The sequence below is a fragment of the Schistocerca piceifrons genome, chromosome X (assembly GCF_021461385.2).
Source record: "Schistocerca piceifrons isolate TAMUIC-IGC-003096 chromosome X, iqSchPice1.1, whole genome shotgun sequence".
NCBI lineage: Eukaryota > Metazoa > Arthropoda > Insecta > Orthoptera > Acrididae > Schistocerca > Schistocerca piceifrons.
This window is the reverse complement of record NC_060149.1, coordinates 587,260,936-587,333,024: the sequence shown is the minus strand read 5'-3', so window position 1 is coordinate 587,333,024 and position 72,089 is coordinate 587,260,936. Positions and strand designations below refer to the sequence as shown.

The following is a 72,089-nucleotide window of genomic DNA, read 5'->3' as shown; positions in this document are numbered from 1 at the left end:
CATGAAAATTAAGCGTTTCCGGACACATGTCCACATAACATCTTTTCTTTATTTGTGTGTGAGGAATGTTTCCTGAAAGTTTGGCCGTACCTTTTTGTAACACCCTGTATGGGAGATCGTCAGGTGGCATTTTATTATATTTAGCTAAACCAGTCTTCACAGCTTCCTTGGACAGAGTGACAACTTTTTCATTTCCCTTTACTCCTCTGCACGCCTTCACCCAGAATATAATAGTAGTATCATTTAAGCGAGAAAGCTTATGAACTGCTTCTATGTCACACACAGGACAATTTTTGATACTGTTGACATCATAGCATTTTAATATCGTCAAAGCTGAGAGTGAGTCCGATAAAATAATGGATGTTTCTTCTTGAAATCCTTTGCCGCACCGAAGTCCCTCTAAAATCGAAGCAAGCTCTACTGTGAGTATGTACACTATTTCACTTAGGCCTGGAATCTTATTGTCTTAAGTGATGAGTCCCGTTTTCAACTGAGCCTCGTTGACCAACGAAGACGTGTCTGGAGACGCCCTGGACAACGATGGGATACCAACCTTACTGTCGCCCACCATAGGGTCTGTAAACCAGGAGTCATCTTCTGGAGTGACATTTTTTATAGTAGGATCCCTTCAGTTTGCATCCGCGGCACACTTACAGCCCAGTGGTACGTCGATGATATTTTATGCTCCATTTTGTTGTCCTTCATGGCAAACCATCCTGGACTTACATTTCAGCAACCCTTACACAACGAGAGTTTCCACTGCTTGTCTCCGCATTTGCCAGACACCACCTTGGCTAGCAATGTCGTGGGATCTCTCCCCAGTCAAGAATGTTTGGAGTATTATAGACAGGGTCCTCCAACCAGCTCTCGATTTTGGCGTTTTACCCAACTGGCACGATATCCCTTAAGAGAACATGCAAGAACTCTGTCAATCAATAACAAGCCGAATAACTGCTTGCATAAGGGCCAGTTTGTGAAACTCTTTCTCTTGGATAAATCAACCAATTTTTCTAAAATTGTAATCATTTGTTTGTCTGTACATGTTCGTCCCATTCGAACAATTTCTTCGTGGTGCGTCGTTTTCTTTGTCTTAGAGGGTACATTGGCTGTATGGAAGGCGCGTCTTATTATTTAGCGAGAGAGGACATTAGGTGCGGCGGTCCCACTGGCGCTATTCGAAAGGTGTGGGCTACGTACCGGTAACGAGTTTCATCCCAGCACCACACAGCTGGTTTGAGCAGAATTAACTGCTCTTTACTGTGAGAACACAACAGTAGCCCTCGAGCACTGCTTGTGTCTATACGCGAGCGCATCTTCATATTATCAGGGGGTTCCCAAACTTTGTGGTACATGACCATGTTCCAACATTTACAAAACAGCAACTTACTCAAGTTTAGGCCACAAATTTTACAAATCATTCATTCTCTTATACATAGCTCCTTATGAGCCCTAATTTCTCTTATCTTATCGTCGTAGTCCATACGCGAAATGTATGGAGGTTGAGTGTGGTATCGCTTTACGGTCAGCGACAAATGCCTGTTCTCTAAACTTTGTCAATATTGTTCCTCACAAAGAACATCACATCTCCTCGCGGGATTCGCATTTGAGTTCACGAAGCATCTCCGTAATACTTGCATGTTGTCAGAAACCACTGGAAACAAATCTAGCAGCCCGCCTCTGAATTGCTTCGATGTCGTCTTTAATCCTGATGTGGATCCCAAACACTCGACCCCCCAAGGGGCTCACGGTCCTTTCGTGTACGTGCGTGACGAGCACGGGGCCCCGAGCTATCGCAGCCTTACTTCTTTCCCGGGATGCATTTCTTTTCCCTTCCCCTCCATTCCTGTCCTTGCTCCTTCCCCTCCGCCCTCTCCTCTCCATATCTTGGTGTCCTTGTTTATATCAGCCCCGCTATCCTCCTGGTTATGTTGGCTTTGCTATTTGGTTTTGTTGAGTAATTACTTCATCCTTTTAGCATTCTCTGGTCCCCCTCTGGGGTTTGACCTCCATTACTAAATTTCTATTCCGTAGTGTGAGCTATTTGTGGAAGAGCAAGCACCTTACATAGTGTGTTCGGCGTGTGCCCTCCTAGTTCCTTCCATCTTTTCCTTCACGTCATTGTCTGATGCTAGGGTACATAGCCAGCACGGTAGCAGTTCCTGTGTAGTGGGGTCGTTATGTACCCTTTTGGTTGAGCCCCCCTGGAAACACAAGGATCACAATTCTGATACCTGAGCTGTGACTTCCTCATGTAAGCCTAGGAGTGATTGCTTGTCATCCTGGAGCATCGGAATTCCAGACGGCCCTTGCTGTGGCTGCGTGGCGCCTATGGGGAGAGGCCCTGATTGGAGTAGGTGGTACGAGGGTGGACGATATGCAGATCAAACTCATACGGGTCCAGAACTTTGGCTGTTCTTCTATGGCCGTCTCTTTGAGTGGAAATGATCCTTTTTGTGCTGCTTCTTCTGCCCCTTCGGCCTTCCCTTCCATGGCTACCCCCTGGGAGGAGGGTCAGGCTCATCGGCTAAAGGGCGAAACCTTTCCCCCGCTATCTGGTTTGCACCAGGACTGATGGGGATACTTTCGCCAATACCAGACCTTTATTTTTTGTGGAACACATTGAAGACAATTTTAGCGAAGTGGACTCTCTGAGCAAGATGCGGTCGGGTTTGTTGTTGATCAAAACTGCTTCAGCTGCCCAGTCTGTGGCCCTTCGTGCCTGTTACCATCTTGGCACAATTCCTGTGTCCATTACCTCCCACCAGTCTTCGAATATGGTTCAAGGTGTAATTTTTCACAGGGACCTCACCCTCCAAACTGATGAGGAACTTAGAGACAATCTAGGACGGTGGGGTGTTCACTTTGTTTGGCATGTTCAGAAGGGTCCGAAGGACAATCGCATTGATACTGGTGTCTTTTTCCTGGTCTTTGAAGGGGATACCCTCCCTGAGAAGGTAAAGATTATGGTTTATTGATGTGATGTGAAGCCATACATCCCACCACCTATGAGATGTTTTAAGTGCTTGTGTTTTAGACACGTCTTCCCACTGTTCACAGACCCCTCTTGTGGTGACTGTGGACGTCCACTCCATGAGGGGAGTTCCTGTGTTCCACCTCCTGTGTGTCTTAATTGTCATGGCAATCATTGTCCACATTCACCGGATTGCCCGGTTTATAAGAAGGAAAAGAAGATAAAGGAGTATAAGTCCCTTGATCGTCTAACCTACACTGAGGCTCGTAAGAAGTACGCACATTCTCATCCTGTGTCAATGACATCTAGCTATGCTTTAGTTACCTCTTCACCCCTTACTTACCCCAGTCCCGTACCTCTCTCCTCCCCCCTTCCCCTGCAGTTCCCACACACTCCCCTCTGGGCGCCACTCCCCCTCCCCAGCCGGAGAAGTGACCCACTTCTTCAGCGTCTGCCGGTCAAGGACGCCCCTCCAGGGAACCCCCTTCCCGGCACCTTCCAGGCCAAAGGTCTGCTGCCACACGACGACCACGAGAAACACGGTCAGTGGGTCCCCAGGTCGCCTGCTCTCTTTTTGTTCCAGATCTTGCTGCAGCTGGCTCCTTTTTTCAGTGCAGCCCTTCTCGGTCTCAAACAGAAAAGAAGAAGAAACGTAAGTCCCAGGACAAGGAGCTTCTGGTGTCGTCAGAGGTCCAGTCCCCACCTTCGCAACCTGACTCTGACTTGCTGGATATCGCCCCATCCCCCCCCCCCCCCCCCTTGTCGGTGACAGGTAGTGACCCAGCAGCATGACTTGGCTTTAGCCTGTTCGCCCCCCCCCCCCCCACCCCCAATTTGAATCATCGTTGTGTCGTTATCCAATGGAATTGTAATGGATATTACCATCACCTTCTGGAGGTGAAATCCCTTATTTCGTTTTACTCTGCAGCTTGTGTGGTTTTACAGGAATCTTTTTACTGATCACTAACCGACCTTCTGTGGGTTCTGTGCTTTCTATCGAAATCGGGTCGGCCCCCTGTGGGCCTTGGGTGGCGTTTGTACGTTGGTCCGTACAGTCGTTGCTAGCACGTGGATTCCTCTTCAAACTACATTGGAAGTGGTTGCTGTTAGGGTCCACCTGGACTCTGGGGTCACAGTTAGCAATCCTTATCTCCTTCCTGACAGGACTCTTACACCTGCTGCCTTAACTGCCCTTCTTCAGCAACTTCCTCCTCCCTTCCTCCTTCTCAGGGATTTTAATGCTCATCATCCCTTGTGGGGCAATGCATTTCCATCTAGTCGAGGTCTCCTCATAGACCAGTTTCTTGCAGACCACGACTTGTGCATTCTTAATGATGGCTCCCCTACCCATTTCAGTGCTGGTCATGGTACCTTTTCTGTCATTGATCTTTCTCTTTCTTCTCCCTCCCTCCTCCCTTCATTACAGTGGTCGCCACACGACGACCTTTGCGATAGTGACCACTTCCCGCTGATTCTCTCGCTCCCTTCCCGCTCCCCGATGGACAGGTTACCTCGTTGGTCCTTCCAACGCGCCGATTGGGCTCTATATACTGCACAGGTCGTTTTTTCTCCCTCTTTGTCGGATTGTATTGATGATGTCCTACGTGATGCGTCTGATGAGATTGTTCGCGCTGCTAACCTTGCTATCCCAAGCTCATCTGGACCATTTCGCCGCCGGCAAGTCCCGTGGTGGAGTAGGGCCATTTCCATTGCCATCCGTGATCGCCGTCGAGCTTTCCATCACCTAAAGAGGCACCCATCCGCTGCCAATGTTATTACCTTTTAACGCCTTCGCTCCAAAGCCCTTTACTTAATAAAATTGAGGAAACGGGTGTGTTGGGAACGCTTTTTCCCTCGGTTCTACTGTCCCTATGTCACGGGTATGGGCTACACTTAGCTCTCTCCGAGGTTGCCATCGGCAGCCTACCCTCCCGACTCATTTTGCATCAGCATCAACCTCCTATCCAGCTGCTTTCCTTTACCAGAAACAGCGGGCCGAAGCTTCTGTCTTGTGTTTTACCCCTTGTCAGTCGAATCTTACAACGAACCTTTTACTGAATGGGAACCTCTTTCCGCACTTTCTTCTTCTCATGATACGACCCCTGGCCCAGACCCCATTCATAACAAATTGCTTCAACATCTCAGTGCTCCACAACGGCAACATCTTCTCTTGGTGCTTAACTGTATTTGGCTCCAGGGTGACTTCCCTTCTCAATGGAGGGATAGCATCGTGCTTCACGTCCTTAAGTCTGGTAAGAACCCCCTGTTTGTCGAAAGCTAGCGGCCAATTAGTCTGACAAACGTTGGTTGCAAGTTACTTGAACGGATGGTAGCAAACCGGCACAATTGGGTCATCGAATCTCGGGATCTATTGTCCCCTTACCAGTGTGGCTTCCGAGAGGAACGGTCTCCAATCGATCATTTACTTCGCTTGGAATCCGCAGTTCGGCAGGCTTTCTCCCAGCACCGCTATTTGGTTGCAGTATTTCTCGACCTTCGCAAGGCCTATGACGCGGCAATACGACTGAGAAGTATTACGTCAACTTGTTACGTGAAGTAAGAAGCCGCATCAATAACGCAAGAAGGCGTACTGTATATTGTTACGGACCAGTCTGTTGGTATAACAAATGTGTTAAGCAAATAGGACGCGATATGGATCGCTGATACATTAGTATTAGGAAAACCTATGCGGTCATTACAAGTGACGTTGGACCAACACAATCCGATATTTCACACTATAAATACTCCAGCATCTGAGTTCAGAGGAGAGCTGGTCAGAAGGATCGATGGTGTTCAGGACGCGGGTACTCGATTTCCTGACACGGTATTAACGCTGGGTATAAGTCTGTTCTAGATTTTCTGCTCGTACTCAACACCGCCAACAGTCGCCGGAGAGATGTATTCCTCTCCGTAAGCACCAGTCACGAGTTCAGCGCTGCTGACAGCTTACAACGCAGATGGGAAGGCTTTGGGGGTCTTCTGCGTCGACTTGGGCCAGGACACCAGCGTTGCTGAGACTTCACTGCAGGCCAGGGTCGGTGCACTTCTCGATTACACGACAACCGTCATCGCGGTACAGAGAGCAAAGGTACGGGAGTGGATAGAGGACCTCTTAGGCCGGCGTGTATAAGCCACATACGCACGCGCCACCTTCTTCGAATGCGGAGGGGGAGACGCAGCATCCACTTCCTGAGTAGCTGCCGAGCGCTCGCTTCGCACCCGGACAAGCAGCGGCAGAGGACTGACGTAACATCGCTAAAGGAGAGATTTATTTGCAGAAATAAATGGTTAAGTCACTCTTCTTATACTGCGCCCACCGGCGTACACAGCTTACAACCACCTCTTCTTCCCTGAGGAACCGCCAAGTGGTGAAATGGAAGAGTGCCTCCTGACACACCAACCATCTGCCACGCCTCCCACTAGTTACCAGCTGCAAAATGTTTTCGGTTCCCATTCGAAAGTCACTTCTTTTAGGATGCTAATAGATTAGCTGTGCAGAATCAACTTCCTGACACCTCGCTGTTTGCAAACGGACGTTACATCACGACACAAACACAAATTTGAATACAGCGACCAACGAAAAAAAGAAAGGTTGGCATGAGGGAGGATAGAAAACAGGTAGCCTGCTTGGGTGTCCAACACCGTGACCACAGTTTTTATTACTTTGTTCGTTGTATGTGGTCTGGGCGGACGTCAGTCGACAGCCGTTGAAGTTCATCGTTAATTCGTTTACTCAGTTATTCTGACCGAACACGCTGAGATACCGTGCCAGCTTCGCTTCAACTCCATCTCATTGTTTCCTCATCCACCTCTATATTGCACTTCATGTCCTTGGACCGTTTCTGTTTCTATTTGGCTTTTTTTTTCACAGTTCGCCTCCTTCCTGTTTTCATGCTTGATCTGTGTTCAGTTTTTGACAGGCTGTGCCCTCTTGCCAGTAAACCTGAGGGGTGGGGGGGAGGTGGAGGTGCGATGGGGAGTTTCCTTTGTGAGTTTAGGTTAAAAGAATAGACAGTTCTGCTTCCAGGTAATGTTAAATGGGTATTTTAATCTCAAACTCGAATTTTTCCTATTTGTATGATCCATCTTCACTTTTGTAAAATGGCATTCATATAAAAAATCCTGAAAGAAAATGAAAAGTTGTGTGTGTGAAATCTTATGGAACTTAACTGCTAAGGTCATCAGTCCCTAAGCTTACACACTACTTAACGTACCGAGCGAGGTGGCGCAATGGTTAGCACACTGGACTCGCATTCGGGAGGACGACGGTTCAATCCCGCGTCCAGCCATCCTGATTTAGGTTTTCCGTGATTTCCCTAAATCGCTTCAGGCAAACGCCGGGATGGTTCCTTGGAAAGGGCACGGCCGATTTCCTTCCGCATCCTTCCCTAATCCGAGCTTGTGCTCCGTCTCTAATGACCTCGTTGTCAACGGGACGTTAAACAGTAATCTCCTCCTACTTAACGTAAATTATCCTAAGGACAAACACACACCCATGCCCGAGGGAGGACTCGAACCTCCACTGGGATCAGCCGCACAGTCCATGACTGCTGCGCCTGAGACCGCTCGGATAATCCCGCGCGGCTGAAAGAAAATAAAATCAGGTTTAACTCTCATAGTTGATAAATTAATTTCACGTTCTGTTTTCTTTGTTTCAGTGCTTTGATTTTTCTGATTTTACTACAATTATGAAAGTTAACACTCCATTTAGAAACAATAACATTTACAAAAAAGTCATCCTTTGTTAAAAAGTATTTCAATCTAAATATATAGTGTTCATGTGACATGGAGGAACTTGAGTGCTTGGCATTTAAATGTTTCTCATTTGTACCATGTACCTGTACAGCATGCTACTCATTATAGTTGTAACCTCCCCACACGAAATAATTTAAATATTATTTTGGTTAATGATTCTAATTTTTGTGTAACCTCAGAACAAAACTGGTTCCCATTTAATGCACCCACAAAATTCTTTTCTCATTTAATATAAGCTCGAAATAGAAAAATTCCTAAACCTCGTAATAAAAAAATAAATTCAGTAACCTGGTAAAATTTGGACGACAGCAGTGCTGCGTCATGGCCCTGTAAGATCATTCTGAATAAAGAGCAAAAATTCTCTCCTCGATAAAGTCGGCAACTATCTGCTCTTACAATAGCTCTTTTCCGGCACAGCTCTGGGCAATGCTGGCCTATACATTTGTTATTTATGAAAGGAAGCAAATGATTTTTCTTTTGCAACAATTGGAATGATCATGCATTAAAAAAAATTCTTTAAATTGAAATGAATGCTTGTTATTATTAGGACATTTTTTTAAGATATACATGGGAGTTTACATAATATTACTAGATATGCGCGAGGCTGTTTTTTTTTTTTTTTTTTTTACCTTATACAATAATACTCAGGCTCCGGCATCGCTGCACCGCGACCGGCCCAGCCAACATGATACACCAGACAGGAGTGACAAGCGCAGACAGGCGACTGCTCGCTAGCAACAACTTACTGCTACTGCTACACAGTTCGTACTGCAGTCAGCACTGCTCTTTGGTCTCAGATTCTGTTATAGCTTACATATCGCAGGCAGCACATACCTCTCACATAGTATAAGAATAATCCACTGCCATAATTATTAGAGTAATTTATTCCAGAACAAGTCTGCAGTGCAACTTCGCTGAATAGGTCTGCTAATAATCTGGGCTTTGTAACACTGCAAATTGTATCTGCTTCAGCATTCATATAAGCAAATACCACTACATATTACGATAAAGACCAAACCCAATTACATTTAAGATAGATAATTAGGCTAACGCGGTAAACCTAATTAAGCCGTTCTACTATAATATGCTGAGTATTACAGTAGGGGAAGATTTATACTGCACTGAATATGGCCACAGAAAAGTGTGTGAATGTCGTTCTAATAGAAAGACCTGCTTTGTGTGACTCTGGAATAGATAAGGTGTACTGTCTTATTGTAGGAGAATATAACCTTTGTGAAAGCGGCGGTAACAAACACTTTTTAACTAGAAAGACAGCCATGTACATTGCAGAATATTTACCCTATGAAAAAGAACAAAAATAACACTCAAGACTACAATTACAGATCCACTAAAGTGCAGCATGTAACAACACTCAGTTGAGTCCAGTTCAGCTCCCGCTTTAAAGTACAGCGTAATATCAAATACTACAGTACAGACCAAACAGAGCATTCATCCTTACTAATGTTGAAAAAGCAATAGTAGTAACTCAAATATGTTCACTCATTACTAAGAGGTACTAAAAGCAATACACTTTAGAAGAAACCAGTGCACCAGAATTGTTCTCCCATTGCAATTAAAATTTGAAAGCGAATAATACACTAAAAATATTTCTTCTCACCGCTATCATGTTTTAATCATTGGAAGAACTTGTGAATTCTGTACAACTACAGTTTACAAAATGCAGTAGCATTCAGAAAGTAGAAACCATGTATGTACTATACCGGTCTTACACAATCCCATGCACGAATGTGCACATCAGTGTAGAATATTTTTGCTGTGTAATAGTACCTGGGATAAAAGCTTCTTATTCTGTCACTAAGATTACACTTAGAGGCAATAAGCAAAACCATTCAAAGCAGAATTATATACCCAATCCGTGATAAGATGTAATAAAGCTGAATACCAGTCCTGTCAAAAACAGCTAATATGAAGTTCTCTATTAAATGAGAGAAACTACGAAAAATGGGCGCGAACAAAAATCGAGCATTGTACTTACAGGTGATACATGACATGTATTCACAGTTGCGAATGTGAACAATCCTCAGCTATATAATGGAATAACGATGAAAATTTGTGCCGGACTAGGACTCGAACCCCGATTTCCAGCTTATCGCAAGCGGTCGCCTCACTTTTTTTTCTCTCATGACGCCCGTTCAGGTTCATCGTGGATCCGTTCACTCAGTTTTTTGTTATTACAGAGGGCAGATAACCTTCTGACCGAACACGCTGAGCTACTGTGCCGCCACATCATTAAGCTATCCGGGCACGCTCCACGGTCAGATACAGATTTCCATATGTTGTCAACTGTGTGTCTGCATCCTGCACTCGTACATTCATTGTGAATATTCCCGTAAAGGGGAGACATTTAAATTAGAAAGTCGCTTGCCCTGTGTCGGCGAATAAATACAATATTGCAGTGCCTGCGTCGTTCAGAATTGCGATGCAATGTCCGAAGAAAAGGCAGGTGAGTCCAAACAACACCCTTTCGGTGAAACCAGCTTCTGTTTTATAAAAAGTAAAACAAGTACCGGTATTGGAACCATTTACATCACTCAATATAACGTATATGACATAAATCAAGCGTAATATGAGCAACATGCTTACAATGCAATTAAAATAGTGCAGTACACACACGAAGTAGTAACCAGGAACAAATGAACGTAATTATGTAGAATACCAGCCTCTGCTTTGCATGAAACGAAAACAAGCTTGCCAGAATTTATATCAACCAATAATAAAACGACGGTAAAACTCGCAGCACTCAAAGTGGCCTGGCAGCGAACCAAGGTCGAGTTACCGGAAGTCTCCATGCAAGTTTCACTCACCTGCTCGCCTAAGCGGCTGGAGCTCTAGTTTCTACTCGAGGACTATTTATAATAGTTGCAAAATTCAAACTATAATGAGGTGACATCGCTAATAGCAGCGTGAAGCTACATTAGAAAGTCGACTCATGTAAATGCTAATGCACGAAAATATTACTCAAGCTGTCAGAAAACGTTATTTAACGCCAGTCAGCTCAGATAAGCACAGATAATATTCACTTCTGGCTGGGTAGAAGCAAATGAGACACACTAGACTCAGCCGGCCGGTGTGACCGAGCGGTTCTAGGCGCTTCATTCTGGAACCGCGCTGCTGCTACGGTCGCAGGTTTGAATCCTGCCTCTGGCATGGATGTGTGTTATGTCCTTAGGTTAGTTAGGTTTAAAGTGGTTCTAAGTCTAGGGGACTGATGTTAAGTACCATAGTGCTTAGCCCGCCCGGTTGGCCGTGCGGTCTAACGCACTGCTTTCCGGGCGGGAAGGAGCGCCGAACGCCGGCACGAATCCGCCCGGCCGATTTGTGTCGAGGTCCAATGAGCCGGCCAGTCTGTGGATGGTTTTTAGGCGGTTTTCCATCTGCCTCGGCAAATGCGGATTGCTTCCCCTTCTTCCGCCTCAGCTACACTATGTCGGCCACTGCTGCGCAAACAAGTTCTCCACGTACACGTACACCATCATTACTCTACCACGCAAACATAGGGATTGCACTCGTCTGATGTGAGACGTTCCCTGGGGGGTCCAACGGGGGCCGAACTGCACAATAACCCTGGGTTCGGTGTGGGGCGGCGGAGGGGTGAAGTGGACTGCGGTAGTCGTCGTGGGATGCAGACCACTGCGGCTGCGGCGGGGACGGAGCCTCCCCGTCGTTTCCAGGTCCTCGGTTAACATAACCATAGTGCTTAGAGCCATTTAAACCATTTGAACTAAACTCAACACTGTACAAACAGAAACTGCTGGTGTTACCAGTGACTTGGCTGATGGTTAGGGTTGCCAGATGTTCGGCTTTAGCTGGACACGTCAGACTTTTTACGACCAAATAAATACAAATCCGCCCTGTCCAGATTTTATTAGGTTTTTAGCGATGTATAGAACGCACTACTGAGGCCCATTGCAAGCGAGTGAGTATAAGGAGGAATAAGGAGATATACCATAAAAATATACATACACTGTCCAGTCACTTCCTGTCAGAAGCCTGAATAACCACCTTCAGCTGCGCGAGACATGCAAGAAGAGTAAGTGAGGTTGTGGAAGGTTCAAATGGCTCTGAGCACTTTGGGACTTAACATCTGAGGTCATCAGTCCCTTAGAACTACTTAAACCTAACTAAACTAAGGACATGACACACATCCATGCCCGAGGCAGGATTCGAACCTGCGACCGTAGCGGTCGCGCGGTTCCAGACTGAAGCGCCTTGAACCACTCGGCCACACCGGCCGGCTTGTGGAAGGTATTGACAGGGATGTAGAGCCATCCCGCCTCCAGCGCCGTGGCCAGCTGCGCTAGGTTTCTCGGCTGAGGATTCATGGCGCGAACAGCCAGATCGAGGTGGTAACTCGTTTGGGTTCAAATCCGGGGACTTCCGTGCCCAGGGAAGTAAGGTAAAATCATCCTGGTACTCTTCGAACCACGCATGTACACGTCGCATTGTCCTGCTGATAGATACCATCGTGCCGAGGAAAAACAAACAGCATGTAGGGGTTGACATCGTTCCCAAGGATAGATGCATTGTGTTGGTCCATTGTGCCTTCCAGAATAATGAGATCACGGCAGGGAGTGGCAGGGAAAGATTCCCCAGACCATAAAGCTTCCTTTTCCGGCCTGTATCCTTCAGATGATTGCTGTAGGGTGTTTACTTTCAGACGTTTCACGCCGTTTACGCCAACGGCCATCTGTGTGATGAAATGATAATTAAATCGACACCATAGATGCAAACAGGCGTTGATAGACATCATTGGGGACATGCTGAAAATGTGTGGCCCAACTGGCACTCGAACCCGGGATCTCCTGCTTACATGGCAGACGCTCTATCCATCTGAGCCACTGAGGGCACATAGTGCCCCGGCAGGGACTTGTCCCTTGCACGCTCCCCGTTAGATCCCAATGGCTACCCGGACATTGACATTCTTGTGCGAACGCACGCGCTATGCCCCAACTCGTATAAGCTTTGTAGATTAATCTGCCACGAGTAATGGGTGTGATGGGCAAACATCTATTAGGCGCACTACGAATGTAGTTGTTTGGACATGTTGGGAATGTGTGTCTCACGGGGAGCGTGCAAGGGATAAGTCCCTGCAGGCGCACTATCGTTCGTACCCTCAGTGGCTCAGGTGGACAGAGCGTCTGCTACGTAAGCAGGGGCTCCCGGGTTCGAGTCCCGATCGGGGCACACATTTTAAACGTATCCCCAATGATGTATATCAACGCCTTTTTGCATCTAGAGTGTCGATTTAATTATCATTTCCTTCTAGAGAAGCTGCACGGGCGTCAATGGTATCTGTTCTTTGGGGAACAGATACTACCTTAATATATATGTCTGATGGATTTATAGAACGTGCTTCATCTGAAAAAGTCACCTGTCGCCACTCAGTGAAAGTCCAGTTGCGGTATTGGCGTGCAAAACCCAGCCTTCGTTGCCGATGAACAGCAATCAGCGTGGGTGCATGAACCAGGCGCCTGCTGCAGAGGCCCATACACAGCACTGTTCGTTGAACAGTCGCTGAAAAGACACTGTTCGTAGCCTCTTGGTTCATCTGGGTAGTCAGTTGCTCAACACTTGCAAATCTACTCGCCCGCACACATCTCCGCAGCCATCTTTCATCCCTGTCATCTATGGCCCGTGGTGCGCCACAACCTTGTCGCCTATTATGGACAGAGCCATTTTGCCATGTACAGTATACTTGAAAGGAGGATATAAGATGAACATAAACAAAAGTCCGCAGCTCGTGGTCGTGCGGTAGCGTTCTCGCTTCCCACGCCCGGGTTCGATTCCCGGCGGGGTCAGGGATTTTCTCTGCCTCGTGATGACTGGGTGTTGTGTGCTGTCCTTAGGTTAGTTAGGTTTAAGTAGTTCTAAGTTCTAGGGGACTGATGACCATAGATGTTAAGTCCCATAGTGCTCAGAGCCATTTGAACCATAAACAAAAGCAAAACACGGATAATGGAATGTAGTCGAATTAAATCAGGTGATGCTGAGGGAATTAGATTGAGAAATGGGACACTTAAAGTAGTAATGAGTTTTGCTATTTGGGCATCAAAATAACTGATGGTCGAAGCAGAGACGATATAAAATGTAGGCTGGCGATGGCAAGGAAAGCGTTTCTGAAATTTGTTAACATAGAGTATAGATTTATGAGGAAGTCTTTTCTGAAAGTATGTGTATGGGGTGTAACATGTGAAAGGTCTCTGTTGGATTCCTTTCATGTTTGATTTCTTAAATCTGTTGTCATTTACAGCATAAATTCCTCTTCTAAATTTACTGTGGCGTTTCTATCTGGGAGGAGACTGAGTAGTGGAACGTGTTACTTTTATGCATAAACGAGAACGATCTGTCACACTACTACACTTTAAAACACAGTTTATATGTAATTCATGTCACACAGTCTCATACGGAACCTACATCAGCTTTCTTTTACATACTGTATATGATAAGATACTGTCATCCCCCTTCCCTTCTCTGTGAGAACATGAATGAGCAAATGTATTTCTAGTTGCATGCTTGATGGTAGCAGACAAGCCTGTCTGCTAGAGAACAGTAGGATCAACGTCGGAACAGGTAGCTACGCTTTCTAAAAGCAGAGAGGTTTCTATCCTTAGTATGGTCCTGTCCGTCTCTTGTCATGTTGGTATAGGAAGCTGCCCCTCTGGCCACTTCCGTTTCTATTGGTGAGCCACCCCTCAGGAAGGGACCAGTCAGTCTGTCCGGGGCGAGCGTCTGAAGTGGTAAGATCTCCGGCTAAGCGCGTGTCCGCAGGACAATGGATTTCTTAAGTTCAGCCTAACTGAAAATTTAACCACCTTTATTTCAGGTTTATCTCTAAAATATCTAATGTTATCGTAAATTGCAACGCAGTGTAATTCGCGTGTGAAGTTCAGAATCTCTTCCGGTAGTTGCTTTGTCACTACTTTGTGAGTAAAGTGGAACCACGTGTTGATCAGTAACTCTAACTAAGATCATCAATCTTAAATGCGAATGCTTGTGTGATTATAACGTCTCGTCTTGACAATATTTTTCAATATAGCAACTTTTCTTTATGTTCAACCCACGTGGGGTGTACTTTGCGAGACCAGTACCACGTGCTTATATAACTGTTTGACCCATCAGGTTAATAGTAAGACGATAGTAACCAGTTCGAGGTTTTTCTTTTGTAAACTGCTTTTCGATCTAATTTATTTTAATTATCAAAATTATTGTGGAGTTACACTCTTTGTGTAAACCAAGTTGACCACCTGAAACATGTGGTGTATTCATCAAAGTAGCCCTCAGCTATTCTTTTCGGGAAGATTTCACACAGAGTTAGTATGAATTTAGTATATCAGTGTGTGGTAATTAGATGACGGACAGGATTGTGCTACGAAAGTAACTTTTTTGGGTGAAAATTGAATCGGTTGGTTGTGGTTAATTTCCTCTTGCATATGTTTCAACGTTCTTCGTGTGTTATTTTATGAATGCAGTGTTGTATGCAGTCTCCCAATCTTGGCTCCATATTTGATGTGTTCTGTAAGATTACAAACTCACATTTTCAGTCCTAAATAAGGCACCAGCTTAGTTATGACTCACGTTTAATATGCTGAAATTTCAATGATCAATGTTAAAATAAATTTCCAAATATAAACTGATTTATTTCTTTTTATTTAAATTCTCTTATATATATAATCACCGGTTATCGTATGCCTATTAAAAGATTATAATTCATGTTAGTCTGGTTGGGAATTTGGTAAGCTAAACTGGATACCTGGTGAAACAGTTGGTCAGTAATGCAAGGTTAACTTCCCCAGACAGCTCACAGCTTTTAACCCGCTTTTATTGTCTAGCAGTACCGCTTTCATAGCAAATTAAAGCAACAACGTTACACATGGACGATAAATAGCTTAGACAAGAAGAGAATAGAAGCTTTTGAAATGTGGTGCTACAGAAGAATACTGAAGATTACATGGGTAGACCACGTAACTAATGAGAAGGTACTGAATAGAATTGGGGAGAAGAGGAATTTGTGGCACAACTTGATTAGAAGAAGGAATCGGTTGGTAGAACACGTTCTGAGGCACAAGGGATCACCAATTTAGTACTGGATGGAAGCGTGGTGCGTAAAAATCGTAGAGGGAAGCCAAGAGATGAATATACTAAGCAAATTCAGAAGGATGTAGATTGCAGTAGTTACTCGCAGGTGAAGAGGCTTGCACAGGATAGAGCAGCATGGAGAGTTGCAGCCAACCAGTTCTTGGACTGAAGACGACAACAACAACGACGTTATAAAACTTCCTGGCAGATAAAAACTGTGTGCCGGACCGAGACTCGAACTCGGGACCTTTGCCTTTCGCGGGCAAGTGGTCACCAACTGAGCTACCCGAGCACGACTCACGCCCCGTCCTCACAGCTTTACTTCTGCCAGTACCTCGTCTCCTACCTTCCAAACTTTACAGAAGCTCTGCAAGGTTCGCAGGAGAGCTTCTGTAAAGTTTGGAAGGTAGGAGACGAGGTACTGGCAGAAGTAAAGCTGTGAGGACGGGGCGTGAGTCGTGCTCGGGTAGTTCAGTTGGTGAGCACTTGCCCGCGAAAGGCGAAGGTCCCGAGTTAGTCTCGGTCCGGCACACAGTTTTAATCTGCCAGGAAGTTTCATATCAGCGCACATTCCACTGCAGAGTGAAAATCTCATTCTGGGAACGACGTTATACTTAAACAACGGCGACACGTGAACAGTTTACAAACTTAACCGTTTCGGAAACGCTTCCATTTGTAGCCCAAAGGCTGGGCATCAGACAAATCGCTCCATTTTCGCACTGTTGTCCGCGTCCCGCCGACACCCTTTATGTACCCTCCACTGCTAGTACCACCATCTGCCGTCTGCATGTGGTTATTGCCCATTGATGTCGGTGGTGGCCACATTAATATGACTGGACTGCGTAGAAATACCAACCAGTGTTATTCTTATGCTTATGTTTTTCATTGTAGGTCTAACGAACCTAACACACAAAGTAGAACCACACTACGCGCAGAACGAGGGAAAGTAGAATGTGCCTGCAGTACCGATGGTGCCTTCATGGACGGCAGATAGCGTGCTGCGCTCCGCTCACGTCTCGGTAAGATACGATACTTTTTGGATCTCGTGACAGCGCTCCACGGCAAGCTTCGCTCTCACTAAGGCTTGTCATCTACGATGGATGCCGCCAAAGACGCCAGTAGAGGACGTCGTCTTCGCATCACTTACTGCGTTCAGTTCTCTTTAATATGCTGCACACGGAGCTCCGTCCATATCTCGACCAGTAAGAATACAGCGTTGTAGCATAACACTAAAAGTACTGAGAGCTAGCCACAATTGTCTTCTACTAGCAAGTGAACCAGTTCGTACAAAGGACAGTTAAGAATTGATATATCACAGCATCCCCGAAGGACTCGTAGCATTACCAAATTTATGTACTTCTCATGTTTCAACTTGTACATATTGTAAATAAATGTGTTAACATTTTATTCATTCCGTGGATTTCTGACGTGTTAAGCTACCTCATAAACGACGGATACGACGGACACACTTGGCGACAAAGCTGGTTCACTGTGATTCCGTGGCAGCAGTCACCACAGTGAAAAAATAATAGCATTTCCTTTCCTAGAAATAATATGTATTGAAGTATTTTTAATTTGTGTATAAAATGGAAACTTCTTGTGAACAACCAATACTGCAGTCATTCAGTTTCAGAGCCAACGAATACAAACCTTGCTAGCGAGCATTACCAGTATGGTGGAAGCACAAGAAGCCCAGCAACAAACAACTGAAGTACAGAATGCCGGTGTCCAGAGGCCACATCCTCCCTTCCGTTCCTTCGGCGAGAAACCAGGGGAATGGATGGCGAACACGATGCAGCTAGAACAACACTTTGCAGGCTACAAACTCTCAGGTGACTCACACACTGTTATTTCTTTTTTTGTGGGCAGGAGTGCATATTTTCCATTTGTGTATTAAACTGTTTCCTCGGTTAGAATCTGAGATCCCACCCTACCAGGAAGTTGTTAGAAGGTTAGACGAATATTTTGAAGCGTAGATTCATGTAGCTGCTGTTCGTTTTTCGTACGCGTCGTCGCAGTAACGAATCTTCCAAGAAATTTGTCTCTGAACTCAACGGCATGAGAAGGAACTATAAAGTTCACTTGTGGAGTGCACTTGTGAAGCTTATTTTCAAGTCAAAATGCTTCGTGACATAGCAGTTATTCAGAATCATGCAGGCAACAGAATACGGGTTGATATTCTAAAGCATCGCAATCTTACTCAGTGACATACCCGATGGTTATAATTACAGAGCAGCTGCTCACGAGGGTCCACTATGAGATGTAATTATCGTATGGCAGCGGAACTTGGCAGATATGATAAAGCTTTAAATGCCGGCCGGGGTGGCCGGGTGGTTCTAGGCGCTACAGTCTGGAACCGCGCGACCGCTACGGTCGCCAGTTCGAATCTTGCCTCGGGCATGGATGTGAGTGATGTCATTAGGTTAGTCAGGTTTAAGTAATTCTAAGTTCTAGGGAACTGATGACCTCAGAAGTTAAGTCCCATAGTGCTCAGAGCCATTTGAACCATTTTTTTGAAGCTTTAATCCGGAACCGATTTCCCCTCGAAAAAATTAGTTCAAATTTTGACCATCAGGAGCAAATCTGGCACCGTACAGCATCTGGTCGACTCTCTGGTGCTCATATTGCACAAATTGTGAAAGGAGCGGTTAATAATAAAATTAAAAAAATGGTTCAAATGGCTCTGAGCACTATGGGACTAAACATCTGAGGCCATCAGTCCCCCAGAACTTCGAGCTACTTAAACCTAACTAACCTAAGGACATCACACACATCCATTCCCGAAGCAGGATTCGAACTTGCGACCGTAGCAGTCGCGCGGTTCCGGACTGAAATGCCCTGAAGCGCTCGGCCACCGTAATAAAATCAACACTACGCCCTTCTCAGTTGTTTGATCTTTTCTGCTCATGTCCCGTTTCTAAGTCATTACATAAAGGACTATACGTCTGTCTCCAACTATCAGCGCCAGTTTTGCACCTGGTGCCCACAACTAGAACTAACTTCTTTCCAACGTAAATCGGTTCCGCATTAAAGCATTATAATACCTTTCAAGTTTTGCTGCCATACGGTAATTACAGCTCACACTGAACCTCTGTGAGTAACTGCACTTTGATTATAACCACCCAGTACTTGAAGGAAGCTCAGGAACTGCGAGACTTCTTGGAACTTGACTTTAACGTGGCTGTTGTTGCAACGCTGACATGATATTTCTCAGCGGCCCCGGTCCAGCATGGCGCCTGTTGATAGCCTCCACGGGCAGCGGTGTCACAACGGCGCAGGGCGCTCATCTTCTTTCGCTGCAGGTTCAAGCACTCCGACGTCTTTTGTGAAGTGTTACGTAAAACATGACCGCAAACACTGCTTCTTCCTCCACACGGGCTACAGACACTTCCATATATCAGGACACACTAATCAAGTGTGCCTGGAAAAGAAACACAAAGTAAATTTTGTTCCACACAAATCTCGAATTGAGAAAATGGAAATAGATATGAGCTCTCATTCTGAATCTTTTCCGCCCCTCTTGGCAGTCCGCACAGGAACTGTGGACGAAAGCGCAAGAATGGCAAAGCGACAAGCACAGTGCAAAACTTGGCACATTCAAATCGTCTCTCCCCAAATAAACAGACAACTCAACGCTCAGTCAATCAAAATCAGACAAATACGGTCTTCCAAAAGTCGGAACTGACAATCGCATTCAGGGGAATACCCGCCAAGTTCATTTCTCAACATATTTGCAATCAATCTGTACTATTTCAGTTAGATTCTGGTGCTTCAATCACAATGATTAATCAAAATAGTGATGAACAGTTACGACACCCTCAGCTACAAAATGACGTCTGCATCTCACAGCCTAAAACTTCGACAACGTATCTGTTTTTGGGATGTGAACTTTGCAAGCAAAATATAGAAAAAAACATCATCTGTGCCATTCACACCAGTTCAATCACATTAGAATACCATTGTTTCTGTCACGGATGCATCTGACTTGTTTGCTTCAGACATTAAAGACAGTGTGCGTGCTACTGATACACACATATCTCATGCCAGCATTCATAAACTGTGTGAAAATATGGACAATTCTCGCACTCTTAACGTTCAAGGGCAATGCCGAACCAAACTTTTACCGAGCATGTCTCATACCTCACGCCATTCGTGAAGAAGTTGCTTATGTAATCGACAGGCTGGAACAAATCAGTGTCTCGAAATCTATATGTGTAAATCAGCGGTCATTCTAGTTATCACAAGAGAATCGAATGGGGAACTCAGACATGCGACAACATTATAACTACGGTTAACCATCAAATGGTTATTCATTCTTTCCTGCTGCCACGTGTCGAAGAGCTTGTGGATCGCCTAGCCGGAGGACGATTATTTTCAAAAATTGGTTTATTCCATGCTTACTTTCAACTTTCCCTGGGCGAGGAAAAAAAATTATAACGGTCAATATGCACATTGGCTTGTATCAATACTAGCACTTTCTCTTCAGAAGCGCATCTGCTTCTGTGCTCTTCTAATGTTTTCTTGAACAATTGACGTCGAAAGTTCCGCCCTCTTCATATTGTTTAGATGACATCATTGTATCCAGACAAACACCCGAACAGCATCTCCAAAATTTAGAATCTCTACTTCAAATTTTAAATGACGCAGGAGTCGAATGTAATATAGAGAAATGTTGATTTTTCAACACCGAAATAGAATATTTGGACATCTCATTGACGCCCAGAGCCTCTGTTCCTTGACTCAGCATTTAGATGCCATTCGGAGACAGTCTTCTCCTGAAACTGTAGGGTGACTACAGTTTTTGGAAAACTGACCTTCTGCATTCTTCATTCCAAACACAGCGCGAATTGCTGCTCCTTTGCATCGTCTCTGGTGTAAAAACGCTCTTTTCTAAGCGACTGGAGAATGCGAGCCATCATTTCATAAGTTGAAAACTGCATTTTTTTAGTCACCCACGTCTTACTCATTTCGAACTGCAGAAACCAGTAGTATTTCCAGTTGACTTATCGTCACATGGATTACGGGCAGTTTCATCGATAAGTTTGGAAACACTGAACGCCCCATAACCGTAATGTCTAAGACGTTGAACAAGGCGCAAGTCAATAGTCAACTGGAAAAGGCAGCCTTAGTCATCACATATGGCATCACGAAATTTTACCAATATCTGCATGGTAGACATATTTTTCTTGTGACTGACCATAAGTTGCTAACTGCTCGTTTTCATCCGACGGAAGATGTGCCGGATCATATAGCACAGAAGCTACAACGTTAGTCACTATTTCTTTACAACTACCTGTAATAAATTCCTTATCACCCAACGGCACACCAGCCCAACGCGGACACACTCTCTCCCTTACATATGGAAAATGATCCCGAACTGGATGTATCAGAAGGTTCTTGTCTTCAAATTGATCAATCTGATTTTTATGCATCACAATCTTTTCATGTTAATTGTCGGCGGATCGCACAAGCTATTGAACAGGACCAATCACTAAGACTGCGGAAGTTCTACATTATGACTTGTTGACGTTCTTAATCCCAAATTGATTTCAAATGAATTAGTGCAAAAATACCATGCATCTCTTCAGGATGGCGTAATTTCATTGCGTTCTCCTAATGAACAAGCACAAGTCATGATTCCCCCATCTTTGCAACGATACGTTTCGAATCGTTTACATAGAGGATATTGGGGAATCCTTAGATAGAAGCAGATAGCGTGTGAACATTGTTCGTGACTCGGGCTGGATAAGCAGATGGAACAGATGACTACTCGCTGCCACGTACTCACGGACAACGAGGAAGCACCGCGCGAAGAATTTTTCAAATGGCCTCGACCTGGTGGTCCGTGGCAACGCTTACACATGGATTATGCTGATCCTTTCTGGAGCAAAAGGGGGCAGCTAATCGTAGACACATTGTCCTCTTGTGATTATAAGGGTTGCCACAGACCATCATTTCGGACAATGGTCCGAAATTTTCTTCGCTTTAACAATTTTGCCAATAAAATGGAATTCAACAAGTCCCAATGGCTCTGTTCTCTCCTCAGTCTAACGCTGATGCCGAACGTATCGTTCGCACTTTCAAGGCTCAGATGTTCAAACTTTGCGCTTCGCACTCGAGCGAAAATGCTTTGTTGTTGTTTCACTTTACCTTTCACACTCTCCCTTTTCACGATGCTTCGGCAGAAGATTTATTATTTGGTCATTGCCACCGCACTCTGCTGCATCTAATTCACCCTCGGCACCCAGCTTCAGAAGCCAGTTTTTTTTATGACGTTCTGCACAACGGACAAAGTTTTCAATCATAACTACGACAAGCCTCACAGCTGGGAATCTAGCGTTGGCACTCAGGTGACTGTTCGTGCTCATTACACCATTCGCAGGAAATCAGGCATCCATCAACACGCCAAAACCAATTTCGTTCTAATCGTACCGTAGATTTTCATATTTCACTAACACTGGCTGCAACCCAGCCTGCTGTTCCCGAGCAGCCCTGGGCGGTGTCTGGCATAGAGACGCATACACTGAGGTAACAAAAGTCATGGGATACCTCCTAATATCGTGTTGGGCCTCCTTTTGTCCGCCGTAGTACAGTAACTCAAAGTGGCATGGATTCAACAAGTCTTTGGAAGTCCAATGAAGAAACAATGAGCCCTGTTGCCATTATAGTCGTCCAAAACTGCGAAAGTGTTGCCAGTGCAGAATTTTGTGCACGAACTGACCTCTCGATTATGTCCTACAAATGTTTTATGGAAATCATGTCGGGCGATCTGGTTGCCCAGATGATTTTCTCCAACTGTCTAGAATGTTCTTCAAACCAATCGCAAAGAACTGTGGCCCACGGGCATGGAACGTTGTGATCCATGAAGATTCCATCGTCGTTAGGGAACATGATGCCCGTGAATAACCATCTCCAGTCAATTATCGGTCCAGTTGGACCAGAGGACCCAGTCCTTTCCATGCAAACACAGTCCACACAATTATGGAACCACGACCAGCTTACACAGTGGCTTCTTAATAACTTGGGTCCATGGCTTCGGGGATCTGTGCCGCAGTCGAACCCTACTATCAACTCTTACCAACTGAAATTGGGACTCATTTGAACAGGCCACGGTTTCCCAGTCGTCTAGGGTGCAACCGGTATGGTCACGTGCCCCGGTGGCGGGAGGAGGAGGGGGGGGGGGGGATGGGAGAAGCGCTGGACGCGATGTCATATTGTTAGCAAAGGCACTCGCATCGGTCGTCTGCTGCCATAACCCATTAACGCCAAATTTCGCAGCACTGTCCTAACGGCAACGTTAATCGTACGTTCCGCATTGATTTCTGTGGTTATTTCGCGCAGTGTTGCTTGTCTGTTATCACTGACAACTCTATGAAAATGCCGCTGCTCTCGGTCGTTAAGTGAAGGCATAGGCCACTGCGTTGTCCGTGGTGAAGGGTGATGCCTGAAGTTTTGTATTCTAGGCACAATCTTGACACTGTGGATCTCGGAATATTGAATTCCCTAAGGATATCCTAAATGGAATGTCCTATGCGTCTAGTCCCCAACTACCATTCCGCGTTAAGAGTCTGTTAATACTCTTCGTACGGCCATAATCACGCTGGAACCATTTCACATGGTTCATCTGAGTACAAATGACAACTTCACCAAAAAAACTGCCCTTTTATACCTTGTGAACGCGATACTACCGCCATCTGTGTATGTGCATATCGCTATCCCATGTATTATGACTCCTCAGTGTAGAACAACAGTCGAGCTGCCATGACTGTCGACCCATGACCAATGAATACCAAAGTGCAAAGGACAACTAATACAAGTAGAGAGCTTTATATGTTCTAATTAGACAGAGAAGCAGTAGCGTCTTATCTCAATGATGAACTTGAAATATCCAGTACAGAAGTATCTAGAGAAACTATGAGTCAAGTTTAAAAGAATAGTTGACCATGCTCCAAGATGCTACTCCAGGCGGATGTAAAAATGAATGTGCTCAACGGAAAATAATAAATGCTAAATGAAGATTTGGCCCTGTCTGACTACCCCCTGAAGCAGATCTTATGATCTCTTAATGGACTTCAACATATAAATTATAACCTAAACATAAATGAATGATTAATGCAACTAATACTACTAAAGGATAAACGTTGTTCCTGCTTATATATTTGTTGTAGATTAAAAAGAAACCTTTATATTACAAAGTTTACATTTCCTGAGTAAATTACTAATCAATTGCTCAACTCTGCCCCATATTATGACTGCGCGATCTAATATCAATAACGCGAAATGACTGACATCATCTACGTACAAAATGCTAGAAGACACTATTTTCAAAGATGATCTACGGTGGTGTGGAACCTCAGTGGAAATAAACTAACGTGATCACAGCTGTTTAGCTTTTATAGCCCTAATAAGCCGAAGCAATTTGCGGTATCACCGTATGTACTGCGTCCGGTGCGTCGAAGTGATGGTTCTCGTAGTCGTCTGCAACGATGGAAGAACTCCAGCCACAGATAAACTCTTTCAAACACTAGGACGGCAGAAGGCGGTCCGCTGACTAATGTACTCTAATACCGTCTTCTCCTCTCTGTGTTCTACGGACGAGAAATGCGGACTCCCAGCCACAAGGACGGAGTTCAGATAATGTCTCAACGTAAGTATAGGCAGAGGAAGGGCTCTCAATTACTGAACGTTGCGTACTCAACAACGACTTCCAGCGCGGAAGTGAAGTCCAGAATCGTATAGGTTCGCAACAGCACAGTGCCTAACTGTTCTAACCATAAACTCTCCTGAGAGCAAAGACAGCAAGTCCGTCTGTACCAACAAAGCTGATATCGAGCGACCGTCATACACGGGCGCTCACAACGGAAGACTTCGTATCTCCACCGCTGGCTTCCCAGCAAGGCTCAGCTCCCCACCATCGTCATTCCGAAAACGAATCATATTCCCGAAACCACGGAATATTCCCCCTCTCTACAGATTCTTCCGAACGCCGACCAACCATATTTTAGTCTTTTGTCGTCCAGCGCGGAAAGTTTGCAAGGAAATACCTATACTCATACAATGCTATGCTTCTGAGTAAAAATCCGCGGAAATAACCCACCCTGCGTGGTTTCCGAGGTGCCGCTTCTTCGTTCCTCTCACCTGCGTCCAAGATTTGCAGAGTTTGGAAGTATTATCCGGTTGTCCTTCTGGCCCTACTAAAATAGCGGCCGGTCGCCCCTGTATTGTGTCTTTGCGCTCAGGTGCCCAGACTGTCCGTCTTGGCACTTCCTGTGTGGAGCTGAACCACCACACCTGTGTGGGCCTTCCACCCAGGGCTTGAGTTCCGCCTGCCGTTTCATTTCAACTGTCATTCCAACCTCTACTAGTACAGGCAATCATTCATTACGCCGTTGTGACAAGACACTCCATCACCTTTCATGCAATAAGCATTAACAATTATTTACAAGGCGTAAATGAAAATGTCAGTCTCCTTTATATATTCATATATACGCTGTACAACCTATCACATGACACCTGATTGTTTGTAGATCACGGCAAAGTATGTGGATGGGTGCTTGTAAGGTGCGAAATTATAGACACCTTACAATGCAGTGGATAGATATGTACTCAGAAGAAAAGTTCATTATGGGAGTGATCCTCCATGGTATACATTCTCTGTAAAGGATTTTCTAAAGAAGCAGAGACTACTGCATAGTAGATATAAAACAAAGCATAGATAGAAAAATGGATAGATAGATAGATAGATAGATAGATAGATAGATAGATAGATAGATAGATAGATAGATAGATAGATAGATAGATAGATAGATAGATAGATAGATAGATAGATAGATAGATAGATAGATAGATAGATAGACAGAAAGAGAGAGATACTGAATGAAACGACTTTGACAGTAAAAAGAGCACTGTATGAAGCCTTCAATGACTACCGTAGCAGAATATTGTCGAAAGATCTTTCACAAAACCCAAAGAAATTCTGGTCGTGTTGGCATGCTGTTACTGGTACCAAAATTAGGTCCAGTCACCCATGGACAAGCCGGGAACTGAAATTGAGAGTAGCAAAGCAAAATCAGAAATGCTTATCTCTGTTTCAGATGTTCCTTTACAAAGGAAAACCCAGGAGTATTGCCCCAATTTAATTCTCGTATCACTGAAAAAGATGAGTGAAACAGGTATTATTGCCAGAGACGTCGGGGAAACAGTTGCAGTCGTTAAAACCGAACGAAGCCCCAGGACCCGATGGAATCCCTGTCAGATTCTATACGAAATCTGTGGCAGAGTTGGTCACTCTGTTAACTATAATCTATCGCAAGTTCCTCGAACAAAAAACCGTGGCCAGTAGTTGGAAGAAAGCACAGGTCACACCAAGGGGTGTACCAAGATAGTAGTGAGATAGGCCTCCGTCAGGCGCAGAGAAGCGCAAAAGCTAATCGAAAGAACACCAAGAAAGGAAGGTGGTTTAAGAATTATTAAACAGGAGACATTCATGAATTTCCCTGTTCCTCGGGTTCTCATCTTCTGCCTATTAGAAGAAACCTTTCCCTCGACTCGCGACAGTAAACGCAAGATGTCATAGTGTCATTTCGCCCATGCAGCATGCTAAAAAATGACTACTATCGTACATACGTCTGTTGCTTATATCGTTTATGTGGCAGCAGTACACTCGGAAAACATCTGTCGCATACAAAGGTCGCTCATGTTCAATAGTGGAGTTCTAGCTGCTACTTCGCTACAGCATCGTAGGGTTTATTGGCGAGTTACTTACGGTGAAGGATGCTAACAAATAGGTGGAAGGGATAAACAATTTACTTATACCTCCAGCCGGTACTTAAGCTGCTCCCACGTCTGCTGTGTAAATAAAAAAGAATCACAAATAGATCTTTGTGCATGATTTATAATATTACAGTCGTTGAGCTTATAGGTAGCCATACTATACTCTGTTCGTCTACGTTGAACTGTCGAATAAAACACGGAAAGAATGGTAATAGAAGTGATTAACAAAACTACCGCCCAGTGTCACTGACATACATTTGTTATGAAATCTTATAACATATGTTGAGCTCAAACATAATGAGGTACCTCGAACAGAACGAGCTCTACCACGGCAACGAGCATGAATTTCGCAAAAGTAGATCACGTGAAACCCAGCTCGCGCTTTTCTCACATGACATCTTGAAAGCCATGGATCAAGGCAGTATTTCTCAATTTCCGATGCGCATTTCGCTCAGTCCCATATCTACGCTTATTGCCGAAAGTACGATCGTATGGGGAACAAGATGAAATTTGTGACTGGATTTAGGATTTCTTGGCAGAGAGGATACAACATGTTATTTTAGACGGAGTCATCGACAGATATAGAAGAGACTCCGGATGTAGCCCAGGGAAGTATGTTGAGTCCCTTGCTGTTGATTTTGTGTATTAATGACCTTGCTGACAACATTAATAGTAATCTCAAACTTTTCGCAGATGATGCAGTTACCTACACAGAAATACTGTCTGAGCGAAGCAGCACAAATATTCAGTCGGACCTTGATTTCAAAGTGGTGCAAAAAGTGTCAGCTTGCTTTAAAAATGTTCAGAAATGTAAAATTTTGCACTTTACAAAACAAAAAACATAGTGTCCTCTGAATACAGTATCAGTGAGTCATAGTTGGAATAGGTAAATTCATACAAATACCTAGGTCTAACACTTTGTAGGCATATGAAATGGAACGATCACATAGGCTCAGTCGGGAGTAACGCAGGTGATAGACTTCGGTTTATTGGTAAATATTAGGGAAATGTAATCACTCTACAAATAATATTACCTACAAATCTCTCGTACCAGCCAGCCATCGTAGAATACCGCACAAATATGTGGGACCCAGAGCAAATCAGACTAGAAGAGGATACTGAGCGTTTATAGAGAATAGCAGCATGAATGATAACAGGTTTGTTTCACCCATAAGAAAGCGTCACAGAGATACTGAAAGAACTTAAGTGGCAGACTATTGATAATGGACAGAAAGTATCCGTAGAAGGACTGTTAACAAATCTTAAAGTACTAGCTTTAAATGATGATTCTAGGAATATACTACAACCCCCAATATATCACTCCCGTATGGATCGTGAGGACCAGACTAGATAAATTGCAGCATGCTGAGAGGCATTTGCACAGTCATTCTTCTTTTGCTCCATACGCGACTGGAACGGAAAAAAATCCTAACAACTGGTACAGTGGGACGCATCCTCTGCCATGCACTTAACTGTGGTTCGCAGAGTGCAGATATACACCGCCTACGTAGCCGCTGCAGCAGCCACCACTTCCGTCGCCGTTCACAGTGACGTTAGTACTGGACGCCGCGCCTTCATCAGCTATACCTCCATCGGCGTCCACAGCAGCGCCAATGCTGGACCCACCGGTGGTATTGGATGGACGTCTACGTCGGGTTTGTTCGCAGGCCAGTCCATTACAGGGATGTTATTGTCGTGTAAACATTGCGCCACAGGCCGTGCATTATGAACAGGTGTTCGATCGTGTTGAAAGACGCAATCGCCATCCCCGAACTGCTCTTCAACAGTGGGAAGCAAGAAGGTGCTTAAAACATAAATGTAGGCCTGTGCTGTAATAGTGCCACGCAAAACAAGGGGTGCAAGCTCCCTCCATGAGAAACACGACCACACCATAACACCACCGCCTCCGAATTTTACTGTTGGCAATACACACGCTGGCAGTTGACGTTCACCGGCCATTCGCCATACCGACACCCTGCCATCGGATCGCCACAATGTGTACCGTCATTCGACACTCTACACAACGTTTTTCCACTATTCAATCGTCCAATGTTTAAGCTCTTTACACCAAACGAGGCATCGTTTGGCATTTACCGGCGTGATGTGTGGCTTGTGAGCAGCCGCTCAACCATGAAATCCAAGTTTTCTCAACTCCCACCTAACTGTCATAGTACTTGCCGTGGATACTGATGCAGTTTGGAATTCCTGTGTGACGGTCTGGATAGATGTCTGCCTGTTACACATTACGACCCTCTTCAACTATCGGCGGTCTGTCAGCCAACAGACGAGGTAGGCCTGTACGCTTTTGTGCTCTACGTGTTCCTTCACATTTCGATTTCACTACCACATCGGAAACAGTAGACCTAGGGATGTTTAGGAGTGTGGAAATCTCGCGTACAGACGTATGACACAACTGACACTCAATCATCTGACCACGTTCGAAGTCCGTGAGTTCCACGGAGCGCCCCATTCTGCTCCCTCACGATGTCTAGTGACTACTGAGGTTGCTGATATGGAGTACCTGTCAGTAGGTGGCAGCACAATGCACCTAATATGGAAAACGTATGTTTTTGGGGGTGTCCGGATACTTTCGATCGCACAATGTATTTCTTCCTCAACACGTAGTTACTCTTCCTCACTCTTCCTCTGTCTCTCGTCTTTTCTTCTTCCTCACTTCTTTTACTTGTTTTCGTAAAACAGTCTTACACTAAACAAAAGAGATATACAAAAAATTTCCTGTAAATATAGCAAATGTTGTATTTATAAGATTAGGTGCCACTTCCGCTCTGGTTTAGAACCCAGATGACAGAATAAAACTCTACATCGAATAAATGAACAAACTAACTCCAGAACTAATCTACTGGCGACCAACAGTCTAGACATCCGTGAATATGCATCGAAGCGAATGGTATTTTCTATTTTTTGACTTTGTTTTTAATTACCAATTTTTCCTTTTTCCTTTTTTTCACCAAGAGTCCCCACAAATTCCGTTTGGTATCCCATGATGTGGGTGATGCGTACTACAAGAAGAGAGATGTGCCAAGGAAAATAAGAACAACAGAACTTTATTTCTGACACAGAGAATAAATTTTGATGTTAGGTTCTCAATAGCAGCTGACCAGCTTCTGAACGAATGCAAGTGAAAAATCGTTCTGATCTGATGAGAAACTCGCCTTTCTCGATAACAGTTCTTGAAGATACAGTTGCGTACACAGTCTGTCACAGTAATGAAACACTGCCATACGCGAAGTCCGCATCTGCTACATTATCGATGTCTTGGATTCGACTGGCATGCGCAGCATTCTGACAAATGGCACTCGGTGAACATTGGTATCGAACTCTCGAACCTGAAATGGAACTCGCATACTCCTAGATTGATTGGTGAGCTGCTGATCGGTGTCTTATAAATCCATTTGGTGGAGTAATACTGGGAAGTTCTACTTGTATCACGTGGCCTGCGAAGGTATGCTAGTGCCGACAATAGTGGCGCTGTGGCGCCCTCAGATACCCCAGCGGCTGTCGAAGACAGGATGAGTTGCGGTTGAGTTGTGGGCGCCTTGACTGTGCAGCAACCTGCGGCTCTCTGCTGTGTGGCTGGTGGCTGTACTGTAAGGTGCTAGCCACTGATACCACATCCCACATTCCTAAGGAGCAGATAGAGAAGTAATTTCGCTGTGTAATCGACTGTTGTGACAAAGGTGACAGCCACGGATGTGGTATCGCGTCTTCCCTAATGGGGAGAAGACAAAGCCAGTGTGGAGAAGAAGCGCCGCCATCCTGGAGGAAGAAGATATTCTGACATTGGATGGCAGATCCAGGAAACGTGCCTCCAGTGGTGGAGACCTGGACTGGAAGATGGGCCAAAGGCTGGCAGTGCGAAGCAGCCACAAAGAGAGAGACCCGTCCAGCAGAAAACAGAGATGGACAGACCTGGAAAATAAAAGATATACAGGGTCGACATCAAAAGAAAGGTGACTGGGGCGCCAAAGGCAGTGTGACCTGGCGGGCTAGTCTTACAGCAAAACTTCCATGACTGGAGAACTGGAGTGCCGAGGAACCCCAACCAAATACCCATGGAAGGTGCCCCATGGAGAGGGGACAGGTAAACTGCTAAGATGAGGAAACTCTGAAGATCGCAGGAGACAACAGCAGTTGGAGTTGTAAGAGGGCAACAAAAAGTTCAGAGCGACACAGAGCAGTGTCTTGGAGTAGGCATGTTGTATGCCACCAAATTGCATGGTGAAGGAAAAACCAAATGAGTGAGATGGAGTGGGAAGCACTGGAGCGATAGGCACCGTGCTGCTATAGCCGGAGCCGGTTGAGCCGGAGCCGGTTGAGTCGGACATGACGCTGGGCTCGTGGCGCCAGGACATTGGCGCTGGACCCATGGGTACTGGGGCCAGCGGCGCCAGATCCAGTGCATCCAGAGCTGGTGGAGCCGGAGCTATTGGCGCTGGAGCTGGTGGTGGCAGAGCAGGAAGTGCTGGAGCCTGTGGCACAGGGACTGACAGCGAATGAGCTGGTAGCTCAGGAGCAGTGGGTGCCAGCACAGGGTCAGTGGAAGGAGAAATGCAGGTTAGTGTGGTTGAGGCACAGGGGCGAAAGGCCAATGGACTTGAAGAAGCCACTAAAGAAACTTCAGGGAGAGCAGAAATGTGACAGAGGTAGTCCATATGGTAAGGAAGGTGGGCCATGAATCCAATGTATTGTCGAACTCCTGAGGGAGTGGGACCATTGTAGCTGAGTCCTTTGTGGGAAAAGCTTCAGGACAAGTGAGGTGCCATTAAAGTAATTTGGTAGTGTACAGGAAGAGCAGTGCATGATGCAGAAGCTGTGCTATTCTGTTGATGGTATCTGTAGGCAGAGTCACCAAACAACGTTGAGTCACGTGACTGATGTTGTAAGTAGACTGTTTAGGATTTTATATTGGTAACGCCACGTAGCACACTGTATGAAAGTCACTGGCTGTGCTGTGTGCAGTCTGTGGCTGGGTGGCATTGTTGTAATAGTGAATGACGTTTCACACATTGCTTTGTATACATTTGCTCATTTCGTTTAATATCTAGTTTCTAGCTGCACTGCAGCATTGGTTAAAATAAAATTTAATAGATGTACTAATATAGATATTTTAGCCTACAGATCCAGTAAATAATAATTTTATGATCTACTTCCAAAAAAACGAGGGAGCACAAAAAGGCATTTCCACTTCACAGGAATTGCATACATAATTTTTGTCAGTGACTTGGTAACTTGTCTGCTGGAGTAAGTTATAGTGATGCATCACTCTAGTGTTAAGATGTAACATAGGTATTAGACATGGTCATCTTTAATGTAATATTTTTTCTGCTTGAGCTTTGTCATATTTAGATATAAGTTATTGCATTTGCTGCTGCTGTTTGCCAGGCATAGTGCTACTGAATTTCACTTTGTATTACTCTGTTAAGCCAGTTTTACTACTGATTTATTTTTCTTGTTGTTGCACATTGGCTCATATTAGTTATAATGTTGCATTTGCTTTGCTAATTTATATTTATTGCTGCTAATTTTGCCAATTTGCATTTTTTTGTCATTGCTGTTTGTGTTAATTGTTTTGTACTGCTGCATTGCCTCGTCCTTTAGTATATATATATCTGAGCTCAGTAGATTTAAGTTAGCTTAGGATGGGGTAGGCTATATAAGAGAACGAGTTGTGATGAATTGGAAGAAATGCATTGAGAAACTATGAGAAAATGGTTTGGCAAAAAAGTAGTGTTCAGTGGAGGAAAAACTATTTTTGAAAGAGGATGTGAACAGAATACAGAAAGCATTCTTGGATAGGATTTTTTTTGGTGGAAACAAATGTTGAAATAAGAGGAAAGATCTACGGAATGAAGTTTTGGGTTGGACTGCAGTACCAAATGTCACACTGAAAACAAACCCTGTCCTGTACTTTTGTGTTGTTACGCTATGTGAATTTGTTTTTTTCCTGTCTTTGTATTTAGCTAATAAGATTTACGTTGTAGAATTTCTCTGATAATATGTTATTTACTTTGTAAAGATATTTAGACATTATTTATTCTGTTTTGTTTTAATGCTCATGTGTGAAATTGTTTCGGAAACTATTCTCATTATTTTATATATTTACTTATGTCATAATTCCTGTAACACTGATGCATATGTCTATTTCTATTCTTTTGTAAAGCCCGTATTATTACAAATGTTATCTGTACTATTATGTTCTTTAATGATGTATTTTGTACCTTTGTTATTGTATCTTATGTTATAAAATTGTAATTGACACCAGTTCATCAAATTAAGTAACTTGTAAGTTACATTTCACTGCACACGTTTCTGTTGGTCATAGTATATGGACAATATGTGAGAAGTAGGGACTGAAAGTGTTTCCACGTGTGTTAATAATTCAGCAAGAGACTGGTTAACAGCATTGCTGGGTCTAAGGAGAATTAAAAAAACTTTGTGAGTGCACAAGTGGTGGTTTATGGACTTGCTATATTCTCCGCAAGACTCTTCGATGGTGATTGTGCACCTGCACAGTCGCAACGGATGGCTGCTAGCCGTCTCTACAAGGACTACAGTGGGTCTACACTTTTGATGACCCACCAATACCATTATTTCTACAAGGACTGCAGTGGTTCTGCACCTCTGGTGGCCCACCAATACCATAATCTCTACCAGGAATACAGTGGGTCTGCTCTGTGATGACCTACCTGCCAATATTCTTCAAAACTTCGACTGACTGCTGTGGGTTTGCTCTGTTGTGGCCCATTACCTGTCTGCATGTCAAAAGTCAACACTGTCTTTCTGTTGGAAGGACAACACTACTTCTTCAAGACTGCATGGAAATCCACTACTTCCATGTGCATTTTCTTTTACTGCTCAGACTTTGAAAAAAAAAAAGCACGGCAATTTTACTGTGATGAATGATCAGGACTGTCTTTATGGACTGTGAGAAAATTTTAGCTTTTGACCAACATTGTATCAATAAGTGTGTGCATTTGATTTCTTTGTTATTGTAATTATGAAAATTTTTTTCAAATCTTTATTCGCCATTGCCCAAAACAATTTGTAAAATTTTTTGTGGGGAACATGGGGGCTATGTAAGTAGGCTGTTCAGGTTTTTATATTGGTAACGCCACGTAGCGCACTGTACGAAAATCACTGGCTGTGCTGTGTGCAGTCTGTGGCTGGGTGGCATTGTTGTAATATTCGCTATTGTAGTGTTGGGCTGTTTGCTGTTAACAGCGCGTAGCGTTGCGCAGTTGGAGGTTTTTTTTAGCTGGTAATAGTGGCGCTCGCTGTATTGCAGTAGTTAGAGTAACGAATATTTTTGTGAGGTAAGTGATACATGAAAGGTATAGGTTAATGTTAGTCAGGGCCATTCTTTTGTAGGGATTATTGAAAGTCAGATTGCGTTGCGCTAAAAATATTGTGTGTCAGTTTAGTGTTGATCGGAATAAGTAAAGAGAGTAATGTCTGAGTACGTTCAGTTCTACTCAGCTGTTTAAAGATCAAATAATGTAAGAGGTTTATCAGCACAATAATTCATTAATTTTTCGAAGGGGACGTTTCAATGTCTTGGGTAAGACACTGCAACTGCTGACCCAGTAACTGGACAAGCAGCAGGAGCGATTGTTCCAGCGAGGGAGCAGCCATGGCAAAATGGCAAGTGAGACCACTTTTTTCACTTTGTCGCCACTTTTATATCCTATGATATCTTATTATGTGGGTAATGCATGCTGCAAAAAGAGATGTGCCGAGGTAACCAGGAACAATAGAACTCTATTACTAACACAAAGGGTGTACACCCTGATGTTGGGTTCTCAACAGCAACTCAACAGCTTCTGAACGAATGCAACCGCAGCGGCTGTCGCAGGCGGGATGAGGAGCAGTTGAGTTGTGGCTACCTTGACAGGGCGGCACCCCGCAGTTCTCTGCTGTGTAGTTGGTCCTGCATCGAAAGATGCCAGCCAAAGATACCACATTATGGGGACCTGGGGCATTCTCCCCGGTTACCCGAGCTTGTTTACATACCCAGTCGCAGCCCTTATTCGGCCTATTTACACTGGCTTAAAAGACAATAAACATGAACCTAAGAATGTGGTGAAGGTGCAGTCATGAACATGCAGTCATTCACTTTACACCATACGATTCATACAGAGTAGATACAGGCTTGCTCCTCAGCACAATATTGTTAAAGAAACTGTGTGATGTTCAATAGTTGGAAAAATTAGAACAGAAAATCTCGAACCACAAATATTTAGAATATGTCTACATATGAAGTAATTCCTCACCATCATGTGTGTTCCACAGTGATATTGAAAATGCATGAGACGTTGGTGTGGTTGTCGTGGACGTCGCACCAAGACAGACGACCGCCGAACACGTCTTGCAACGACTGTGGTACCACAGCTATCCTCCAGTAATGCAACATAAAGACACAATGTAGCGTTAAATATCCCAGGTCTTCCTAGGACCAGTATTAGCATTTGAATAAGCCGTTATTTTCTTGTATATCTGAAGCAATTGTGTAACAGTTGTGCACTTAATTTTTAATCACGTGTAACTGGAGTCTCAGCATAGAGTAGCGTAGGAATGGATGAGAACCAAAAGGACAGTATCAGACTCGATAGTCATTCCTAGGCCATACTAAACAGGCAGTTTAAAGTAGGAAAAAGGAGGAAAGATTAGTGCTTAACTTCCCATCGATAACTAGGCCTTAGAGATGGGTTTAATATGGGGAACCGTTTGAGTGTGTTTGGTGAACGATTCTTGTACTATCTTTTTATTTTTCTCATTCTTTGATTCTCCATGATTTATTTTGTAGTGATCTATTTTGTTTTTAGGTAGAAGATTCCATTTTCTTAGCAGTGAGTTATTTTCAACCTAAGTAGAATTTCGGCCTTTGGTTGTTTATACTGTCAATATTTCATAATCATTGCCAACCACAGTGTACCAAAGCTAAAATATTGTGTTGCTATTAAGTTCTTGTCCCATTCTGGCAGGCTGCTATTCAGGCAGTGTATGCTTAATCAAAATTTATCTACATCTACATGACTACTCTGGAATTCACAGCTAGATGCTGAGGAGAGGGTTCATCGAACCACCTTCAAGCTATTTCTCTGCTCTTCCACTCTCGAAGAGCGCGTGGGAAAGATGAACACATAAATTTTTCAGTGCAAACTCTGATTTCTGTTACTTTATTAGGATAATCATTTCTTACTGTGTAGGTGGACGCCAAAAATATATTTTCGCATTCGGAGGAGGAAGTTGGGTGACTGAAATTTAGTGAAAAGGTCTCGACCCAACGAAAAACATCCATTTTTTTTAATGATTGTCATCCCATCTAGCGTTTCATATCCGTGATACTCTCCCTCCTATCTCTCGGTAATACAAAGCTAGCTGCCCTTCCTTGAACTTCTGTCAACCCTATCTGATACGGATCCCTTACCGCTCAGCAATGCTCCAGATGAAGATAGACAAACGTAGTGTAGGCAATCTCTTTAGTAGACCTGCTGCATCTTCTAAGTGTTCTGCCAATAAAAAACAGTCCTTTGTTCGCTTTCTCCACAAAATTATCCATGTGAATTAACGTGTTAATAATTGTAATCCCTGAGTGTTTAGTTGAATTGATAGCCATTAGATTTGTACGATTTATCGTGTACCTGAAATTTAACGGATTCCTTTTAATGCTCATGTGGATGAGCCCACACTTTCCATTATTTGGATTTAATTGCCACTTTTCACACAACACAGATGTAATGTTTAAATCATTTTGCAATCGGTTTTGATCATCTGATGACTTTACAAGACGATAAATGACACTATCATCTGCAAATATTCCAAGAAGGCACCCCAGATTGTCTCCTAAATCGTTTATATAGATTACGAACGACAAAGGGCCTATAACACTTCCTTGGGGAGCGCCAGATATTACTTCTGTTTTACTCGATGAGTTTCCACCAATTACTATGTAGTGTGATCTTTCCGACGGGAAATCACAAATCCCGGGCACAACTGACACACACTCCGTAGGCACTTACGTTTTTAGAAGACACTTGTGAGGAACGGTGTCGAAAACCTTCTTGAAACCTTGAAATATGGAATCAATTTGAGATCCCGTGTCCATAGAAGTCATTACTTCATGTGAACAAATAGCTAATTGTGTTTCGAAAAGACTATATTTTCTGAATCCGTGCTACCTGAAAACAGATCGTTCTATTAGACTAATTCATACTGTTGGAACACAATATATATTCCAGATTCTTACTGCAAACTGACGTCATTGATATGAGTCTGTGATTCAGCTAATTACTACTGTTTCCTTGGTTGGATATTGGCGTGACCTGTGCAGTTTTCCAGTATTTAGGTACGGATGTTTCGTCGAGCTACGTCGGTTGCCTATGAGTGTTCAGTTTGGAGATATTGTATCAGTATACTCTGAAAGGAACGTAACTCGTATACAAATCTGCACCGGAGGTCCTGCATTTTTCGGTGATTTAAGCTGTTTCACTACACCCAGGACATCTACTTCTAAGTTACTCATTTTGGGAGCAGTTCGTGATTCGAATGTTCGAATATGTACTTCGCCTTCTTTTGTGAAGAAATTTCGGAAAACCGTCTTTAGTAACTCCGCTTTAGTGGAACTGTTATTGGCAACAATAGTATCGCTGTCGCACAGCGAAGGTATTTATTGTGTCTTACCGCTGGTGTACTTTACATACGAACAGCAACTTCTAGGGTTTACTGCCAGATTTAGAGACAGAGTTTCGTTGTGGAAACTATTAAAACTAGCTCACATTGAAGTCCGCGCTAACTTCCGAGCTTCGGTGAAACATCGCCAATCTTGGAAAATTTGTGTTCTTTTAAATTTGCCATGCTTTTTTCGTTGCTTCTGCAACAGTGTTCTTACCTGTCTTGTTTACCATGGGGGATCAATACGATCTCTCATTAATTTATTTGGCGTATATCTCTCACTTGCCATTGATACTATTTCTTTAATCTACGCCTACGTTGTCAATTTGGAAGGTGCTGAGACTGTCTCTTAGGAAGGCTTGAAGCGAAGGTTTATTCGCTTTTTTAAATAGATATATTTTGCGTTTGTGTTTGGTTGATTTGAATGTTAGGGTATTCAGTCTCGGTACAATGACCTCGTGGCACTAATTACAGACCCATATCACTGACCTCAATTTGCAGTAGGATTTTGGAGTATACACTGTACTCGAACATTATGAATCACATTGAAGAAAATGATTTATTGATACATAACCAACACAGATTCAGGAAATATCTTTCTTGTGCAACACAGCTAGCTCTTTACTCCCATGAAGTAATGAGTGCTGTCGACAAGGGATCTCAGATCGATTCCATATCCCTAGATTTCCGGAAGGCTTTTGATAAAGTTCCTCACAAGCGACTATTAATCAAATTGCGTGCATATGGAGTATCGTCTCAGTTGTGTGACTGGATTCGTGATTTCCTCTCAGAGAGGTCACAGTTCGTTGTGATAGACGGTAAATCATTGAGTAGAACAGAAGTGATATCTGGCGTTCCGCAAGGTAGTGTCATAGGCGCTCTGCTGTTCCTGATTTACAGTGATAATCTGAGCAACCCCCTTATATTGTTTGCAGATGACGCTCTAATTTACCGTCTAGTAAAATCATTAGACGATCAACTCCAATTGCAAAATGATCTAGAGAGAATTTCTATATGGTGCGAAAAGTGGCAGTTGGCACTAAACAAAGAAAAGTGCGAGTTCATCCACATGGCTACTAAAAGAAATCCGATAAATTTTTGGTATACGACAAATCGCACAAATCTAAGAGCTGTCAATTCGACTAAATATCTTGTTGTTGTTGTTGTTGTTGTTGTTGTGGGGTGGTGGTGGTGGTCAGTCCTGAGACTGGTTTGATGCAGCTCTCCATGCTACACTATCCTATGCAAGCTTCATCTCCCAGTACTTACTGCAACCTATATCCTTCTGAATCTCCTTAGTGTATTCATCTCTTGGTCTCCCTCTACAATTTTTACCCTCCACGGTGCCCTCCAATGCTAAATTTGTGATCCCTTGATGCCTCAGAACATGCCCTACCAACCGGTCCCTTCTTCTTGTCAAGTTGTGCCACAAACTCCTCTTCTCCCCTATTCTATTCAATACCTCCTCATTAGTTATGTGATCTACCCATCTAATCTTCAGCATTCTTCTGTAGCACCACATTTCGAAAGCTTCTATTCTCTTCTTGTCCAAACTAGTTATCGTCCATGTTTCACTTCCATACATGGCTACACCCCATACAAATACTTTCAGAAACGACTTTCTGACACTTAAATCTATACTCGATATTAACAAATTTCTCTTCTTCAGAAACGCTTTCCTTTCCATTGCCAGTCTACATTTTATATCCTCTCTACTTTGACCATCATCAGTTATTTTGCTCCCCAAATAGCAAAACTCCTTTACTACTTTAAGTGTCTCATTTCCTTATTTAATTCCCTCAGCATCACCCGAATTAATTTGACTACATTCCATTATCCTCGTTTTGCTTTCGTTGATGTTCATTTTATACCCTCCTTTCAAGACACTGTCCATTCTGTTCAACTGCTCTTCCAAGTCCTTTGCAGTCTCTGACAGAATTATGTCATCGGCGAACCTCGACGTTTTTATTTCTTCTCCATGGGTTTTAATACCTACTCCGAATTTTTCTTTTGTTTCCTTTACTGCTTGCTCAATATACAGATTGAATAACATTGGGGAGAGGCTACAACCCTGTCTTACTCCCTTCCCAACCACTGCTTCCCTTTCATGTCCCTCGACTCTTAGAACTGCCATCTGGTTTCTGTACAAATTGTAAATAGCCTTTCGCTCCCTGTATTTTATCCCTGGCACCTTTAGAATTTGAAAGAGAATATTCCAGTCAACATTGTCAAAAGCTTTCTCTAAGTCTACAAATGCGAGAAACGTACGTTTGCCTTTCCTTAATCTTTCTTCTAAGATAAGGGGTAAGGTCAGTATTGCCTCACGCGTTCCGACATTACTGCGGAATCCAAGCTGATATTCCCCAAGGTCGGCTTCTACCATTTTTTCCATTCGTCTGTAAAGAATTCGCGTAATATTTTGCAGCTGTGACTTATTAAACTGATAGTTCGGTAATTTTCACATCTTTTGGATTGGAATTATATTCTTCTTGAAGTCTGAGGGTATTTCGCCTGTCTCATACATCTTGCTCGCCAGATGGTAGAGTTTTGTGACGACTGGCTCTCCCAAGGCCGTCAGTAGTTCTAATTGAATGTTGTCTACTCCCGGGGCCTTGTTTCGACTCAGGTCTTTCAGTGTTCTGTCAAACTCTTCACGCAGTATTCTATCTCCCATTTCATCTTCATCTTCATCCATTTCCATAATATTGTCCTCAAGTACATTGCACTTGTATAGACCCTCTATATACTCCTTCCACCTTTCTGCTTTCCCTTCTTTGCTCGGAACTGGGTTTCCATCGGAGCTCTTGATATTCATACAAGTGGTTCTCTTTTCTCCAAAGGTCTCTTTAATTTTCCTGTAGGCAGTATCTATCTATCTAAATATCTCTCTATCTATCTAAATACCTAGGAATTACAATTACGAGCAACTTAAATTGGAAATACCACATAGATAATATTGTGGGGAAGGCGAAACAAGTACTGCGTTTTGTTGGCAGGACACTTAGAAGATGCGACAAACCCACTAAAGAGAGAGCCTACGTTACACTTGTTCGTCCTCTGCTGGAATGCTGCTGCGCGGTGTGGGATCCTTACCAGGTAAGATTGCCCCCTGCGGGTTCGGGGGTAAGAATAGGTCCACGGTATTCCTGCCTGTCGTAAGAGGCGACTAAAAGGAGTCTCAAATGTTTCGGCCTTATGTGATGGTCCCCTGTCGGGTTTGACCTCCATACCTCAAAATTTTTCCGAAGAGCGAGCCGATTGGGGAAGGGCGCCTTACTTGGTGCATTGTGTCCGTCTTGCGTTGAGAACTTTCGCAATCTTATTCGTCGTTGCATTGCAGTCCTGCCCGCGCTCCATCGCTTGGGCATGGATACGCTCCTGCGTGCACTTTCTGCCAAGCACTGTGCATGGGTAATTTCTGCACTGACGACGACCATGGACCACATGTCACCTAACATCCAGCACGGTAGCCAGTCCTTTGTGGTGGGGCCGCCATGTACCCTCTTGGTTGTAGCCCCCTGACAACACAGGGATCGCTCTACTGATGCCTGCGCCGTTAACTCCCCACGTATGCCAAGGAGTAGATGCCCATCTCCCTGGGGCATCGGGACTCCCGGCAATGGCCATCCTGCCAGGTGGCCTTTGCTGTGGCTGGGTGGCGCCCGTGGGGAGGACCCTTGGTCGGAGTCGGTGGCATCAGGGCGGATGACCCGCAATGAAGCGTGGTACATCATCTCTCGCTGGCGGCCAGCCGTCAGCAGTCTCTAAGCGTTCCAAAGCTCACTTTAAGGCTAATGTGTATGACCCGAAATCGTTTCCCTCCCTGGCCACACCATGGGAGGAACGAAAGGCCTTGCATGAAAGTGAGACGTATTCGCCCAGATATCTTGTGTGTACCAGAGCTGATGGGGAATCTTTTATGTCTGTGAAGCCTCAGTTCTTTGTAGAGCATTTAGAGGACAAGTTTGGGGAGGTGGAGGGCTTGTCAAAGATGCGGTCCGGATCGGTGTTGATAAAAACAGCATCCTCCGCCCAGTCGCGGGCCTTGCTCGCTTGTACTAAGCTGGGGGATGTCTCTGTCACTATCACGCCCCATAAAAGTCTGAATATGGTCCAGGGCATTATCTTCCACAGGGATCTCCTTTTACAGTCCGATGACGAGCTGCGCGCCAACTTGGAGCGCCGAGGTGTCCATTTCGTCCGCCGCGTCCACCGGGGTCCGAGGGATCGTCAAGTTGCCACCGGTGCCTTCATCTTGGCCTTCGAGGGTGCCACGTTACCTGAGAAGGTCAAGGTGATGGTGTACCGTTGTGATGTCAAGCCATATATCCCTCCCCCGATGCGGTGCTTCAAGTGTTGGAAGTTCGGCCATATGTCTTCACGCTGTGCTTCCGACCTCGTCTGTCGCGATTGCGGTCGACCATCCCATCCTGATTATCCCTGTGCCCCGCCTCCAATCTGTGTGAACTGTGGTGCGCACCATCCGCCTTGCTCGCCAGACTGTCCGATTCTGCAGAAGGAGCGGAAGATCATGGAAATCAAGACTCTCGACCGCCTGACGTACACTGAGGCGAAGCAGAAATATGATCGGCTCCATCCAGTGCGCATGACAGCTTCTTATGCCGCAACTGTCACTCCTGCTACAGTTCCATCCGCTCCAGTCAGCTCTCAGAGTCGAAGTCCCACACCTGCCCCCTTGATGGTGGGGGGCACTAAACCCACTGTTGCTCCTACTCCATCTACTTCCGGAGCAACACCCCCCCCAACCATCGGGAACATTAGTTCCCCCTTCCCAGCTGGAGAAGCGTAAGACTTCTTCGGCTACTCTCGCAAGGAAGGGGTCCCATGGGGACCTCCCTTCCCAAGTTCCGGCCGGTACCAAAGCCGACAGCCGCAAGTGGCTTAAAAAACCGCCGGTCCCTGGTCGTCGGGACACGCGGTCGTCGTCTGTCCCTGAGACTGACCCGGTGACGCCCTCCCAGCCTGACCCACCAAAGGCACAGCGCGAGAAGCAGAAGAAGAAGAAACTCCCCAAGGCTACCGCCATTGCGGTGGCACCCATTCCACCACTTCCTACAAGCTCAGCGTCTGAGGATGAGGTGGAGATTCTGGCGTCCGCTGAGGACATGGATCTCGCCAGTCCCTCGGATGCAATAGATGGCTGTTGTCCAGGTGGTGTCTCAGTAGCAGCAGGGGCCCCGGAGGCGTAATCTGCCTCCCCAGTCCCTTCACGCCTTTCCCATCCATGGCCCATACCATCCTCCAGTGGAACTGCAGCGGTTTCTTCCACCATCTCGCTGAGCTCCGCCAACTTATCAGCCTTCATCCTTTCCTTTGCATTGCTCTGCAGGAAACTTGGTTTTCAGCAATGCGAACCCCCGCCCTCCGTGGCTATCGGGGTTATTTTAAGAACCGGGCAGCTTATGAAAGGGTGTCTGGTGGCGTCTGCATATATGTCCGTAACTCTCTTCACAGCGAATCTGTACCTCTACAAACAGCTTTAGAGGCTGTCGCTGTTCGGGTGTGGACGCCACAGGCTATTACCGTCTGCAGTATTTACCTTCCACCTGATGATGCTGTCGCGCAGCATGTCCTGGCTGCTCTGATAGCCCAACTGCCGCCACCTTTTTTGCTGCTGGGCGATTTCAATGCCCACAACCCTCTATGGGGTGGGACTGTCTCTGATGACCGCGGTCGTGCCGTGGAGCATTTGTTGGCTCAGCTCGACCTTAGCCTTTTGAACACCGGTGCTCCCACGCATTTCAGTGTGGCCCATGGCTCGTTCTCGGCCATCGCTCTCTCTCTTTGCAGCCCCGGACTTGTCCCATCCCTCCACTGGAGAGTGCATCCTGACCTGTGCGGTAGTGACCATTTTCCCATCTATTTTTCACTGCCCCAGTGTCATTCTTCTGGGCGCCTGCCCCGCTGGGCTCTCCACAGGGCTGACTGGCCGGGTTTTACTTCCGCGGCAACCATTGAGTCTCCCACACAGGGTGACATTGATGAGGTGGTCCGTGTTAACCACGTCAATCATTTCGGCGGCCAAGTCTGCCATCCCCCGCTCTTCTGGACTCCCTCGGAGGAAGGCTGTACCCTGGTGGTCGCTGGAGATTGCTGAGGCTATTCGCGACCGTAGGCGGGCCCTCTAGCGTCATAGGCGGCACCCGTCTCTCGAGACCCTCATCGCCTTTAAGAGGCTACGTGCCTTCGCCTGTCGTCTTATTACACGGCGTAAGCAGGAGTGCTGGGAGCGGTATGTCTCCTCCTTGGGCTCCCGTGTCTCCCCCTCGCTCGTGTGGTCCCGTATACGGCGGCTTTATGGACACCAGACCCCTACGGGTGTCCCTGGGATCTCTTTGGACGGCGCTGTCTGCACGGACGCTGCCGCCATTGCTGAACACCTTGCTGCGCACTTCGCTAAGAGCTCTGCGACTGCAACTTATCCCCCCGCCTTTCGCTTTCTCAAGGAGCGTGCCGAGCAGACGCCATTATCGTTCCGCACGCGTCGTTCTGAAAAATACAATGCTCCTTTCAGCGAGAGGGAATTCTTCGCTGCCCTCGCCGATTGCGCTGATACAACACCAGGCCCGGACTGCATCCACGCACAGATGCTGAAGCATCTCTCCAAGGACTGCCAGAGACACATCCTCACCATCTTTAACCGCATCTGGAGCGAGGGCGTGTTCCTGTCGCAATGGCGAGAGGGTCTTATTGTCCCCATCTTGAAGCCCGGTGCGGACCCACTAGCGGTGGACAGCTATCGTCCCATTACCCTCACCAACGTTTTGAGCAAATTGCTCGAACGTATGGTGGGGCGGCGTTTGTGTTGGGTCCTTGAGTCGCGCGGTCTCCTCGCTCCATTCCAGGGTGGCTTCCGCCGGGGCCGGTCTGCAGCGGACAATTTGGTGCGGCTGGAATCTGCTGTCCATACGGCCTTTGCCGGACGTCAGCATCTCGTTGCTGTATTTTTCGATCTGCGGAAGGCGTATGACACCACATGGAGGCATCGCATCCTCGCCACGTTGCATGAGTGGGGTCTTCGTGGTCGGCTCCTGGCTTTTCTTCAAAGCTTTTTATTGCGCCGCTCTTTCTGGGTGCAAGTCGGTGCCACCTCTAGTTCATCTTATATACAGGAAAATGGGGTCCCGCAGGGCTCGGTGTTGAGCGTCTTCTTATTTCTAGTGGCCATTAATGGTCTGCCTGCAGCAGTGGGGTCGTCGGTGTCTCCTTCTTTGTATGCCGACGACTTGTGCATCTCATTTAGCTCCACGACTACGGGAGTTGCCGAACGCAGGCTGCAAGTCGCCGTTCGCAAGGCAGCATCATGGGCTCTGACTCATGGTTTTCAGTTCTCTGCTGCCAAGACTCGAGTTATGCACTTCTGCAGGCGTCGGACGGTCCACCCTCATCCTGAAATTTACCTCGACGGCCACCTGCTTGAAGTGGTGGACACTTGCCGCTTCTTGGGACTCGTGTTTGATGCCCGGCTCACATGGGTTCCTCATGTTACTCATCTGCAGCAAAAATGCTGGCGGCACCTCAACGCCCTCTGCTGCCTTAGCCACACGTCTTAGGGTGCAGATCGCTGCACGCTGCTGCGATTGTACAGAGCCCTTGGGCAGTCCCGGCTTGATTATCGGAGCCTGGCCTATGGGTCTGCGTCACCCTCAGTGTTGAAGTTGTTAGACCCCATACACCATTGTGGGGTTCGGCTTGCAACTGGCGCTTTTCGTACCAGCCCCGTGGATAGTCTACTGGTGGAGGCAGGGGTTCCCCCGCTGCGGATTCGCCGCCATCGACTGCTCGCCGACTATGCTGTCCGCGTGCATTGCTCGCCAGGCCATCCCAATCGTCGCCTGCTTTTCCCCGCCATGGTCCTCCATCTGCCCGAATGGCGACCTAGGTCTGGGCTTTCCGTAGCTGTCCGCATCCGGTCCCTGCTGTCGGAACTGGGGTCATTCCCTCTTCTGCCTCCCTTCCGGGTCCATGCACCTACGCCTCCCTGGTGTTTGTCCCGGCCGTCCGTCCGTCCATCTGGACTTGGCACAGGGACCCAAGGACTCGGTTCCGCCTGTGGCCCTCCGTCGCCGTTTTCTTGCGCTCCTCGCCCCATTTTCTGACTGAGAGACTGTCTACACTGATGGTACCCTGGTTGATGGTCGCACTGCCTACGCTTTTGCTCGCGCTGCCCATGTTGAGCAGCGCTCCTTGCCGGCTGGCTGCAGTATTTTTACTGCAGAGCTGGTGGCCATATTGCGCGCTCTTGAGCATATGCGTTTCTGCTCAGATAGGTCCATTGTCATCTTCAGTGACTCCCTGAGCAGCCTTCAGGCCATCGACCGCTACTATCCCTCTTCTCCTCTGGTGTCCTCTATTCAGGAGTATGTTTCCGCCATTGCCCGTTCTGGTCGTTCGGTGGTCTTGGTTTGGACGCCAGGTCATGTTGGCATCCCGGGGAACGAACGTGTTGACAGGCTGGCCAAAGGGGCGCTCGACACCCCAGCTTTGGAGATCGGCCTCACGGCTCCCGATCAGCAGTTGGTGTTGCGCCGTAAGGTGCTTGGGATGTGGTCTGCTGAGTGGCAAGGCATGACAGTGCCTAATAAACTGCGGGCTGTCAAGGAGACGACCGATGTGTGGTGCTCCTCCCTGCAGTCTTCTCGCAGGGACTCTGTTATCCTGTGTCGGCTCCGCATCGGCCATACGTACCTGACGCACGGCCATCTTTTGCGTCAGGAGGATCCCCCCCCTGTGTCGGTGTGGGTCCCGGCTGACGGTCGCCCACATTTTATTGGAGTGTCCCCGACTGCGCACGCTTCGGCAGTCTTTTAATCTCCCGGGCACCTTGCCTTTGCTTTTATGCGACGATGCCTCCATGGCTGACAATGTTTTACATTTTATCCATGCTAGTCCTTTTTATGGATCCATTTAGGGGGGTCCTGCACCTTTCCATTTCTGTGTCTTTTGTCCTCGCGTCTCTCCATATTTGTTGCTGTTTTGGTGTGTCGTCGGATGGTTGACTCTTTCCCTTTTTTTTGTTCTGGTGGTCAGTCAACCAGTCTCCGGCCATCTTCTTTTCTTCAATGTCTTTGTCTGGTGTTCGTCTGTAGTCTTCTTTTCTGTAGTGTTCGTTGCCTAATTTGTGTTCTTTAGCACCTGGGGGGGGGGGGAGGGAGTCTCCTTCCCCTTGGGGTTCTATCTGCTCTGCGACTTTGTCTCGCCTGTTTTTGGAATGGGGGACTGATGACCTTAGCTGTTTAGTCCCCCTTAAACATCCCAACAACCACCACCACCACCAGGTACGATTGACGGAGGACATCGAAAAAGTGCAAAGGAGGACAGGTCGTTTCGTGTTATCGCGCAATAGGTGTGAGAGTGTCACTGATATGATGCGCAAGTTGGGGTGTCAGTCACTGAAACAAAGGCGGTTTTCTTTGCGGCGAGATGTGTGTACGAAATTTCAATCACAAACTTTCTCTTCCGAATGCGAAAATATTTTGTTGACTCCCACCTACGTAGGGAGAAATGATCATCATAAAAAAATAACAGAAATCAGAGCTCGAACGGAATGATTTAGGTGTTCCTTTTTCCCACGCGCCATTCTAGAGTGGAATGGTAGAGAAGTAGTATGAAAATGATTCGATGAACCCTCTGCCAGGCACTTAAGTGTGAATTGCAGAATAACCATGTAGATGTAGATCCCTGTATCCGTGGTGGTTTCCCCTGTTTGCTCAGGATTATTTGTTACTTAGAGGTCAAGTATGTTTTCACAACAATTTAAGCTTCGGGAGGGCTCTAGAACTAACTGTTCAGAATATATTTCGGAGAAGGCATTTAGTAAGATTTCGGACGATGCTTTATTCTTACCACTTACAAGCTGTGTCAGATACAAACCCTTACACCGGATGAACTAAACGATGTAAAAGTCAAACAGTGAACAGATGAAGTAATATTGGAAGGCAAAGTAAAGCATGTGCTAATTAAGTTCAAATGCAGATCTCAATAGCCCACAATAAAAAATAATTTTAAATGTGAGCGGTATCTGTGTAGCGCTGCCGTGACTGTAGAGCAGTGTAACTGATTCCTGTAGCATCTGTTATTTGCTGTGCTTCCCTTGTAATCAAAGTCGTTGAGGCTTAACGGCTGTTACTGTTTACACTGCGTCAGTGATAGGGAGCCCAGGCGGGTTCGCTGACTGCTCACAGCTGTCACTCGGGCACAGCTACGGCTTTATTTCCACTCGTTCTGCATGCCTCAAATCTTCAGCACATTTATAATTCCAATGGCCCATTTACTCTCTATTATTGTACGGTGGGTCAAGCGAGGACAGTTACCATGTTAGAACATGCGCGCAATCGCACAATGCTATCAGCTTTCGGATTCATTTCTCCAGTTTCAACGAAGGACTCGATTTCCCGAAACTTAATTCAGTGACCCATAATGTTCAAGATTCTACGCAATGACAGGATTAAAATCTCCACGTACATAACGGAAGAAATATATCTAAACTGTCTCAAGTATTCTTTAACTTTTCTAATACATCGAATTTTTCCATAATTCTCTTAGCGGGTAGAACTGGCCCCTCTCGCAATACTACTTTCCTCGATTCGCAGATTTGTTTGAGTGATTTCTGTAGATTGAGAGACAGCCACTCCTATTTCCGAGAGTAGCATCTTCTGTTTATTATGGATTCAGAACCCAACCTAAATCTGTTTCACTAAATGGGATTTGTACCGTCGAGTACACTATTCTGTCACAGGGACAAAATGTCAGAAGAATCAGGGGTAGCACAGTTCATAAAGAATGGGACAGACGGCAACGTTCTGAAAAGGCCGCCACTGAATTCTGTATTTTCTTCCTCTCTGTAGCCGAAAACACAGGAACACTAAGCCTACCTCAGAAGCCATAACACTACTTAATTTTACCCAACGTGCATCAACAATGGCGCTGCACTATAAATCCACAACACCCAATGAAATTATATAAACCACCACATCCCTAAGAAGCACCAGCTCTTGTGGGTGTGACGCGATACCTACCAGGGCAATAAAATTATGTGGTGACTTCATCGACAATATATTGTTCTATATGAGCTGCCGTGAACCAAAGTGGTCCAAGTCGAAAAATTTTAGTGTTTGAGTTACACCACTTAGTTTTCTCACAATGCTCGGAAATTTATTGTGGAGAAGTGATATTAAGATAACTCTCACCGGAGCTAATTGAGAGTTCCAAATTCTTTCTTCCTCTCACGCCAGAGTGAAGTGCGTTCGCGGGAATAGTGCTATAAGTCAAGAGGCAAAGTCACGTCGTCTTGTTATTCTGTGTTTGCGTGTTTATTTATGCTCTAAAAACAAAAAGGCATTGTAACAGTGCTAGTAAGTATTGTCAATAATAATAATAATAATAATAATAATAATAATAATAATAATAAACCCCGTGGAGGCCCGGGAAAAGAATAGGCCTCCGGTATGTTCTGCCAGTCGTAAAAGGCGACGAAAAGAACAAACCACTAATAGGGCTAACCCCCCATTTAGTGTGATTAGTTGGTTCAGGACAGAACTAAAGAAGCCTCGGACAAGCGCCGTCATGGTCGGGGACGACTTTTGAACCCTATGCCCGCCCACAATGGTAACGACACTGCTAGCCAACTGGAAAATGATTTAAATCCAAATAGAGGTGTTTTGCAGGTTATGCTTCCTGCAACCACCCTAGAAGGAAAACAAAGACAGAGGATGAGATGGTCAGATGAAGTTCATCGACGCCTCATGTTCTGTTATTACCAAACAACAAACCTAGGAACCAGCACAACTGGATACAGATCACAAGTATACACAACATTAATTATCAGATACCCAGAATTAAAATTTTTAACAGAACAACGACTAGCTGATCAGATCCGTGTAATAATAAAAAATAACAGGATACCCCAGTCAGAATTAGAAAACATCAAACAACAAGTACAACAAATACAACAAATACTGGAACAAAATAATGTGCAATCAGAAGAAGAAGAAAATACAGTAATGGACTCAAACATCCCAGAGCAAACAAACAAAGAACAACACGCATCAATTAAACGATCAGAGGAAAACGAAATCTTAAGACAGCCACCAGAACAAGCACAAATAGAACTCCAAGTAACACATGTTAGATACAGAAGAAAAATTTCAGCTGACATATATAGAATACAAAGACACAAATACAGACATTAGACCATTCTTGCATAGACCGCCAAATAACCCACAAGTCGAAACGACAATAAAAACTATCAACACAATCATACACAACAAAATAGATAAAAACACAACTATGGAAGAGTTAAAACTACTGGTTTATATAGGAGCACTCACTACACTAAATATACACACAAGGCAGAGATCAGAACCAACCAACACACAGAAGAAACCCACAAAACCAGCATGGCAACACAGGCTACAGATCAGAACAGAAAAACTGAGAAAAGACATCGGACAGCTAACACAATTTATAAGAAATGAAATGTCAGAAAAAAAACGAAAAAGGTTAGGTAAAATCTCACAACAAGAAGCGATAGAGCAATTAGATGAAAAGAAGCAGAAATTACAAGCACTGGCCAAACGACTTAGAAGATACAAAAAAGGTGGAAATAGAAGGAAACAAAACCAAACATTCAACACAAACCATAAGAAATTTTACCAGACAATAGATAACACACACATTAAAATAGACAATCCACCAAACATAACAGACATGGAACACTTCTGGAGCAACATATGGTCAAACCTGGTACAACATAACAGGCATGCACGGTGGATACAAGCAGAAACAGATACATACAAGATGATACCACAAATGCCTGAAGTGATAATTTTGCAACATGAAGTCACCCAAGCGATTAATTCTACTCACAATTGGAAAGCCCCTGCAAAAGATAAAATAGCAAATTTCTGGCTAAAGAAGTTCACCTCAACACATTCACATCTAACTAAATTATTTAACAGTCACATTGCAGACCCAAACACATTCCCTGATACACTTACACATGGAATAACTTATCTGAAACCTAAAGATCAAGCAGACACAGCAAACCCAGCTAAATATCGCCCCATAACATGCCTACCAACAATATACAAAATATTAACTTCAGTCATTACACAGAAATTAATGACACATACAACACAGAACAAAATTATAAATGAACAAAAAGCCTATTGCAAAGGAGCACAAGGATGTAAAGAGCAACTGATAATAGATGCAGAGGTGATATATCAAGCTAAAACTGAACAAAGGTCGCTACACTATGCATATATTGATTACCAAAAAGCTTTTGATAGTGTACCCACTCATGGTTACTACAAATATTGGAAATATACAAAGTAGATCCTAAATTGACACAGTTCCTAAACATAGTAATGAAAAATTGGAAAACCACACTTAATATCCAAACAAATTCAAATAATATCACATCACAGCCAATACAGATTAAGCGTGGAATATACCAAGGAGACTCATTAAGTCCTTTCTGGTTCTGCCTTGCTCTGAACCCACTATCCAACATGCTAAATAATACAAATTATGGATACAATATTACTGGAACATACCCACACAAAATCACACATTTGCTATACATGGATGATCTAAAACTACTGGCAGCAACAAATCAACAACTCAACCAATTACTAAAGATAACAGAAGTATTCAGCAATGATATAAATATGGCATTTGGAACAGACAAATGTAAGAAAAATAGCATAGTCAAGGGAAAACACACTAAACAAGAAGATTACATATTGGATAACCACAGCGACTGCATAGAAACGATGGAAAGAACAGATGCCTATAAATATCTAGGATACAGACCAAAAATAGGAATAGATAATAAAAATATAAAAGAAGAACTAAAAGAAAAATATAGACAAAGACTAACAAAAATACTGAAAACAGAATTGACAGCAAGAAACAAGACAAAAGCTATAAATACTTATGCTATACCAATATTGACCTACGCATTTGGAGTAGTGAAATGGAGTAATGCAGACCTAGAAGCACTCAATACACTTACACGATCACAATGCCACAAATATAGAATACATCACATACATTCAGCAACTGAAAGATTCACATTAAGCAGAAAGGAAGGAGGAAGGGGATTTATCGACATAAAAAACCTACATTATGGACAGGTAGACAATTTAAGAAAATTCTTTATAGAATGAGCAGAAACTAGCAAAATACACAAAGCAATCACTCATATAAATACATCGGCTACACCACTGTTGTTTTGTTGTTGTGGTCTTCAGTCCTGAGACTGGTTTGATGCAGCTCTCCATGCTACTCTATCCTGTGCAAGCTTTTTCATCTCCCAGTACCTACTGCAACCTACATCCTTCTGAATCTGCTTAGTGTATTCATCTCTTGGTCTCCCTCTACGATTTTTACCCTCCACGCTGCCCTCCAATACTAAATTGGTGATCCCTTGATGCCTCAGAACATGTCCTACCAACCGATCCCTTCTTCTGGTCAAGTTGTGCCACAAACTTCTCTTCTCCCCAATCCTATTCAATACTTCCTCATTAGTTATGTGATCTACCCATCTAATCTTCAGCATTCTTCTGTAGCACCACATTTCGAAAGCTTCTATTCTCTTCTTGTCCAAACTATTTATCGTCCATGTTTCACTTCCATACGTGGCTACACTCCATACGAATACTTTCAGAAATGACTTCCTGACACTTAAATCAATACTGGATGTTAACAAATTCCTCTTCTTCAGAAACGCTTTCCTTGCCATTGCCAGCCTACATTTTATATCCTCTCTACTTCGACCATCATCAGTTATTTTGCTCCCCAAATAGCAAAACTCCTTTACTACTTTAAGAGTCTCATTTCCTAATCTAATACCCTCAACATCACCCGATTTAATTCTACTACATTCCATTATCCTTGTTTTGCTTTTGTTGATGTTCATCTTATATCCTCCTTTCAAGACACTGTCCATTCCATTCAACTGCTCTTCCAAGTCCTTTGCTGTCTCGGACAGAATTACAATGTCATCGGCGAACCTCAAAGTTTTTATTTCTTCTCCATGAATTTTAATACCTACTCCGAATTTTTCTTTTGTTCCCTTTACTGCCTGCTCAATATACAGATTGAATAACATCGGGGAGAGGCTACAACCCTGTCTTACTCCCTTCCCAACCACTGCTTCCCTTTCATGTCCCTCGACTCTTAGAACTGCCATCTGGTTTCTGTACAAATTGTAAATAGCCTTTCGCTCCCTGTATTTTATCCCTGCCACCTTTAGAATTTGAAAGAGAGTATTCCAGTCAACATTGTCAAAAGCTTTCTCTAAGTCTACAAATGCTAGAAACGTAGGTTTGCCTTTCCTTAATCTTTCTTCTAAGATAAGTCGTAAGGTCAGTATTGCCTCACGTGTTCCAGTGTTTCTACGGAATCCAAACTGATCTTCCCCGAGGTTGGCTTCTACTAGTTTTTCCATTCGTCTGTAAAGAATTCGTGTTAGTATTTTGCAGCTGTGACATATTAAGCTGATAGTTCGGTAATTTTCACATCTGTCAACACCTGCTTTCTTTGGGATTGGAATTATTATATTCTTCTTGAAGTCTGAGGGTATTTCGCCTGTTTCATACATCTTGCTCACCAGATGGTAGAGTTTTGTCAGGACTGGCTCTCCCACTGCCGTCAGTAGTTCCAATGGAATATTGTCTACTCCGGGGGCCTTGTTTCGACTCAGGTCTTTCAGTGCTCTGTCAAACTCTTCACGCAGTATCGTATCTCCCATTTCATCTTCATCTACATCCTCTTCCATTTCCATAATATTGTCCTCAAGTACATCGCCCTTGTATAGACCCTCTATATACTCATTCCACCTTTCTGCTTTCCCTTCTTTGCTTAGAACTGGGTTTCCATCTGAGCTCTTGATATTCATACAAGTCGTTCTCTTATCTCCAAAGGTCTCTTTAATTTTCCTGTAGGCAGTATCTATCTTACCCCTAGTGAGATAGGCCTCTACATCCTTACATTTGTCCTCTAGCCATCCCTGCTTAGCCATTTTGCACTTCCTGTCGATCTCATTTTTGAGACGTATGTATTCCTTTTTGCCTGTTTCACTTACTGCATTTTTATATTTTCTCCTTTCATCAATTAAATTCAATATTTCTTCTGTTACCCAAGGATTTCTACTAGTCCTCGTCTTTTTACCTACTTGATCCTCTGCTGCCTTCACTACTTCATCCCTCAAAGCTACCCATTCTTCTTCTACTGTATTTATTTCCCCCATTCCTGTCAATTGCTCCCTTATGCTCTCCCTGAATCTCTGTACAACCTCTGGTTGTTTTAGTTTATCCAGGTCCCATCTCCTTAAATTCCCACCTTTTTGCAGTTTCTTCAGTTTTAATCTACAGGTCATAACCAATAGATTGTGGTCAGAGTCCACATCTGCCCCTGGAAATGTCTTACAAGCTAAAACCTGGTTCCTAAATCTCTGTCTTACCATTATATAATCTATCTGATACCTTTTAGTATCTCCAGGGTTCTTCCATGTATATAACCTTCTTTCATGATTCTTAAACCAAGTGTTAGTTATGATTATGTTGTGCTCTGTGCAAAATTCGACCAGGCGGCTTCCTCTTTCATTTCTGTCCCCCAATCCATATTCACCTACTATGTTTCCTTCTCTCCCTTTTCCTACACTCGAATTCCAGTCACCCATGACTATTAAATTTTCGTCTCCCTTCACAATCTGAATAATTTCTTTTATTTTATCATACATTTCTTCAATTTCTTCGTCATCTGCAGAGCTAGCAACTTCATAACCACTTCTACAAGCCTTTAGATCACATAACATCAACAGATACGAAGAAAGTAAATTGGAAAAAGAAAACACTACATGGCAAGCACCCGTATCATCTAACACAGCCACACATCGATCAAGACGCATCCAACACATGTCTAAGAAAAGGGAATATATACAGTGAGACGGAAGGATTCATGATTGCAATACAGGATCAAACAATAAACACCAGATATGACAGCAAGCATATTATTAAAGATCCCAATACTGCAACAGATAAATGCAGACTTTGCAAACAACAAATAGAAACAGTAGGTCACATTACAAGCGGGTGTACAATACTAGCAAATACAGAATACCCCAGAAGACATGACACTTTAGCACAAATAATACATCAACAGCTTACCTTACAACATAAACTTATAAAACAACACGTCCCACACACAAGTATGCACCACAATATGTACTGGAGAATGATGAATACAATTTCTACTGGAACAGAACCATTATAACAGATAAAACAACACCACAATACAAACCTGACATCACACTCACCAATAAAAAGAAGAAATTAACACAACTAATCGAAATATCCATACCCAATACAACAAATATACAAAAGAAAACAGGAGAAAAAATTGAAAAATACATCCAACTGGCTGAGGAAGTCAATGACATGTGGCATCGGGATAAAGTTGACATTATACCAATTATACTATCAACTACAGGAGTCATACCACACAATATCCACCAGTACATCAATGCAATACAGCTACATCCAAACTTATATATACAACTACAGAAATCCGTAATTATTGATACATGTTCAATTACCCGAAAGTTCCTAAATGCAATATAACATATACCGTACAGTTTAAAGGAAGTCACGCTTGATCAAGGTCCGCGTCACTTTCCATTTTTGACCAGACATAACGTCTGAGAAAAGAAATAATAATAATAATAATAATAATAATAATAATAATAATAATAATAATAATAATCATTTAAGGCTGATTATGCCTTTCAGCGTTCAGTCTGGAGCATAGTCCCCCTTGTAAAATTGATGCATGATACTCTATTCAGTGCTAACATTGATGCCTCTTCTGATGTTAAGCCTATTACTTCAAAATCATTCTTAACCGAATCCAGGTACCATCTCCTTGGTCTATCCCGATTCCTCGTACCCTCTACTACTGAACCCATAAGTCTCTTGGGTAACCTTGCTTCTCCCATGCGTGTAACATGACTCCACCATCTAAGCCTGTTCGCTACATCTATAGAGTTCATTCCGAGTTTTCCTTTGATTTCCTCATTGTGGACACCCTCCTGACATTGTTCCTATCTACTAATACCTGCAATCATCCTAGCTACTTTCATATCCGTAACCTCAACCTTATTGATAAGGTAACCTGAATCCATCCAGCTTTCGCTCCCATACAACAAAGTTGGTGGGAAGATTGAACAGTGCAAAGATAACTTAGTCTTGGTACTGACTTCCTTCTTGCAGAAGAGAGTAGATCGTTCCTATTTGGCACTCAATCCATTTATATCTCTTTCCCACTGACATTACTTTCGTTTTGGAGATGCTAATCTTCATGCCATAGTCCTTACATTTCTGATCTAGCTCTGAAATATTACTTTGCAACCTTTCAATCGAATCTACCATCACAACTAAGTCATCCGCATATGCGAGACTGCTTATTTTGTGTTCACATATCTTAATCTCACCCAGCCAGTGTGTTTTCAACGTATGATCCATAAATAATATGAACAACAGTGGAGACAGGTTGCAGCCTTGTCTTACCCCTGAAACTACTCTGAACCATGAACTCAATTTACCGTCAACTCTAACTGCTGCCTGACTGTCCATGTAAAGACCTTTAATTGCTTGCAAAAGTTTGCCTCCTATTCCATAATCTCGTAGAACAGACAATAACTTCCTCCTAGGAACCCGGTCATATGCCTTTTCTAGATCTATAAAGCATAGATACAATTCCCTGTTCCACTCGTAACACTTCTCCATTATTTGCCGTAAGCTAAAGATCTGGTCCTGACAACCTCTAAGAGGCCTAAACCCACACTGATTTACATCCAATTTGTCCTCAACTAATACTCGCAATTTCCTTTCAACAATACCTGAGAAGATTTTACCCACAATGCTGATTAAAGAGATACCTCTGTAGCTGTTACAATCTTTTCTGTTTCCATGTTTAAAGATTGGTGTGATTACTGCTTTCGTCCAGTCTGATGGAACCTGTCCCGACTCCCACGCCATTTCAATTAATCCTGTGTAGCCATTTAAGACTTGACATACCACTGTATTTGATGAGTTCCGACTTAATTTCATCCACCCCAGCTGCTTTATTGCACTGCAATCTATTGACCATTTTCTCCACTTTCTCAGATGTGATCCCATTTCCACCATCATTACTATGCCATTGTATATCGAAATCTGAAACATTACTGATCGTATTTTCACCTACATTGAGCAACTCTTCAAAATATTCCCTCCATCTGCCCAAGGCATGAACAGGATTCACCAGCAGTTTTCCTGACCTGTCCAAAATACTTGGCATTGTTTGCATTATTTTTTTCTTTGGGTTGGTAATATCCAGATATTAATGAAGCAGAAATTGTCTTAATAAGCGAATTTTGCACTCCATGTTGAAGTCCAGGTTAAAGCCTACATGAATCAAGCAGTGATGTCTCACATTAAATACAGAAACCATAAATCTCATCCCTCTCAACAATTCTGTCCGCCTTGTCACCGAAGCAAAATGAAAATATGTGATGACACTTCTCCCTTACATCGCTGCGGTGCACCGCACTTTCTTCAACCAACTGACAACTGCAAGTTCGGCTCAGGAATCTAGACTTGGGCATGTTGACCCTTTGGCAGAGGAATATGATGTGGACGGTGACGTCGAGTAAACAGACATGCCCCATTATAAAGCCTCTTGAAATATCAGCATGATAAGTATTAAATTTTAAGAAATTATCTCATTTAGAAGCGACAACTTATTTATAATCCGTAGATGAACGCACTGCTGAACTTTTAGACTCAGCAGGTAGCGTTCCCCAGGGCTTGATCCTTCGACCCCTGATCTTCTTAGTGTACATTCATGACCTATCAACATCACTAAATAACAATGCAAATATAGTAATGTTTGCTGGTGATACTAATCTCTTGATGAACGGTGTGAAATCGACAATACAGATTACAACTGAAACAATAACACATCAAGTACATAAATGGTTCTAGTATTATACCTCTCAAAACCAAATTTAATGCAGTTTCAGACAGTTAATAACAGGCTTCAAGCCCCTGAAATAAATGTCAGTGGTCATAAAATAAATGAAATTTCACATATAATATTTCTTGGAATAAAAATGGATAATAAATTAAGATAGACTGAGCACAGTGATGTGCTGCTCAAGACACTAAGCTTAGCATGTTTTGCACTAAGAGCTATTTTGCACTATGTTGGCAGGCAAACAATAATTTTGTCATCTTTCGAATATTTCCACTCTCTTATCTCATATAGTATAATATTCTGTACAAATTCTGCAGAAGTGGGAAAATTTTTTAAAATCCAAAAACGGGCTGTGAGATTGATCTGCGATGGTTGAAATCGGACATCCTGTAGGCACCTGTTGGTGATCTTCACACTCACAAGTCTGTACGTTACTCGTTGATGATATTTTTAATCAACAACAAAAAACTTTTCCAAACTGTAATAGTCGCATCCATAACACGAGGCAGAAGCAAAGACTTCACAAGGACTCAGCTATCCTCAGTATAGTACAAAACGGAGTTATCCAGGCTCGAATAAGACTTTACAAACAAGCTCCCACAGTATATAAAAAAGGAAACTGACAACCCTCATGTATTCAGTAGGAGATTGAAACAATTTCTCGTAAACCATACTGTATGCGATTTAAATGTATTTCTAGAGCTATAAGATTTGTAAAAGATGTATTATATTATAAATGAAGTAATTTGTATGCCATTGTATGTAATAGTGTATATCTTGTAGTAATACTATCTGCAGTACTCTTGTTTTTCTTTAAACCTCGAATGCAATGCTGTATATCCTATATATATATATATATATATATTATTTACATTTTTTTTCTTCTCTTCGTTTCTGTAGAATATTGCATTCATTTTCTTGTCCTATATTACAGCACAATCTTTATACAAAATGTAATTTTACAGGTCCAAATAAAAATCAGTCTATCAATGAATCTGCCTTTGCACCACTTCGTAAAGTGGCGTTGCTATGTATAGTTACGAATGGCAGTTAGTTTGGGGCGCACAAAAGCTTGTCTAAGTTGTTGCTTACTCACAGGTTGTTATAGCCTCTATTTCCCATTCTGCTGCATGCTTTTCGGAAAAAAACCCAGCCTATGAAATAAGGAAAAATATACTGCACTCTAGTTGTTGAAACTTGTATTGCGAATTAAACTTAAACTAGTAGATGCTTTTGTGACACTCTTGACACTAGTCACTGCTTACCTGACACTGCTTGCTAGGATCGAGATGGTCCCTCTCGATAACGGATGTCCCTCTTGTAAGCGCCTCTTCAGCGTTTAAGACTTTGAAAAAGTGAACTATGTCGTCCTCGTCGTAATTTACCGACACAGCCAGGAAAAAAACCCACATGTCCAACGTCTAAGTATCAACACTCAACTGTTAAACATAGTACAAGCCTCAGAGGCTACTGATAAGCTCAAATGAAGAGAAATATTTAAAGCACGAACAATCTCCCCTGTTTGACCACCAACCACGTGATGTGTCCAGTCGCACATTACGCCATTCCCTACTTGTTCTGCAGGTGCTGTTGGCTGAGCGAGGTGGCGCAGTAGTGAAGACACTATGTTTGCATTCTCTAAAAGTAACCTTTAAATCCACCCCAGGTCCTTTTCAATTTATCTGTAGTTTTCCTAAACCGGTTAAGGCGAATGTTGAGATGATTCCTTTGAAAAGGGCTCTGCTGATTTCTTTTCCAGCCGTGTACAACCTGCCACATTGAGTTAGGCTCCAATGAAGACTTTGAATTACGTTTTACTGTACCTAAAGGACACAAGCAGTAAAGTAAATTTAAAACTCGCACTCTTGCCATTGGCATTGGTGGAATTCAGACTTGAGATTTCCAATTTATAAGACAGATATACACTGAGGAGCCAAAAGAAACTAGTACACGTGCCTAATATCGTGTAGGGCCCCCGCGAGCACGCATAAGTGTCGCAACACGACGTGGCATCAGGGGTCCCATGTCACTCCAACTGCACTCTCCCCACACCATTAGAGAGCCTCCACCAGCTTGAACAGTCCCCTGCTGACATGCAGGGTCCATGGATCCATGTTGTCTCCATACCTGTACACGTCCACCCGCTCGATCCAATATGAAACGAGACTCGTCCGACCAGGCGACATGTTTCCAGCCATGACTAGTCCAATGTCGGTGTTGACGAGCCCAGACGAGGCGTAAAGCTTTGTGTCGTGCAGTTACCAAGGGTACAGGAGTGGGCCTTCAGCTGCGAAAGCCCATATCGTTGATGTTTCGTTGAATGGTTCGCACGCTGACTCTTGTTCTCGGCCCAGCAATGAAATCTGCAGCAATTTTCGGAAAGGTTGCACTTCTGTCACTTTGAACGATCCTCTTCCGTCGTAGTTGGTCCCGTTCTTGCAGGATCTTTCTCCGGCCGCAGAATTATTGGAGATTTGATGTCTTACCCTATTTCTGATATTCACGGTACACTCGTGAAATGGTCGTACGGGAAAATCACCACTTCACCGTTACCTCGCAGATGCTGTGTCCCATCACTCGTACGCTGACTGTAAGACCACGCTCAAACTCACTTAAATCTTGATAACCTGCGTTGCCAACCGCAGCGCCTTACACCGCCCGTTTACATATCTCTGTATTTGAATACGCATGCCTATACCAGTTCCTGTGGCGCTTCCGTTTAGTTCCTTGAGGTTTTATTGAATTTCAGAAATTCCTTTTCTCTTGTGGAAACTTTTATTTAACTTCATTCTTTTCACCAACACACCGTGTATTAATGGTGTTACAAGTAAACTGAGCGCACTATAAATTATTAATATGTGATCTGGTGTCTGTTCGTTCTTCAGACTGTAACTGGAAACTTAATACTCGTCTCTGCTTCAGCACATCCACTCATGAACAGTTGTTTTAGATGCCTATGCGTTAGTACGTATCACTGTACCACCTCTTTATCCTTGACCACTGCTACGAGTATGGAAGCATGGACTCCACGGGATACAGAAAGTGTTCCCGTTCTATGGCCGCACAATTGCTGCCCACATCTCGCGGGGATTGGTCAAAGTTGTGTCAAACCCGTGCACGTCTCTTTGAATGGCGTCCCACACAAGCTCAAAAGGGTTCAGCTCAGATGAGTAAAGCGGCAATTTGGAGCTACTGTATGGCGTACTGTCTTTCTGCAAGTTGTGTCAGTAGTAGAGGTGACCAGTTCACACAGTCAGACAGCTAAAAATAGGTAACACATTAATAATTATATTTACACTACGTGCAATTATAATTTAGTTATACAGAGCTCTGAGTGCTGTAGGTTCTTCAGTTGTGCTGAGTTGTATACAGAGAGAATAAAGTTATTCATTGTAACAAGTAGTCTTGAATGCTGATAAACTAAAATAAGTCACAAAATATTAATAATGTTCAGTGGCATCCTTATACGTTGATGTAATGTCGTTACTGCAGTCATCCATACTAATCCTGATAGGCCCATAGATGCACAGGATCTGGGGCATAGCTCTGAGTGCGGCTGCTTAAAAGGATGAGCCAGCCAGTCAGAGTCGCAGCAGTGAGGTCATGTCAACTTAGCGCTCTCTGGTAGCGTGTATGTGACTCCTCCCATCGGAGACCAAGAGCGATGGAAGAGTGCACTCTCCCAGTGGTATGTAGACGTGAGGTTCAAAACTGCCATCTCCCATGTAACGTGAGCGGTACGTGACATGCCGGGTGCGGTTCACATAGATGCCGTCAATTCCGCATTCCTCCGTACCCCCACTCCCCCCCCCCCCCCCCTGCAAATACTGCGAACCTTCATCTCATAGTGAAGGTGTGAGAGATGAGGAGGGGGAGGAGCGTGCTATGGTGCTGCTCGTGGGGTCGGCTGTGGCTTGATGGCAGATGGCTCTAAGCAGCCCACGTCCCGACATAGTCTTGCGAACCACTGGGAACATCTGCCAAGAGACCAGATGCAGGACGTCCATTTAGTGGCACAAGTGTGTGCAGTAATGGACCTGTTGAGGACGCTGAAGGCTGTACAGGTGCAACAGGTTCGATGTCCGCGACTGCTGTTGCTGGGAACGGCGATGGGCGCATTGGTTGTGGAGACGGCAGTGGCTGCGGAGGAGGGCAGGGGTCGATCTCCATGACAGAGTCATGGGAAGACCCATGCGCCATCAAACGCTGCTAAGGGCAGCAAGCTCGGTTGCAAGCAGCATGTCCCAGAACCAAGAGAGGATCACTATAATCGCGGAAGTTACTAATGGTGCCCTCGGTGGGTGCCTCATGTGGTCTAATAAGATTTGGCCAACGCCTGAATGACGATGCCAAAATACCAGTTGTGAAGCTTGTTACAGATACGATAGAAAACTTTGACCTTCGTGCGGAACTAGGCTACGAAGTGTCGAGGGTGAAAGAGTTGAAGCAGAGAGCAGTGGCGAAGACTGTGTAAAAGTTCTGCTCACGAAGCGTCGTGAGCAAGCATAGAGCGATAGATCCTTAGAAACAACAAGAAAGCGTTTTCCCTCGAATACGAAATAAGAAGTCTGAACATCTGAGCTCTGAAAGTGCCAAAACGATATTTGGCTTCACTGCTCTGCTTGATGAGAGAACAGTACCATTTGGGTATGTTGAAGTCCCCTCTGTCTGCAAAATTGTTGAAGTTCCGACACGAAAATTGCGGACGATTATCGGAAGTAATTGTGTATCGCAAACCTTTTAACTAGAAGACAGAAGAGAGTGCTTTGACAATGCTAGCGCTAGTAGTTGAGAGCACTAGAACGACAAAAGTATATTTGCTGTATCCATCGATAATAATGAGTTATCTTGTATTCCAGAAAGGAGCAGCAAAATCAGTAAGGATGTGTTGCCAAGGATCGTCATGTCGAGGCCAATTGAAAAATTCTTGGCGCTGCACTGCCTGGTTATCTTCGCATGCGCAGCCGTGAGCAGTCATATCTTCTACCTGTTTACGTAGCCTGAGCCCTGTACAGTCTTCGACATAAAACCTGGTCACCGGCCGGCCGCCTCAGCGACTAGGTCCGAGATATTCACTTACGGCCACCAGGTCCCTCAGAATTCATGCGGAAGTGCATGAAGGAAGTGTTTACTCCTTCTCGAGCTGTTTAGTGCTGTACAAGGTCGTGATCTAGTAGCCGTGCCCCCTCAGCAGAGGCATCCTCCACCGTCAGTGCCACATTTGAGGCGGTGTGCAGGTCCCAGCTTTCCTCTTCAGCCACGTCCGTTTAATCCACCTACTACTATGGGTTCTTCTGCTGGGCCAGACATAATGCCAAAACCTCAGCAGCCATCTTATTCACCAATGCGAGAGAAACCTATGACACAGCAATCAACATCCAATCGATCATATGAAAACAGACCATCTGCACCGCAACCTAAAACAAACAGACTTTCCCCACACAATAGGCAAGAAAAAGAAGAAACTTGCTGATTAGATTCTTCCGCAGAAAGTTAGAAATGGTGTCCGTGGATCTCAAGCCTATATGGATCTGTTGGCTTTTGAACGTAAACTGGATTGGGCAATAATAAGAAAGAAATTAGACGTCGAGGAAGTGTTGAAGAAACCTATGAAGCAGAAACGAAAACTTAGGATCTTCATATCGAATACCTTCTGCTCGCCAAGAATCTATCCGACCTAACTAACCTAAGGACATCACACACATCCATGCCCGAGGCAGGATTCGAACCTGCGACCGTAGCAACAGCGCGGTTCCGAACTGAAGCGCCTATAACCGCTCGGCCACAGCAACCGGCAACCCCTTGCGATCTGACTATGTAAGCGTCGACTAGATGTGCTTTGAATTCAAAGAAAATGTATCGTTGGCCTAAATTAATAAGCGATGGTACTGATCCCCCCCCCCCCCCCCACTTGTACACTAAACAGCTTAGAACACTCTTGCAGGCCCGGCTGAGGTGGCCGAGCGGTTCTAGGCGCTACAGTCTGGAACCGCGCGACCGCTGCGGTCGCAGGTTCGAATCGTGCCTCGGGCATGGGTGTGTGTGATGTCCTTAGGTTAGTTAGGTTTAAATAGTTCTAAGTTGTAGGGGACTGATGACGTCAGATGTTAAGTCCCATAGTACTCAGAGCCATTTGAACCACTTTTGCAGAAGCAACCAAAAAAGCATGCCAAATAGAAAGCAAAATCCACAAGACTGGCGCAGTTTTACAGACACTCGAAATTTAGCGCTAACTTCAATGCGAGCTGCTTTTAATAATTTCCACAACGAAACTGTGTCTCGAAATCTGGCAGAACACCCAAGGAGATTCTGATCGTGTAAAGTTGACCAGGGGCAAGACGCAATCAATACCTTCAGTGCGCGATGACAATGGTTATGTCACTGATGACAGTGGCACTAAAGCAGCGCTACTAAACACGGTTTTCCGAAACTCGTTCACAAGGACAAAGTAAATATTACAGAATTTTAATCTAGAACTACTGATAACATGAGTAACTTGGAAGTAGATACTCTGGGTGTAGTGAAGCAGCTTACATCACTTAAGATTACTTCCAGATTGCTTACCAGTCAGGTTCCTTTCCGAGTATTCTGATACAATAGCTCCATACCTAACAATGATATACGACCCCTCACTCATCGAAAGACCTGTACTTAAAGACAGGAAGACTCGAAGAAAACGGTTTATTGACAAACAGTCAGCCCGGATTCAGAAAAAATCGTTCTTGTGAAACACAACTAGCTCTCTATTCTCGCGAAGTAATGAGTTGTCAAATTGATTCCGTACTTTTAGATTTCCAGAAGGCTTTCGACACCGTTCTTCACAAGCTTCTTCTAATCAAACTGTATGCTTGTGGCGTATCGTCTGAATTGTGCGACTGGATTCGTGAGTTACTGTCACGTAGGTCACAGTTCGTAGTAATAAACGGAGAGTCAGCGAGTAAAACAGAAGTAATATATAGTTTTCACCAAGGAAGTGTTATAGGCCCTCTGCTGTTCCTGATTAACATAAATGACATTGGAGACAATCTGAGTAACCCTCTTACATTGTTCGCAGATGATGCTTTCATTTACCATCTTGTAAGGTCATCAAATGATCAAAACCAGTTGTAAAATGATTTGGATAAGATATCGCTATGGTGAAAAAAGTGGCAAATGACTCTAAATAATGAAACGTGTGAAGTTATCTACATGAATACTAAAAGAAATCCGCTAAATTTCGGCTACACGAGAAATCACACAAATCTAAATTCTGTAAATTCAACAAAATGCTTAGGGATTACAATTACGAATAACAGAAATTGGAACGATTACACAGATAATGTTGTTGGTAAAGCAAACCAAAGACAGCGATTCATTGGTAGAACACTTAGAAAATGCAACAGGTCTACTAAAGAGACGACTTACACCACGCTTGTCCGCCCTCTTCTGGTGGTGGTGGTTAGTGTTTAACGTCCCGTCGACAACGAGGTCATTAGAGACGGAGCGCAAGCTCGGGTTAGGGAAGGAAATCGGCCGTGCCCTTGCAAAGGAACCATCCCGGCATTTGCCTGAAACGATTTAGGGAAATCACGGAAAATCTAAATCAAGATGGCCGGAGACGGGATTGAACCGTCGTCCTCCCGAATGCGAGTCCAGTGTGCTAACCACTGCGCCACCACGCTCGTTCCCTCTTCTGGAGTATTGCTGTGCGGTGTGGGATTCGCATCAGATGGGACTGACGGAGGACATCGAAAAAGTTCGAAGGACAGCTCGTTTTGTATTATCACGAAATGGGGGAGAGAGTGCAAGGTCATGATGCGTGAATTAGGGTGGCAATCATTAAAACAAAGACGTTTCGTTGCGGCAGTATCTTCTCGTGAAATTTCAATCAACAACTTTCTTCTCCGAATGCGAAAATATTCTGTTGGCTCGCACCTGCTTAGCGAGAAATGATCACGATCAGAACTCGCACAGAGAAATTTAAGTGCTCGTTTTTCCCGCGCACTGTAAAGAGTGGAACCTTAAAGAAATAGCTTTAAGATGGTTCGATAAACCCTCTACCACTCACTTAATTGTGAATTGCAGAGTAATCACGTAAATGTAGATGTGGATATAGATTACCATCCACTGCAGTTGAAATTCAATCCTAGACTTGCAAGACTTCTTGGTGTGTACACGCAGACACGACCTTTTATCAAAAATGTTCAAAAGTGTGTGAATTCCTAAGGGAACAAACTGCTGAGGTCATCGGTCCCTATATTTACACACTACTTACACTAAATGATACTAAGAACACACACACACACACACACACACACACACACACACACAGCAAACTACAAGATGCACATGGAAGGGAATACATTAACTGTGACAAGTAGTTGTCACAAATATTTGAGTGTCATAAAATGAAATTTGTAGAAATTCCTGAGCGTCTGAATCCTTTACTCCACTCTCCTGACCCAGTTGTAATCAATCACTATCACTGTGGAAGGCGCAGTACAGAAACAGGCCGCATGTTACTACGTCGATGTAGAAGTAGATGACACCCCGACAAAACAGATGAACCACTTGCTGCTCTCAACAATAACTCAACAAGAAATTCGATAAGAAATTGGATAACAAGTTCCAGGACACTGTAGAGACAATTAATTAGTTAAAGACTAACGCGGAGTTTTTTTCTCAGCTTCGCTATATATCCTCAGCAATTCAGCAGCAAGTGGATACTTTCACAGATAAGAGATATAAAGACAATGAGCGATGTTGTGGGTAATCCATAAGAAGAAAGGGGAGCAAAATATTTCTACCAGCATTGGACACAAGAAGCAGTCTGTCGTTATTTCTATACACAAGTACAGCAGAAACGAGGACGACTTGAACAAGCATTGCATATTCGTTATGATTAGTCAGAACTGTCATCCTCACAAAGGAATAGTACGTATAAATTTGACACGGTTTGTGATTCTGAATGCTTTGCTGTTTTGCTCATTTTCTTTCAGTGTGTTCCAAACAGTGCATTTGGGAAGCTGCTTGTCTGTAATTCTGATAAAGACTTATTACAGAAACTTTGTTGTGGTGCCTTGGTAAACCATCAACAAAGTTATACTGCACCTGACTGGTTTTAATAAGTAATATACATTTTAGAATGTTATACAATACTGAGCAGATTTGGTTGTTTACAATTTTGCTGTATTTATCTCTCCTGCTGTAAACAGTAATTGATTATTGGAATATATTGCATTCCACTCCTCTGAAATCTTCAGTCCAATAAGATTGAACAATTGTTCTTGTAAAATAGTTTCCTCAGCGTATAGTGTATGTGGTTTTTGTTATATCCTAGCCAGTAATGCCACCCGAGCCCGCTGCCAAAAGGTTGGCAGCATCAAAGTCCGGACGCCGCCCGCATAAGCAGCGCCAGCGAGACAGGAAATCGCCGCAAGTCTGCGCGCGCCACCGCTGGCTTCTGGCTTCTTAAGCGCTGGAGTCGCGAGCGCTAGGACAGTTCTGTATTCGCCGCTCAGTTGTATACTAGCCACCGAATTGTGCACTTGCTAGTCAGTTGTGAGTTCATCGCAGCAGAGTTGTTGTTTGTCGTCAGCCGACGCTGACCTAGCCGCTCCGACTCGAACTAGACAGATTTCTGTAGACACGGAGTTCACTACTGTGTTTCTGTATCTTCGTTAATAAAGATAAGTACCGACTTTTATTTAATCAGAGTGTTTGGGTTTTCATCTTTCTGTTCACTGTTCCAGCGGACCGGTCGGCCCGCTATTAAAAGTGTGGCGGTGACTTCGTAAGCCGTTTCTACAGCGAATTGTTTGTCGCTACGAACGCCGCCACAAAAGTTTTACAGTAATTGAAGACTTAATTACAATATATCCCTTAAAAGATTTATTCACTGTACTTGCTCGAAGTGCAATATTGCTGTAATTCAATTCAAGTATATCTTATGTGTCTACTATCAGTAAATAAAATGAGTCATGGAGATAAATAAACTCAGTGGGTATAGTTATAAATTTATCTTTTGAAGACTGAGAAATTACTCTAGTCAGAGGCAACAGAGACATTTATTTGCAGTTCTTCAGTCACAGCAGATGTTACACTGATATCTGGTATCAGACTCTCCTTATATACTGATGAGCCAAAACATTGTGACCACCTACTTAATAGCTTGCTTGTCCGCCTTTTGAATGAAATACATCACTGATTTTGCATATCAGGTATTCAACAGTTAGTTAGTTGGTTGGTTTGTGGAGGTATGTGACATTAGATGTCTACTCACTGGACATGCAATTCGCATAAATAACGGGCCGCTGATGTGCGTACGAGGTAACGGCTTTGCCGCAGTGGATACACCGGTTCCCGTCAGATCACCGAAAATAAGCGCTGTCGGGCGTGGCCGGCACTTGGATGGGTCACCATCCGGGCCTCCATGCGCTGTTGATATTTTTCGGGGTGCACTCAGCTTCGTGATTCGAATTGAGGAGCTACTCGACCGAATAGTAGCGGCTCCAGTCAAAGAAAACCATCATAACGACCGGGAGAGTGGTGTGCTGACCACACGCCTCTCCTATTCGCATCCTCAGCTGAGGATGACATGACGGGCTGATGTTATCGACGGGCCACTTGTGGCCTGAAGACGGAGTGCTTTTGATGTGCGGAGAGCAAGAGGTGAATACAGTAAGCAGATTCAGAAGGATGTAGATTGTAGTAGTTATTCGGAGATGAAGAGGCGCGCACAGGATGGAATAGCATGGACAGCTACATCAAAGCAGTCTTCTGACTGAAGACTACAACAACAACAACAGCATAAACATCGACGAAAGCAAAACTTTCATGCACATGTAGAAATCGCCTGCATTAGGCACTAAAATCCTGAACAAAATAGCAACAATTGGCTGAAGAAGTTTTCAGCTGCCACTAATTGCGAAAAGAACGCACCACAACGCAATCGCAGCCGTAAGAATGAGTGATGTTCAATATTGGTTCAAAAGGGGCGAGTATGGCATGGTAAAGGAGACACTGGACACAAGAGCCGCATCGAATAAGGAAATAAAGGTATGCATTGATAGAGAATGGCAAGAACTCTGGGACAGTTCAGAAACAGGGAGGACAACTTACCGGATCCCCCCGAACGTAAAAGAAAGATCAAGAATGTTATTCTCCCTTCCGACCAATGGAGCTATACACTGCCTGTAAAGGAAAGATCAAGGATGTCATACTTCCTTCCATGCAAGGGAGTTATTCAATACCTGTCGGGACATGGTACATAGCCTATCTGCTTACTGAAAATACGACAACGCACCACAGACATTTGTTAACTTTTAGCAACTGGCACCACAGAGCACATCGTCTGGGAATGTGCCATTAGACAAGATGTTACAGACCAGAACAGGAACGTCCCTGGTAATATAACAGTTTATAATACAATAAGGAACCAGGAACTGCAGCATAAGCTGAACTCGCTGACAGTTAAAAGCTCAGTTGATCAACTGGAAGCCTAAAAGGCTGAGGGACAACCAAGAAGAGGCAGTACATCATGTCAACGAGACACACTACAGCAGAACATCGACTTACAACAACCTTTCGCAAGCGGTGAGAAGATGAGCCTCGGGGAGGACCAAGAATAATTTCCTGAGACCCTGACAGCTCTCTCTCAAACTGTACACGTTGTGCGGCACAGTAGCTCAGATACTGTGAATCCTGAGTTGTACCTCAGCGGTCCTACGGCTCACTATGCAGACAAATAAGGAAACTAGCTTGGTTCTCATACCTAGTACCGTAATGTAGTGTAGTGCTGTGTGATGTGTTGTATAGTAGTATAGTCCATAATTATAAATTAAAAAATTTGTCATCCAGCAGTCCAGCATAGTGTGGCAGACCAGTAGCATGTGCCTTCTGGATTTCGCATGAACATATCTGAGCGCCAGATGGCCAAATGGATTATAAGACTTTTTTGTTCGTTTTTTGTTTAAAAAATAGTTTTTTTTTCTTTTTGTGTAACTATTACATGTAGATTTATTTTACTTGAATACAGGGTGTTACAAAAAGGTACGGCCAAACTTTCAGGAAACATTCCTCACACACAAAGAAAATATGTTATATGGACATGTGTCCGGAAACGCTTACTTTTCATGTTAGAGCTCATTTTATTACTTCTCTTCAAATCACATTAATCGTGGAATGGAAACACACAGCAAAAGAACGTACCAGCGTCACTTCAAACACTTTGTTACAGGAAATGTTCAAAATGTCCTCCGTTAGCGAGGATACGTGCATCCACCCTCCGTCGCATGGAATCCCTGATGCAGCCCTGGAGAATGGCGTATTGTATCACAGCCGTCCACAATACGAGCACGAAGAGTCTCTACATTTGGTACCGGGGTTGCGTAGGCAAGAGCTTTCAAATGTCCCCATAAATGAAAGTCAAGAGGGTTGAGGTCAGGAGACCGTGGAGGCCATGGAATTGGTCCGCCTCTACCAATCCATCGTCACCGAATCTGTTGTTGAGAAGCGTACGAACACGTCGACTGAAATGTGCAGTTGCTCCATCGTGCATGAACCACATGTTGTGTCGTACTTGTAAAGGCACATATTCTAGCAGCACAGGTAGTGTATCCCGTATGAAATCGTGATAACGTGCTCCATTGAGCGTAGGTGGAAGAAGATGGGGCCCCATCAACACATCACCAACAATGCCTGCCCAAACGTTCACAGAAAATCTGTGTTGATGACGTGATTGCACAATTGCGTGGCGATTCTCGTTAGCCCACACATGTTGATTGTGAAAATTTACAATTTGATCACGTTGGAATGAAGCCTCATCCGTAAAGAGAACATTTGCACTGAAATGAGGATTGACACATTGTTGGATGAACCATTCGCAGAAGTGTACCCGTGGAGGCCAATCAGCTGCTGATAGTGCCTGCACACGCTGTACATGGTACGGGAACAACTGGTTCTCCCGTAGCACTCTCCATACAGTGACGTGGTCAACGTTACCTTGTACAGCAGCAACTTCTCTGACGCTGACATTAGGGTTACGTCAACTGCACGAAGAATTGCCTCGTCCATTGCAGGTGTCCTCGTCGTTCTAGGTCTTCCCTAGTCGCGAGTCATAGGCTGGAATGTTCCGTGCTCCCTAAGACGCCGATCAATTGCTTCGAACGTCTTCCTGTCGGGACACCTTCGTTCTGGAAATCTGTCTCGATACAAACGTACCGCGCCACGGCTATTGCCCCGTGCTAATCCATACATCAAATGGGCATCTGCCAACTCCGCATTTGTAAACATTGCACTGACTGCAAAACCACGTTCGTGATGAACACTAACCTGTTGATGCTACGTACTGATGTCCTTGATGCTAGTACTGTAGAGCAATGAGTTGCGTGTCAACACAAGCACCGAAGTCAACATTACCTTCCTTCAATTGGGCCAACTGGCGGTGAATCGAGGAAGTACAGTACATACTGACGAAACTAAAATGAGCTCTAACATAGAAATTAAGCGTTTCCGGACACGTGTCCACATAACATCTTTTCTTTATTTGTGTGTGAGGAATGTTTCCTGAAAGTTTAGCCGTACCTTTATGTAACACCCTGTATAATAATGCTTAGTTGTATTAACACATTTGAAGTTATATTAAAATATTATGTGCTATATTCATGCCAGTCCATGTGCAAAATTTGGTCTGTTATTGTATCTAGATAACAATATAAAAGAAAATGGCAAATAAATAAATAATGCACTTGAAACTGGCGAACGTCGCCTAGGTGCTGTAAAACAGAATGGAAAGCGAAAAAATGTCTTCTGTGTGGGGTGTATGTTTTCGGGCAAAACACGCCAGAAAAGGAGTTTTTTGCTTCGAAAAAGGTCGTGTTGGGATAAATGATTTTGAACGTTTAGGAAGTCTCGATAACCGGCAGATGTAATGAACTGCGACTATATATTCGTCGCGTAACATTTTCATTTCTTAGGCAAGGTTCAAAAGTCTGGTTTTGCGATACTGCATGCTCTAATTCAAAACAACCAAAACTAATAGGGTAAATATTAGTGCATATTTGTTTGAACGTCATCAGTTCGTTCATTGAGCATTCCACGCAGTTGTGTCGTTAGACTTTGCGTAAAACATATTAAACCACCGGGTAAAGACACTTAGCGATGGGAAAACGATTATATGTTTCCGTTGCCGTCCTTACGTGGGGTGTATGTTCGTGGCAGTAAATCGTTCTTCTGCCAGTTGCAAATGTGGATTCTGTAAACCTTCGCAATAACGTTTCGCGTAAAGAACGTCCACACGCCTCTAAATTGCTTCGAGGTCTTCCTTTCGTCCGCTTGTCTGGTCAGAAAGTCCATCGCGTTATATTTACAAGGTAGTGGACATCACAACTTACCAAAGACAGATATGCCGATGGTATTGTTCTGGATGAATGTGGGTGGAGACAGAACCACAGCACATGGGCTGCAGTAAATGCGTGTGGCTCGTAACTGTAGCATTGTACGACGCCACACAGTTCTAAAATTAGAGCATAGCTGCGTCAGAAATTGTGTAGCTGGCTGTGGTGGGGGATCACTACCTGTAACATACAACGGATGTCTACCTGCATTCCAAAGTGCAGGTATAGATCCGTGTGTGCAGGTAGGTTCTGACCTGACGGCTGAATATAGACACCCGTGACGCCATACACAGTACAGCGGTGGTCCCGAACAACATTGGCTCAGATTTGAACGTGGGCTGTCAGCCTGAGTGGACGCACATTGGGGCGGCGGCAATGGC

General features: G+C 44.2%; 1 pseudogene; it reads left to right on the top strand.

Moving 5' to 3' along the window:
* The first annotated feature begins 30,307 nt into the window (after positions 1-30,307).
* On the top strand, positions 30,308-66,219 carry LOC124722538 (annotated as a pseudogene).
* Positions 66,220-72,089: the final 5,870 nt, after the last annotated feature.